The sequence below is a fragment of the Crinia signifera genome, chromosome 6, assembly GCF_055691185.1.
Source record: "Crinia signifera chromosome 6, ASM5569118v1, whole genome shotgun sequence".
Lineage (NCBI taxonomy): Eukaryota > Metazoa > Chordata > Amphibia > Anura > Myobatrachidae > Crinia > Crinia signifera.
Window position 1 is genome coordinate 125,928,889 of NC_139222.1, and position 72,089 is coordinate 126,000,977.

The window sequence follows — 72,089 nt, forward strand, 5'->3', positions numbered from 1 at the left end:
ATACCAGGTCAGTTTTGAAGTCCATAAGCACCAAGCCAGAGATAATGAAATAAGAGAATATGTAACAATTTGAGTTGCCTGTAGTAATAGTGGCATGTAGTTGTCATGTAATAGACTACAAATTAAGTTGATTGTGCTTTACTCATAAACCAATTAAGTTAATCAACTCCTGGGTAATTGAAATTCTCTCCTATTAAGTCTTATCCTAGTATAGAGGCTTTTCCTATTTGCAATAAAACCTATACTGGATGTCATCATAATTAGCTACATTTTATTGTTATCATTTTCTACCTATAAAGCATCCATTTTGTATCCAAATGTTTATAAATATTCTCCATTTTTCTTTAAAGGGCAGCAAGGGGAGAATACAAACTTAATTTAATGAACATTAAGCCCCGTACACACTATACAATACGGGTGACTGCGGGGACATGGTGAGATGCCGGCATGCATACCAATGCCTGAGGGGTAAGCGAGGGCCATGCTGCATTCTGCACTCGTTAACTTTCCTCTCCCTTGTCTGTATATGCACATATAACGGAGGAGGTCATTGAGGACCTGCAGAATAGTGTGTCCTTCGTTGTTGGGCAATATAATGAATGCTATTGCCAAAATGAGTAATATCCCCTAGTGTGTATGGGGCTTAAAAGGCAAGTAGGTTTACGCTTTCCCAGGCATAATCAATTGAATGGGAATGCTTCATTAATACTCTATGCAGAAATTTCATTTTACAAAACAGCGATATGTTCCAATTGGCATTTGCCTTTTAGCATATCCAATTTTTCTTTTATATTCTTATTATATCTTTGGGATGGCCAATGGGAAGAGGGGGGGGTAACTATTGATAATCTTCATCAATGGTGAAATTGTTTGCCTAGCATTAATGACATGAAACAACAAATTGGAAACCATCGGATTACCGTCCAGAAGGTAAAATAGTTGGAATGTTCTCCAGACATCTATGCTTGTGAAAAAGAATATTCAGCAGCCCAATGGGGAGGTGAGGTAGTTAGCAGCAAACGCAAGCAGGTTTTTATTTAAGCCCCCTGTGCAGGCTAAAAGAGAAAAACAAATACTGATGTGCTTCCTGCCATCAATGCCACCTAATGGCTAGGTGCCATCAATGCCACCTAATGGCTAGCTAAAACTTTTCCATGTTATTTTACATATGGCCGAGAACACCAGGCCTACCCCTCATGGTGAGCATGGAGCTGCTAGGGGAAAGCACCAGGACCAGCCTACGTAGCAATACTTCCCCCATACTTGAATGTGCCCCCCTCCATCTAATAACCACCTGTACTGCGCTAATGATTCCTGGCCATTGATGATTCGTCAGTCCACTGCAAAGGTGTGTTCATGTATTTTCTCTTCCCCCCCCCCCCCCTGCAGCACACATCTACCCCACCATGTGCTTTTCCTGTAATGTGTACCTCCACAGATTTCACACACTGCCAGCGCTGACCTATGCCATACCTCCAATCTGTCACGATTACAGCGGTTTTCGGGTCCTGTCCCGCTGTCCCACCCGCGGCAGGCATTGTCCCGCTGCGGGGGGTGGCAGTTGGGAGACCCCCCAATCTAGTAGAATAGACGCTGTGCGCATGCGCACAGCGTCTATTCTCGTATGAAAATGAGGTTGCGGCTAATTAGCATAAGCCGCGCCCTTGTTTGCATACGCCCCGCCCCCTTTTCGGACGCTCCCTCCCTTTTCGGACGTGTCCCTATTTCTTCAGGTCAAAAGTTGGTAGGTATGCCTATGCAGTGCACCAAGCTGGTTGCCTCAGATGGTATCTCTGCGGGCAGGATGTGGATCCCGTGGATGTTTCTGTGCAGGGTTTATCATACTACTACACAAGTATTTGCTTTCCAATATATGCATTGGGTCCTTGTATGGCTCGCCTCCTACAGTGTAACCTTCGTAGTGCGCCCACCATGGCTGCCTCATCTGGTGCACTTGTGGATGGGATAAAAATACATGGACCTGAGTATACATTGAAATCACCCATTTTGGGTCATTTATTTTAGGGTTAATCTATTCCACCCAGGGTAATCCTACACAGAGCACCAAAAATGGCTGCCGCACCTGGTGCCTAATTTGGGTGGAGTACACAACCCATTGAAGTTATTATCCAAAATGCTGCACCACTCCTGCTTACTGTGTGCTCAATGATTTCTTTTGTCTGTGACTTGTCTGTTACTGTACTATCTACATCCTCTGTATTATGTGCATTGTTATAATGTCTGTACTGAGTCCTGTTGGAGAAAGTGAGCTATATAAATTAAACTTACTTACTTACCTTATATTCAATCTATCGCATGTAGTTCATACCCTCCAACTGTACCGTTTTAGCCAGTACAGTACTGTTTTTTAATGGCCTGTACCAGGTAAAAATCCCTGTACCAATTGTACCATTTTGTTTTTTTTTAAGCAATAGCACTGCGCTTCATCCCCTGAGGTGGCCAAGATGACTCTGGGAGATGTAATTTCCTATACCGCCGGCTGCTTCCTGGGTAGCGTGAGGGGTAGCCAGCTGACAGGACTACAACTCCCGAGGTGCACCACCTCGGGTGGAGAAGGGAGGAAGGAGGAGAGTGCCGTGAGCAAATCACATGGTGCACTGTACAACCGAGAGGTGGGAGAGCACCGGTGTCGGGTGGGTGAAACGCCTTAATAGCAATAGAACACATTGGGTAAGTGACACAAAAATGTGCAGCGCGATCTAGTGTCTCCACTCTCCCATATGCCTGCAGCATACTACATCCACAAACACCGGTAGCAAAACCAATGTGCTGTTTCCGGGGGAACCTCCTGGCAGTTACACAATTCCCACGTGCATCAGGATTCAGCTCTGCTTCCTGCGGTTACTCCAATGCTGCTGCCCATGTGGAGCCGGTGCTATCAGCTGTCAGGTAATAACAAGTGGTTGCTGTGCTGTGCTATATTCAGACCCCGGTTGCCCCGTGTGCTGATGTGAGCGGGCCAATGCGGGGACACTGTACCAGAGCAGCAGCAGGATTAGTATCATTTTATGTTACTTCCACTCCAGTACCATTGAAAGTATAGGAAACAAGGCATGACCACGCCCCCTTCCCGTGGCCATGCCCCTTTTTTGTTTTGTACCGAATTCTGCTCTTCAGATGTTGGAGGGTATGGTAGTTGTAACCCCATGACAGATATTATGCAGGGGTGTAATACAGTGATTGATGTTCTAAGCACCACTGGCAAAGTCATTGACTACACCTGGATCATCATTGTTATAGATGTGCTTTTTTCCCGCTAGGGGTAAAGCAAGATGATCCCAATAATGAGGACTGATAGACAATAAAGTAGCAATATTATGAAAAATGTTAATGGCACTTGGTAAAGCAAAAGGTATGCAAGAGTTAAGACAATAAAACACCAGAACAACAAAAAAAGGAGCTCACAGCCTTCATGGTTCAGGTTTACATGTACTCTAGAAGCCTGCTTCTGTTTATTTGTTTTCCAAACCTCTTGGGAAAACATCTCCTTTCTGCCTCTTACGTTTTTAGATCACTTTCTATCTATCTGAATGTACAATACCTTACTCTAGTACTTATTCCTGAATGTTTGAATAGTCAATGGTGCTTTACTGTAGAAATACACTGGTGCATAAAGACCTTTTGGTCTCCGAATCTATTCAGGTGCTTTATAGTGTAATTATAACACTTTTTATTTTATTACAGCCACAAATGTACTATAAATAATTTACCACCCAACCAATCAACCAGAACAATACTATCAAGTAAACTCTAAAACTAATGTTACAAATAAAAACTGTAGTAAATTAAGGTCAATAAAACTTTTATATATGTTTAAGCTGAAATACATTCATTGTTAATGATTCATTAAAAATGTGTAATTTTATTTAATGCAAATATAAAGGTTAAATAATTGCAATTAATGTATCCAATCTCACACTGTGAAATGAGTCTTTGAATTGTTTTTTTTTTTTTTTTTCCAATGTACTATGTGCCATTAATTTAACAGATGTTCACAGGCAAAACACTACACTTGTAAGTAAATGATTTGCCTGGCAAATAAGGCCATCCAATGTTGTTCCAATCGCAAACATGCAATATAATGTCAGTAATACAGTATAGCTTTTAGCACTTTGATGAATCTTCCTAAATGCTAATATTTCAGTGAGGCATCAATGATTAGCTGCGTTTCAAAACCTTATAAGCACATATGTAAATGTGGGTGTGAAGAAGTTGAATAGGATGCATAAAGTATTAAAGTTCTGCTAATCAATTGGTAAACTAAAAGTATTTAAATCAGCAGTTTGCCGTTTCCGACCATAATTTCAATTATGTGGCGTTGGGCAAGATTATTCATATTGGACTTCAACAGAAGAAGGGTGGGAGGAATAAAGTGTTGAGAGCAAGTTGTAGAAGATATTGGAGGATAGATACTGTATATAAGAGTTGTAAAGTCAGACGCAAAATGGAAGCAAGAAAGCAAAAACATTCACAATGAAAAAAAAACCACACAGTCACAAAGGCATGGCAAAGATGTTGGCACAAATATGGGAATAAGAAAGACACTGACACAGACAAGGCCTTTTGAGGGGATGCAGTTACAATCCCGGCGGTCGGGATACCGGCGTTCAGAATCCCGACGCCGGAATCCCGACCACCGAAATGCCGACACTTTCTCCCTCCGTGGGTGTCCACGACACCCCTGGAGGGAGAATACATTAGTGTGCCAAGCGTAGCGAGGCACCGGGCCCACTGCGTGGCGATCCACGTTCCCCCCTTGTCGGCATTTCGGCTGTCGGGATTCCGGCATCGGGATTCTGAACGCCGGGATCCCGACCGCCGGGATTCAATACTGAATCCGTCTCAGACAGAAGAAAGGAAGTTATGCTGGTGTAGGAATGTGCCCCAGTGCTGGGACAGCTCCACTGCTCATGGTGTCAGGGGGAGAGGGAGCTGTGTCCCCTGCGGGATCCAGCTTCAGGCAGCGCTGGGATCAAATGTCCAATCCCAGCGCTGACCGTATGGGCAGGCGCCAATTTGGCTACCAATCCAAAAGGCTGCTTGTGGCGGTTTGAAACTCCCACCATTCAGGAGCCATTCACAGCTCCCAAATCGGCGGCCAATGGGAGACAGCTGCAGCAAGCCAATCAGCGCTTGATGAGCTGTAGTCAGCCCCGCCATCGGTGTCTGACATCAGACACTGCCGGAGGTGGCAGAAGGAGGAAGCAGCCATTGGCGGAGCACAGGAGTTCTCTTGAAGACCCGGAGGCTGCAGCAATGGAGGGAAGGATTCCAGCGGCATTTGGCAGAAGAGGAGAAGTGGCATTTGGCAGGAGAAAGAAGATGGTGGCTATCCCAGGAGAGGCCAGCGGGGGTGGAAAGCACTAGAGCTGACAAAGCTTCCCCCGTGGCCACCTACCTCTACCTTGGACCACCAGGCTCATGGGCACAGTCAGGCCCTCCCAGCCTTTGGATACATAAGTTGGGCCCTCATGGCCCGTGGGCATTAATATCGGGCCCTTAGGCCTGGGTGTATTTTATTCAGGCCCTCCTGGCCTGTGGCCCTTAATTGCTGGGCACTAGGACTGTGACACAATAACCGGACACTAGGTCCGTGGGGGGGGAATAGGATAGCCCAGCGCTAGGCTATCCCCAGTTATCCGGGAATTAGGCCTGAGGCCCCAATAGATCGGGCTTTAAGCCCGTGGGCTATATTTTCAGGCACTAGGCCTGTGGGCATTGAAAGGCATTAGGCCTGAGAGCAGCTAGGATTGTAAGTGCCCCGCTACCACCCCTCTCACACTGGAACAGATTGGGGAAGGACAGAGAGGCTTGTGGAAATTGGTAATGGTGAAAGAGGCTGGCACAGACAGGGGAAGTGTAGACAGGATAAGAGCAAAGAGACGTAGTCAGGGATAGGCATAGAGACTGGTGCTGACAGAAGAACAAAGAGGCTGGTATAGAGTGGAAAGGCAGGTTTGGGAAGGAGAAAAAGCTGGTATAGAAAGGGTAAGACACAGACAGGCAAATGGGCTAGGGACTTTCACAGACTGACAAGTGTCACAACAAAGTAGACATACAGCACTTACTTTGTCTTCAATCCTTGCTCTATTTGTATGGGGAGGATTACGAGAAGAGTCTGTAGACACCACAGCACAGTGGAGCAGGACAATAGTAATGGGGTAATTGCTGTGGCAAAGGCTGACCCCCTGCTCTTCCTATTTGAGCCCCTCAGATGAAGACAAACATTGCATTACATTTCTACAGGAAGATGGCCTGTTGAGCCCTTCAAGATGGCGCCGCAAATGGCTGCCTAGGAACTGTGCACTCAGCCATATGTAACCCCATGTCTCCTGTGTGATAACTGTACTGTCTCTGCTATGACTGTGCTGTCTTTGCTCATACTGTTACCTACCTGGCTGCTGCAATGACCAGTGGCGCCGCTGATGGCTGCCTCGGCGGGTATGTGTTCTCTATGTGATAACTATACTGTCCCTGCTTATATCGTCACCTACCTGGCTGCTGCAACTACCAGTGGCGCCGCTGATGGCTGCCTAGGCGCTGTGCAGCTCAGCGGGTATGTGTTCCCTGTGTCTATATCCCCGAGGGTACTTCTAACATATACCTGTATGTGTTTGCATATCTGTCACTGTTTAACTGTACCTTACTGGCTGTTGCACAGCAATCAGTCAAATTTATATTATGATTCTGATTACTGATAGCAAGGACCATAGGAAACACTTTTTAGCACCTAGTTACATTTATTAAATACATACAAAAAATAATGAATTGCACCAAGCAGTAGCCCACTCGATGGGTAAGGGGTGATGCCCAACATGGTTTTGCCTGCTACTAAAAGTAAGCCATTCTACCACTGTGCATGTATGTAAGGGACTCTAGTGCACCATCTCTCCTCTCTATCCTTCTAATTCTCTTTTCTACTCACTCTCCAATTATCTCTCCATCAGCTTATATTTCTCCTAACTTCCTTTCCTATTATTTTTCTTCTTCCTAAATCCTATACTTTCTCACGCATGTTCTTTCTCTTCCAATTCCCTCCTCTGCCTCCTCTCATATTATCACTGTGCTACTCCCTCTGTAGACAACCCCCCCATCCAGTTCTCACTTGCACTTACGTGCTCTTTCTGTGACAGAATGTATTCACTCACCCTGCCTGTATTCCACTCAATTTACCTTTACTGTCAGTTAACTGTTGTTACCGACAACATGTTATGGTGTTACACCAGGCACTCACCAACAGCAAGAGCCAACTGCACACCAGTTGTAATAGAGTAGTTGCTGCTCCTTTACTAGCACATTAAAAAACATACACCTCCACACTTACTTTTGACACGACATAGGGAGCAGAAGCAGACCATGTGAAATTGCCAGCGCTTATCGTTAAACTTATCACAGCTAAGGTTCACGTACTCATCCCAATGCTATTGGGTAACTGATCACTCATGTAATATATGATTCTGTGGGGTAGATTTATTTTAGCGGCGCCTATCGCGCCGCTATAACAGTTCCTGCTTCGCCTCATTAGCGAGGCGAAGCAGGAGGGGACACCGACAAGATCTATTAAGATCTTGCCGCCGGAATGGGGGAGCGCTAACTCCCCCCTCCGGATGAGTGCAATACCAGTGATCATCCACCAGATGTCACTTTTGAAAACCTCTTTGCGCATGTGTAAAATTTATGCTGCAGCGCGTGCATGAAGCGCAGGAACTACAGTAAATAATTTATTGTCCCTGGCAAGCCTAGTCAGCGCCTCTCTCACACCGCCGGCACGAGCATGATCCTGTCTCTTTGGAGGAGAGGATCATGCTGACGCGGGCAGAGAGGCGCTGCATTTGTTTGACACAAAGGAGCGTCTCTGAAGGACGCTCTTGCGACCCAGTTGCACAGACGTTCCAGTAATGAGACGCTTTTGCGTCTGAGTTGTTATTACGGCAGGGTATTACAGTAAAGTACTTTACTACTATTGTGCTGTGTCCAGCAAGCTGTACTGTTCTATAGATAGTGTACACACTAATAAATAAAATTACATTGCATTGCGTACAGAATCATTACATTAAATTATACTGTACTGTATTGTACGTCTTATTGGTTTTGTTGAAAGGTGCTGGCCTTTGGCTAGTACAGTATTGTATAAGGGTGGGTTTTTCGGGAGGAGTTGCGCCGTGGACTATATATGGTAACCCTGCTGCAATGAGTGTGGAGGTATACTACCAGTACCTCTTGTTAATCTGTGGGGGGGGGGTTTCACCTTACGGTGTACACTCTGCGCTAAGGGTATACCTTTTGGAAATGTTTGTCGAGGTTATATATCTCCTATATTGATACAATCACCACTATTAGTTTCTCTTTGAAAGAATAATAATTTTTATTTAAATGTACATGCGTATTTTAATTAAAACACAAAACACGGAATATAATAGGTAGTTTTAAAAGGCATTAATTGCCTAAATAAAATAATATAAAAAAATTTATGTAAAAAACATGCAAATGTAGATTATCTATGCATACGTGGGCTCTAGTACCGGTATACACATACAGAGGGGTATACAAACAGGGAGACACACTGGGGGTAATTGTCCTCAGCAATTGGTCCAATTCATATATGGGCAATAATATGATAAAACAAGTCTCCGTTTAGAGTGGATTATCCACTATAGCTTGATACCTGATTCTCCGATGGGGTAAAGGTAACTTGGAAGTGTCTGCCGGCAGACTCCTGTTAGTATCCTCTTGACCAGAGGAATACTCAGCAGGTCCAGGTGCAGCGATGTGTCAACTAGTTTCACCAGGTAACTGGCTTCTTCAGGATGATCGCAGTAACTGGTTTCCTTCCCTGTTTCTCCTTTTATCCCCTGGTGGTAGGCGTGGTCAGCATGACTTGGCAGTTTCTAATTTACCAGCTGTCATTATTCTCTTGTATGTTCACTTCGTTTCGTGCTAGGCAGAGGGCGGGGTCAGCGTGACCTAACTGTTCCTTATTGGGCAGCTGTCATCTATCCAGCGCTTGGTCACTCACTGTGCGTCGCGTCACTTCCGCCCTTCTCATACTGCAGCGTCTTCGATCTACTTCCGCCCTTAGTAGCGCGGCTTGCGTCTCTTCTTCTTTTGTTTATGGACGGTTGCCTTGGTTACCGGGCTGCCTTCTCCTCGTAACTTATCTCTCTTGTTATCCTGATTGTCCTAATATCATTCACATATTGCTGTAACTGTCAGAAGCTTCTGTTCAGCGGAATTCATTGTTATGGAGTCCCTTCAGCTTTTCAGTCCCGTTTTTTCAACGGTGATTATTGGATGTTATTGGATACATAAGGAAGGGGTTGGGACTTTAGACACAAAGGGTATAACAACCTATAGTTTTTGTAATAATGCTGATATCTTGAATCATATGTGTATTCTGATGGCGCTGTATGTACCATTCTAGAATTGCACATCCTAATGGTCAGAATCATCCCTTGTTTGATAGATGTTATTGGGCTATGTGCGGTACAGGGTTAATCGGTTAATCGGTACATATGTTCAATGGATCATAGCTTTCTGGTCTGGCTCTTATTCAAGCTAAGCAACTGGGTGTGTATTCTTGATTCTCATCTGTAGTAGTAGTAGTCTGAGCTGATGTACGCAGAGGTTTTTTTTTTTTTTTTTTTTTTTTTTTTTTATTTATTGATATACTACATGATTTTAATTATAATTTTTTTTTTTTTTTTTGTTGCTAGGCTATAGCATCCTACCTATAAACTGGTGAGATGCTGATGGTGGTTATACTATTGGATGGACTTATGTTTTTCCTTCACCTAGTCTCTTGATTTTATTTTATTTAAGAAAGGCTGAGATTTCAAAGTCAATATTGAGGCCCTTGGGAGCGAGGGTCCCCATATGGTATATTAGCCTTGTTTCCTCTTTAACAAGTAGTGTCTCTTGGTTTCCTCCTCTCCAAGGTATGTTCACTTTCTTGAGACCTGTGAATTTTAGGGTACTGGGGTCACTTCCATGTTTTTCTTTATAATGTGCCGACACACTATGGTTGTCCTTTCCATTCCTTATATTACATAGATGTTCCTGTACTCTTGTGTGGAGCTTACGCTTTGTTTGCCCTATATATTGGATCCCACAAGGGCATTCCAACATATACACTATTCCTGTGGTATTACACGTGATTCGGTCTCTTATGATCAATTCCCTTCCATTAGATGAAGATATGACTTTCTTGGTCATTTTTGTATCCTTATTGTAAGTTTTTTTGCAGGCTGTGCAGATTCCACACCTAGAGAACCCTTTGGTGTGGGTGATGGATCTTATGTTAGATGTCGGGGCAAGTGGTTTTAAGTAGCTATGGACCAGATTATTTCTAATGGTCCCTGCTCTCCTATAGATAATACGAGGACGTTCTGGGAGAAATTCTTTTAATTCTTCGTCCGCCTGTAGCACGTGCCAGTGCTTTTTCAAGCTCTTTTCCAGCATTCTACTCTGCGAGGAGTATTCTGAAATAAAGGTAAGTCCTTCCTGTTTCCTTGCGTCTTCTTTACACACTTTGGTTTGTAGTAAGTTCTTTCTCTCCAATTCTCCAACTCTCTCTTTTTCTCTTTGTAGGAGTTTCGGGCTGTACCTCTTCTCTTTAAAGTTCTTGATCAGTTGTTTTGATTGGGCTTCATAGTCTGCAGGTTTGGAACAATTTCTGCGGATTCTTCTAAGCTGACCTCCTGGAATATTTTTCAGCCATTGTATATGGTGGTTGCTCTTGGCATCCAGGTAGCTGTTACAGTCAGTCTGTTTTATATACGTCCTTGTTTCCATCTTGCCTTCTTCTATGAATATACTTAAATCTAGGTAGTTGATATTACTCCTACTGATGGTGCTAGTGAACTCTAAGTTTATCTTGTTCTTATTGATATTCCTGATGAAGTCTTCCAAGCTTCCTTCATCTCCGTCCCATATTATGATGACATCATCGATGTATCTTCCCCAGAATCGCAGGTTCTTATTGTGCTCTCCAGGGCTCCATATAGTTTCTGATTCCCACTGGGCTAGGAACAGGTTTGCATAGGAGGGTGCAAACTTTGTACCCATGGCCGTCCCCTTACATTGCAAGTAGTAGTCTTCTTCATAGCAAAAATAGTTGTGGGTTAGTGTAAAGAGGATAGCTTCTATGATGAAGTTCTTTTGGGATATATTCAGACTTCCTTCTTCTTCAAGTTTCTTTTCCACATTTCTGCAGCCATCCTGGTGGTCTATACATGTATACATGATATCAAGTCTTTGTATACATGTATAGACCACCAGGATGGATGCAGAAATGTGGAAAAGAAACTTGAAGAAGAAGGAAGTCTGAATATATCCCAAAAGAACTTCATCATAGAAGCTATCCTCTTTACACTAACCCACAACTATTTTTGCTATGAAGAAGACTACTACTTGCAATGTAAGGGGACGGCCATGGGTACAAAGTTTGCACCCTCCTATGCAAACCTGTTCCTAGCCCAGTGGGAATCAGAAACTATATGGAGCCCTGGAGAGCACAATAAGAACCTGCGATTCTGGGGAAGATACATCGATGATGTCATCATAATATGGGACGGAGATGAAGGAAGCTTGGAAGACTTCATCAGGAATATCAATAAGAACAAGATAAACTTAGAGTTCACTAGCACCATCAGTAGGAGTAATATCAACTACCTAGATTTAAGTATATTCATAGAAGAAGGCAAGATGGAAACAAGGACGTATATAAAACAGACTGACTGTAACAGCTACCTGGATGCCAAGAGCAACCACCATATACAATGGCTGAAAAATATTCCAGGAGGTCAGCTTAGAAGAATCCGCAGAAATTGTTCCAAACCTGCAGACTATGAAGCCCAATCAAAACAACTGATCAAGAACTTTAAAGAGAAGAGGTACAGCCCGAAACTCCTACAAAGAGAAAAAGAGAGAGTTGGAGAATTGGAGAGAAAGAACTTACTACAAACCAAAGTGTGTAAAGAAGACGCAAGGAAACAGGAAGGACTTACCTTTATTTCAGAATACTCCTCGCAGAGTAGAATGCTGGAAAAGAGCTTGAAAAAGCACTGGCACGTGCTACAGGCGGACGAAGAATTAAAAGAATTTCTCCCAGAACGTCCTCGTATTATCTATAGGAGAGCAGGGACCATTAGAAATAATCTGGTCCATAGCTACTTAAAACCACTTGCCCCGACATCTAACATAAGATCCATCACCCACACCAAAGGGTTCTCTAGGTGTGGAATCTGCACAGCCTGCAAAAAAACTTACAATAAGGATACAAAAATGACCAAGAAAGTCATATCTTCATCTAATGGAAGGGAATTGATCATAAGAGACCGAATCACGTGTAATACCACAGGAATAGTGTATATGTTGGAATGCCCTTGTGGGATCCAATATATAGGGCAAACAAAGCGTAAGCTCCACACAAGAGTACAGGAACATCTATGTAATATAAGGAATGGAAAGGACAACCATAGTGTGTCGGCACATTATAAAGAAAAACATGGAAGTGACCCCAGTACCCTAAAATTCACAGGTCTCAAGAAAGTGAACATACCTTGGAGAGGAGGAAACCAAGAGACACTACTTGTTAAAGAGGAAACAAGGCTAATATACCATATGGGGACCCTCGCTCCCAAGGGCCTCAATATTGACTTTGAAATCTCAGCCTTTCTTAAATAAAATAAAATCAAGAGACTAGGTGAAGGAAAAACATAAGTCCATCCAATAGTATAACCACCATCAGCATCTCACCAGTTTATAGGTAGGATGCTATAGCCTAGCAACAAAAAAAAAAAAAAAAAAAAAATTATAATTAAAATCATGTAGTATATCAATAAATAAAAAAAAAAAAAAAAAAAAAAACCTCTGCGTACATCAGCTCAGACTACTACTACTACAGATGAGAATCAAGAATACACACCCAGTTGCTTAGCTTGAATAAGAGCCAGACCAGAAAGCTATGATCCATTGAACATATGTACCGATTAACCGATTAACCCTGTACCGCACATAGCCCAATAACATCTATCAAACAAGGGATGATTCTGACCATTAGGATGTGCAATTCTAGAATGGTACATACAGCGCCATCAGAATACACATATGATTCAAGATATCAGCATTATTACAAAAACTATAGGTTGTTATACCCTTTGTGTCTAAAGTCCCAACCCCTTCCTTATGTATCCAATAACATCCAATAATCACCGTTGAAAAAACGGGACTGAAAAGCTGAAGGGACTCCATAACAATGAATTCCGCTGAACAGAAGCTTCTGACAGTTACAGCAATATGTGAATGATATTAGGACAATCAGGATAACAAGAGAGATAAGTTACGAGGAGAAGGCAGCCCGGTAACCAAGGCAACCGTCCATAAACAAAAGAAGAAGAGACGCAAGCCGCGCTACTAAGGGCGGAAGTAGATCGAAGACGCTGCAGTATGAGAAGGGCGGAAGTGACGCGACGCACAGTGAGTGACCAAGCGCTGGATAGATGACAGCTGCCCAATAAGGAACAGTTAGGTCACGCTGACCCCGCCCTCTGCCTAGCACGAAACGAAGTGAACATACAAGAGAATAATGACAGCTGGTAAATTAGAAACTGCCAAGTCATGCTGACCACGCCTACCACCAGGGGATAAAAGGAGAAACAGGGAAGGAAACCAGTTACTGCGATCATCCTGAAGAAGCCAGTTACCTGGTGAAACTAGTTGACACATCGCTGCACCTGGACCTGCTGAGTATTCCTCTGGTCAAGAGGATACTAACAGGAGTCTGCCGGCAGACACTTCCAAGTTACCTTTACCCCATCGGAGAATCAGGTATCAAGCTATAGTGGATAATCCACTCTAAACGGAGACTTGTTTTATCATATTATTGCCCATATATGAATTGGACCAATTGCTGAGGACAATTACCCCCAGTGTGTCTCCCTGTTTGTATACCCCTCTGTATGTGTATACCGGTACTAGAGCCCACGTATGCATAGATAATCTACATTTGCATGTTTTTTACATAAATTTTTTTATATTATTTTATTTAGGCAATTAATGCCTTTTAAAACTACCTATTATATTCCGTGTTTTGTGTTTTAATTAAAATACGCATGTACATTTAAATAAAAATTATTATTCTTTCAAAGAGAAACTAATAGTGGTGATTGTATCAATATAGGAGATATATAACCTCGACAAACATTTCCAAAAGGTATACCCTTAGCGCAGAGTGTACACCGTAAGGTGAAACCCCCCCCCCATAGTACAGTATTGTAGTTTTAACACACATAAAAAATTCCGGTTACTAATAAGGCTTTCTTGGCGTCTAAATTTGCATGGGCGCTTGAGCGTCTGCACGGGTACTATACTGGAGCAGCACGGACGCTAATGCGTCTCAGTATATGTTCTAACGGTCACCACACTTTGGTGTTATGACATTCACAGTAAGTTACTGATTCGTATAGGGATCATTTTACTTTTACACACAGTACTGTTACAGTCATGTACAGTATACAGTGGAACTGTAGATTTAGTAAGCTCGTTGAAGTGATACAATGTCTGGTTTTTATCAGTGGTCATTCAGCTGCTACTGTATACTGTAGTACAGTACATTACTGTGCTGTACAGTACCTGTAATTTTTTCAAGGCAAGCATGTACAGTACAGTACATTTATATTACAGTATATTTTAAGAAATATCACTCTACAAAATATTCGAATAAAAGAAAAAAAAAAAAAGAAAAAATTGACACCGTAATCGAACACGGGTCTCCTGCATGAAGACGGGCGCAGCTACCCACTACACTACGCAACACAGTGATGTTTATGGTCGGTAGAGTGCTGATATAATAATCTGTGGCATCCGCAGCCCCAGTGGCGAAACCCGAGTCCCAGCAGCGTCTGAGACGGTCCTTTAAAGAATTAGCGCTGTAATGTGAGGTAATGTACTGTACTGTATTTCAGGTCAAGTGGACCCCCTCCACCCCTGGAAAGGGAGGAGGCGATTGACATACACATTATGCACAGTACCAACAGTTCAAAATATTCAGCATCGGCTACGTGAACGTGAAGGTAAATGCTTGTATAGGATCATGACACTACACAGCCCTTTTGCGCGCTCCGATGTTCACGAGCGACTCATTTGCACGAGCGTCTCATTTTCTATGAGCGGCTCATCGCGCACGAGCGTCTCATACTGTAAGCGCGCTCCGTACAGCGAATGGCGGGTTTCCATTGGCACATTGCAGTATACCACTCCGACTCTAGCTTGATGGAGCATTAGCCACCCAGTGGTGGCGGATTGTATTGCATGGCGTGAACCCACGCCCCTTGGCGGACGCCAGCGCAAGAAGAATATCGGAGCGCCAGAACCTCCGCCATGGCGGCCTGGCGGCAAGGATGGGACCTGCTCCATCTGTATGTCTCCAAAACAGGAAAAAAACAGGCGCACCATAGTGCAATTACCACAGGTTAAAAATAGGTACTTTATTGTAACAACAAAACCACCACAAGGGTCAGGGTCACATTCCACAAGTGGCGGTATACAAACACCACAAAGAATATAGCATGAAAAGCGGTGCAAAGCACCTTTACCACTGTCGGAGCGGTTACACTTGCCTGGGCTCCACAGTCTCAACGACGCTAGGCCATGCCCCTACTTGTTTCGTCACATGGACGAATAAATAAAACAGATAACTCAGCACTCACCACAGTAAACTTGCTCACCTTATTAAATAAGCATATAAATAAATGGTGTTTTAGTTCATGGATTGATCAATTCACTCAAGCTTGCAGCCCAACGTCAAGTGACCCCATTGCAAGTCCTACCTTAACATCCACACTCTTGAGAACCTGGCAACTGCTACCATATCATAGTCAAACGGAACATATGCTCCCTGATGTAAAGCTCACCTGCCAACTAATTCATGGCTTTTAAAAGGTGAAACTGCCACTAACGCAACACCTGAATTGCAATGAAGGAAGCAGCTGTCACAGGTGTAAGATAAATGAGCTTACATCGGGGTGTATGAGAAAGCGGAGATCACAAAAAGGTTAATAAAAAATAAACCCAAATATATATATATAAATATAGAATTCCACCGGACTCACCATACCAAGTTTAATATGATGAGTGCTGAGTTCTAATCCTTCCCAACATGACACATTCCAAAAGGGACAAAATGCGTCCTAGCCAGGCTTCCCTCTTAATTTATGATTGCAACCACATGTATTGAAATTCCTTTATTTTTAATTAAGGCGTTCAACACAGGTGACGCCAATCATATATTTAGAGGTAAGTCCAGATACAGAGAATTTGGAAATTAGGAATGGCAAGTGTGGTGAACTGGTATATACATATACACATGAATGCATACATACATACATACGGAGATCCTATAGTTAACCCCCCCAATCCCCCGCAGACTTACCTATCTCGCTGGTCCCGGCGGCTCCGTTCTTCTGCTGAGGACCACCACAAAATGGCTTCCCCCATATAGCACACAGTTCTCTGAAACTGTCTGCTGTATGGGGGCGGCCATTTTGTGGTGGTCCTCAGCAGAAGAACGGAGCCGCCGGGACCAGCGCGATAGGTAAGGCTGTGGGGGATTGGGGGGGGTTTGAATAGGCGGCGGGGCGGCAGGGCAGGGGGGTAGGGGTGCTTGGCGGGGGGGCGGTAAGGGGGGGCGCCCCCCCCTAACGGCGGGGGGGCACCTAAAACGTAGCTAAGCCACTGGAGCGGGTGATAGGCAGGGAGTAACAGATGGACAGTGCATGACACCAGTGAGAGGGTGACAGGGAGTAGGTGCCAAGGAGAGGCAGTGGGGGACAATAGGGAGAGACAGTGGGCCAGATGTATCAAGCTTCCAAAAGTGATCAAATTGAGAGTGATAAATAACCAGCTCCTAACTGCCATGTTACAGGCTGGGTTTAAAAAAATGAAAGGTAGGAGCTGAATGGCTGGTCGTTGATCACTCTCCACTCAGGGGAGCCGAGAGAGGGGGGGAGCAGGTACTAATTACCCGGGCCCAGGCTTCCTGGAGGGGCCCTGCAGGGGCCCTGGTCCGACCCCTCCCTTCCCCCTCTGTCCCTCCCGGGTAGCAACAGTAGCACACACTTCTACAGCATGTGCTGTTCTGACAGCAGGCTCAGCATGAGTGTCTCACTGACAGCGTGAGAGGTCATGCTGAGCCTGCTGTCAGCACAGCACATGCTGTAGGTGTGTGCTACCTCTGAGATTACAGTTTTTAGAGTTTTCTTTCACCCTCCTCTAAACATTTGGGGGGCGTGGCCTAAGTGTGGGAGGTGCCCACACCACACACACTTAGGCCACACCCCCAAAATTTTACCGGGGCCCGGCATTCCTCTCGGCTGCCCTGTCTCCACTTAATCACTTTTTGAAACTTGATACATCTGGCCCAGTGGGTGAAGCCAGGGAGAAAGTGATAGAGAGTGGGTGTCAGGAAGAGGGCGATGGAGAGAGGTAAAGGTTGACACTAGGGTGTCCCCCACTACTTCTCTCAGTCACCATCTCCCTGTCACCATCACTTTTTGTGTCACTCACTGACTCTCATTGTTACCCACTGTCACCCTCTCCCTGGCATCACCCACAGTCTCGACTGGGAGAGGGTGATGAAGGGAGGCAGTTGTTGGAGTTCTATTCTATTGATTATAGAAAGAGGCTAACATCAGGGAGCAGGTGGTAGGTAAATTCAGTGGTTGATACTAGGGCTCTGGGCGACACCAGGGAGAGGGTAAAAGAAAGTGGATTACAGGGAGAGGTTGACAGGGTGCAGGTGACAGAGAGAGGCAGTGGGTCAAGCCAGGCATCGGGGCCTGAGTTAACGTCACACATCTTCTCCTCTAACACCTGACACCCCCAGAAAACATCCAGTTACCACTCACAAATGCCAGCTTCCTGTCAATCAACTTACGTACGGCCAGTGATCAAAAAAGCAGCAGGATTTTACCGCAGGAAGTGCTCGCACATGTGTACTACATGCCATATGCATGTGCAGTCTAGCGATAATCGTTCAGCCCGCAAATTCGCACCTGTGGTATCACGTCTGAATAATCCCCTTAATTCCTAATGGTAACATGTTTAAATTATGTTTTCCAACCATAAAACAGCACACACAAAAAATAAAAAGTACGGAAAGTCATTATATTAAAAATTTATGGATGTAAAATTGAAACTAAAATAACCTTTCTGTTGATATTTCCTTTATATGATTGGTTACTATAACCAGGATACAGTCTTGATCCTTGTACTTACAAAATCTTAAATTCAACCCAATTAGAGATTTTTATTGGCTGAAATCACAAATAAAGCTATTAAACAAATTATGCTCCATATTGTGGAGGTGTTTGCATACTTTGCGAGACATAACACTGTTACGTCCCTAGTTTTATTATCCTCTTTGCTGCCTTGTCTCACCACATGAACAGGCTGATTTATAATTACTACCAGACGTTACTTTAATAGCAGGAAATGTTCCAGCAGAATCTTATCACTGTACTTAGATGGGGCAATAAAGCACTTACACCAGCTCTGACCTAGCTGGATCTGGTCACAAGTGCAGGAGTCAATGTAATAATTATTATCCATTCATTATTAACATTATTATTTAATTAGCCACAGTAGGGCTTAAGTTAACCTATGGAAATGTGGATATTATCCTTTTATAGCACCACTATGACTTAGTGACAATGAAGTGATGCTTTTGACTGATCATCCAGTATGAAATTTAAAACATTCATACCAGCCTATGTTGATAGCAGGGATGCTTTAAGAGAGGAGGGGGCCCATGTGCAGGTTTCCGATTGGGTCCAGAGGCACAGTAGACTCTGGCAGTGTACCAGAGTCTACACAAGCCCCGGCATTCAGGAATATAGTGCCCGCACCACAATCCCGAGGCCACCCCAAATGCACATGCGCAAATCTCCAGAAAATGGCCGTGGCCTCCACTTTCCCAGCGATTTTTGCTTTTGCACTGCTGGCACCAGACTGACGAAGAGTGAAGAATTGAGCAGAGTAATTAGATCCACCGAGGATGTATCCGCGCTTCAGAACGATCTTAATAAACTAGATGAGTGGGTGAATAATGGAAAACGAGGTTCAATGTGGATAAATGCAAGGTTATGCACCTTGGGAGACATACACAAAGTGCTAGTTATAACCTAAGAAGGGAGGCATTGGGTAATTCAGAACTTGAAAAGGATCTAGGAGTCCAAATAGATAACAAGCTGGGGTGTAGTGCTCACAGTGGCGGATTCAGGGGGGGGGCACCCAGGCACGTGCCCCCCCTGTTATTTATTTTGTAGATGAGGACCAGGGCTTTCCAACGAGCCCAGCCCCGTGTCTCTAGCCCCCCGGGGACCGGAGATATCGCCTGGCAAACCTGTAACGTTTTTTCCCCATAGGATAATATGGGACCCGTCAATTCCGACCCCCACCCGGTTCCGATGGCTGCCAGTTCCCACCCTGGCATCACAGAAGCTTGTGGTTGATATAATTCAATTCCAAATCGCTGGGCCTTCAATATGATACGAGGCTGGTCCAAATCGGTCAATCGGTTCCAGAGATATTACCGATAAACCGATTTTTTTATTTTTGAAATGTAATTTCATGGCTGTTCATGTTCTTTGAGGGCAGATTACTCTGGATCCAAACGTTCCAGTTTCACTGGACCAAAATCATTCAAAGCCCATTTAAAAGTTCTTCAACATAATACTTGTCTCATGTAAATGGGTCAGTTGGTTCCGAAGATATAGCCGGTTAAATTAGATAACTGGTTAAAGGGGGCAGGGGTGGTTTTCTCTCCCCCTCACACCAGAAAATGCAGGGAGTAGGCTGGTGTAAAAGGGGCCAACCTGGGAATGCATTTTCTGGTGTGAAAGGGGTATTATTTCAAATAGCCGGGACCTGCAGTGCTCTGAATACAGCCAGGCTCTGCCACTGTCAGTGGCTATCACTTCTGCTGTCCCCTATTTACCACGAGCATGTATTCCCCCTTGGCAATGAGCATGTAATCCCACATGGCAACAAGCATGGAACCTCTGGCAATGAGCATGGAACCCTTGGCAATGAGCATGTAGAGAAGCAGCACTTATGTAGCATAATTTTTAATAGACATTATGGTGTTTGGCATAACACATAATGGACATAATGGCGTGTAATTTAACATGTAATGGACATTATGGTGTAAATGTTTAATGCGAGCCTTTGGTGGACAATGTCCCTGTTTATGAAGTGTATTGTGAATATTGGCTTAATCTGTGTGGCATTATGTGAATTCTGGCTCAATCCATGTGGCATTATGTGAATTTTGTCTCAATCCGTGTGGCATTATGTGAATTTTGGCTCAATCCGTGTGGCATTATGGGAATTTTGGTTCAATCCGTGTGGCATTATGTGAATTTTTTCCCAATCCGTGTGGCATTATGTGAATTTTGGCTCAATCCGTGTGGCATTATGTGAATTTTGGCACAATCCATGTGGCATTTTATGCATTTGGCTCAATCCGTGTGGCATTATGTGAATTTTGACACAATCCATTTGGCATTATGTGAATTTTGGCTCAATCCGTGGGTGTTATTATGTAAATTTTGGCTCAATCCATGTGGCATTATGTGAATTTTGACACAATCCATGTGGCATTATTTGAATTTTGGCTCAATCCATGTGGCATTATGTCAATTTTGGCTCATTCCATTTGGCATCATGTGTAAGGGGCAAGTATAATGGGGTCTAGTATTTTGTTGCATGATGTGTAGAAGTTGTATATGGTGTTGACACGCCCCCTGTTGAGTGGCCACACACCCTTTTCCGGAGCGCGCCTTTGGCACGCGCACAACTACATCCTTCACTTTTGTCGCCATGGTGGGCCTGCGTACTTTAAATGCTAGGACCTATTTTTAATTCCATTCCCACACTCTCCTGCCGCTCTCTTAGCATGTACACTGGCACCACTAACACCGCCCCTTCCCCACCCAAACCCTCTTTTATCATGGTGCCCCCCCTGTCATTTTATCCTGGATCCGCCCCTGAGTGCTCAATGTCATATAGCAACAAAAAACCATGTATAAAAAGGGGTATGGAAACTAGGGACTCAAAAGTAATTATGCCTCCATACAAAGCATTGGTTAGACCACATCTTGAATATGGTGTACAATTCTGGGCCCCACACTACAGAAAGGAGATAATAGAACTGGAAATAATCCAAAGAAAAGCAACAAAGCTAATAAAGGGATTGGAGAATTTAAGCTACGAAGACAGATTGAACAAACTGGGACTGTTTACACTAGAGAAGAAATGTTTAAGGGGGATGCCGGACGGGGTCCTGACAGTCATTTACCCGACGTCGGGATCCCGACTGTTAAAACACTGACAGACGGGTTCCCGACGGCCACCAGCTATTCTCCCTCGTGGGGGTCCACGACCCCCATAGAGGGAGAATAGAATAGGTGGTGCCCTACGGGCGCTCTTCACACCGGCGTAAGGGGCTGCGCCCCCTTAATTTGTGAATGTTTGTATTGTGTAAAATATGGTTAGAATTGTAGGAAAGATGCCCTGTATTGGGCAACTTTGTTATAGGTGAAATGTGTTAAATAGAGAGCATATGATTTGGAAGGGGGTGTGTATTGTTTTGTTTAATTAAATGCGGTGCAGATGTACATTGATAGTGTGGAGGGTACAGTGACATTTTTGGGTGCAGGGGGTGGTGTGCGTACGTGTTGTTGAGGTGTGTGTGTGTGCGCAATAGTATAGTAGGGTGTTTTTGAGTCAGCGGCTCCCCACTGGCGGAGGTCACGACCAGTGTTCCCTCTAAGCTGTGCGCGCGTGCGCGCGCACACAACTCGGCGAGCGTGCGCACAGACATTACAACAGAGCGCACAAAGCAGCAGTGGTCCCTTTTTGCAGTTGTGGACTCAATTAATGTGTGTTTCACCCATTAACTACATTATGTGCTGTGATTTGAATGTTTAAATGTTTAATATCATTTTGAAGTAAAGTTAAAGCACAAAAATTTAAATTTCCTTCCAAAGTTGCACAGCCAAAATCTTTGGCCGCACACAGCCTTTGTCAAATTAGAGGGAACATTGGTCACGACACAGGAAAACAGGAGGCTGGTTAGTGATAGGGGTGTGTGGGCATAAGGGGGACTAAAGAGGAGGGTGGGGGACACTGTGCAGCTTCTGCCAGTGGGTGAGGGTCCAGCGTGGCAGCACAGAAGTACAGGACGGTGGCCCTGAGTCAGTGTCTCTTCCTACTGGGTGGGAGTTAGGGTGCATGAGAGCAGGAGGCTGGGCTATAAGGCATGATAGGGGTATGTGGGCAACACAGCGTCAGCGACTCCCCAGTGGTGGAAGTTATGGTTCAGGAAAGCAGGAAGCTGGTGGTGATAGGGGTGTGTGGGCATACGGGGGACTAAAGAGGAGGGTCTAAAGTGCAGCTTCTGCCAGTGGGTGAGGGTCCAGCGTGGCAGCACAGGAGTACAGGATGGTGCCCCTGAGTCAGTGTCTCCTCCTACTGGGTGAGAGTTAGGGTGCATGAGAGCAGGAGGCTGGGTGGTAAAGCATGATAGGGGAATGTGGGACACAGGGTGAGCGGAAGTTACGGAAGTTACGGGGCAGGAGAACAGGAGGCAGGGCAGTGATAGAGCTGTGTGGGCATGAGGGGTAGTAAAGGTTTTTGGCTGTTGCTGAGTAGGAATAGCCATTGGTGCAGATGCCATCGATGGTTGGCATTGATAGCGATTTTGCACCCTGCCGTCGATAGTAGTAACATAATACTTGGATAACCATCGATTGTTGTAGCTATCGATGGTCATCCATTATATCTGACTAAGGCCGTGGGTCAATCAGAACTTGGTGGCGGGACTTCCGAGAGTGGGGGGCCGAGCTATGCTCCGTGTCCCGGCACCTTAAAAAAATTTGAAACTTGATCGGTTCTCCTTTGCCATCGATGTAGGGAAACCATCTGGTCCTCCCACATTGATGGCAAAAGTATTCAACATCGGCCATAAACCATCGATCGGATACACACAAATGTGAGTGAATCAGGATCTGCGCAAAAGGAGGCAGCTGGGATGTGCACTCTATGGGGGTGTTCTTCCTCACCCCAAATACATATACACACAGAGCAGGCAGAGTACCCTTCACCAGCGCTTCAAAATATAAACCAAGATACTTCCCCTTTTTATGTTTCGGGTGGGTTTTCTCCTTAGTAGTCAAAGGATGTTATATCCATATGTGGAAGAAGGATATGGTCATAGCATAATACAGTTTTTTAATGACACATATACTTTAAAATACACTTTTAAGAATATCTTTTCACATAAAGATCCATAAAAATACAAACAGGTATTGCACACAAGACATGTCTCCGATGGTAAAATAGATAGCCAGAAAACTATTACCGGAGATGGTGGAACTGAATGGTTAGAGACAGTTCAAAAAGAGATTGTCACTCAGAATAGCAGCCCGGGCAGCCCGTATCTGGAAGCAATCCCCTGGTGGTGTTATCGGCAGTCTATTCTCCCATCAGGATCACGCCAACGCGTTTCAACCAACGGTCTGGTCTTTATCAAGGCTCCTGAATGGTTTGTGTGCTGTCTCCAGTGGGGTTTAAATATCCGCTGTCTAAGTCCTACTTCCGTTCTATACGTGGGACCGGAAGTTTACGATCACCATGGTGATCCCACCCGAAACATAAAAAGGGGAAGTATCTTGGTTTATATTTTGAAGCGCTGGTGAAGGGTACTCTGCCTGCTCTGTGTGTATAAACCATCGATTATTTGAAGGGGTCTGCAAATTGCGGGAGGGGGCGCTGAAGAGGGGGTGTGAATCGCGGGGGGGCGAATCGCGGGAGGGGGGGCGCGGTAGGTGCCGAGGGGGTCCGCAAATCACGAGAGGGGGCGCTACGGGGGGTTCTGTGAATCGCGGGAGGGGGTCCGCAAATCGAGGGGGGGGCTATAATTGCGGGAGCGGGGGTCGCAAATCGCAGGAGGGGGGTGCCCTGAATCGCGGGAGGTGGCAGTGGTCCGCAAGTCGCGTGAGGGGGGGTCACGGGGGTCCCGCGGATCGCGTGAGGGGGGGTCGCGGAGGTCCCGTGGATCGCGGAAGGGGGTCGCGGAGGTCCGGCGAATCGCGGGAGGGGGGGTCGCGGGGGTCCTCCGAATTGCGGGAGGAGTGGGGGTCGCAGGGGTCCCGAGAATCGCGGGAGGGGGGGTCGCGGGGGTCCGGGGGGGGGTGTGTGCTGGCAGAGGGGGGGGGGGTGCAGGAGTAATGGTGGATGGTGGCTGTGGAGTATTGGTGGATGGTGGGCGTGTACTGTAGCCCTGGCTGGGCGGGGGGAGGTGATGTCAAGGGGGTGGAACGTTATATACATGAAAACGTTATACACATAAAACACTGGTCTTTTCCCTAGGGGGGGCGGGGGCGGGTTTGTGTATGCTGCTGGGCGGGAATGTTAGCTACACAGGGGATGTGTGACAGATCTGGCTAAATATATAAGAGATGTACACACTATATGATGTGACATAAGATTACATAATCATAAGATTATAAGATGTGCATAGCATCACCAGATAGCAGTCAATTTACCAACAGACGTTTTACTTATGATCATTATACCGACACCCATTGACTGACAGTCAAAATACGACACGATCAATATGCCAACATTCATTATGCCGACATAGTCAAAATGCGGTTTTCATGCAATTTTAGTCGAAAAATAGACTTGTTTACAATTTACCAGCCCAGTGGACCTGGAGGGGGAATATAATAGGGTGCCGTGCGCAACAAGGAACCATGCCAAGCCATGCAATGGGATGTACTGTGGTACACTTGATGGTGTCCATATCGATATAGACACAAAAAAGTCACAGAAACATGACTATGTCGTCAATTTAACATGTCGGCATATTGAATGTTGGTATATTGACCGTGTCAGTCAGTGGGTGTCGGTATAATGACTGTCGGTAAAACATCCATTGAGAAATCATACTGAACACGCATGACCCAATATCTTGAAATCAAGCCTGCACTCAGAGCGATCATATCATCATACCATGGGCCTTATTGTAGTTCACTCTGACAAAATCCTTCTTAGATGGACAAAACCATGTGCACTGCAGGGGGGCAGATGTAAAATATGCAGAGAGAATTAGATTTGGGTGAGTTATTTTGTTTCTATGCAGGGTAAATACTGGCTGCTTTATTTTTACACTGCAATACAGATCTCACTTTGAAGTAAACCCCCACCCAAATCTAATTCTCTCTGCACAAGTAGCATCTGCCCCCCTGCAGTGCACATCCTAAGAAGGATTTTGTCAGAAAGAGTGAACTACAATAAGGCCCCATGTCTCATAAGATGCATGGAAGTGCGCATCTTACATCACAACCATTACATTGGGTGTACACATTACACCTTATCGTACTGAACTGAACTAAATCGTAATAATCTTGTAAAATATTGCATAATAGCCCTGCATGCAGGCTTGATGGTAAGACATTGGGGGGGGGGGGGGGGGGATTTACTAAGATGTGTATTCTACTTCACATGTGATGTTGTTATGGGCAACCAATCAGAAGAGACTTCTTATTTATTGAGCTCCCGAAGACAGTAGACTGGATGTGATTGGTTTCCCATAGCAACATCACATGTGAAGAAGAATACACATCTTAGTAAATTTCCCCCTGGGTGATGCTCTGCAAATCTTATGATCTTAAGTCACATAGGAGGTTATTCTGATCGGAGCGGCCAATTAGCGTACGCTCTCCGTACGCGGCCGTTGGGGTTAAGTCCACCCACAACTCAGCCGCATACGTACGGCCAGAAACAACGTCGAAGGGGAGTGGCGTACAATTGAGCGTACGCCAACGTACACGGACGGACCAGCCCTTACACTCCGACAACTGGCGTACAACAGAGCGTACGCCACCGTTTACGGACGTCTCTCGTCCGTCTTCCCACCGACTTCTTGCGGCTATCTGAGCGTACGCCAGCTTGCACGGACGGGTCCCTATTGTTTTCAATAGAAAACTCAGCTTATGTCACCGCTCGTGAGAGTGAGCGTACGTCCGTGTACGCTGGCATACCCTTCACATATATGGACCTGCAAATCTTGCCTTTCAACTATAATTATGAAAATTAATTAATTGATTGAATTAATTAATGTGCAAAATAGTGGGCATGGGCTTAAAACATTGCTGAAACATCCTTTGTAGGTGTTAGATGTGGTTTATGTTATTGTATCATAAATACAAAACCTATGTTTGTATTAGAGTGAACACGTTGACACATGTCGACTTGTGTAGATTGAGTGTGCTACTGTGTAAAGTCTATGAAAGCACGTAGTGAATGTGTATAACTGTTTAACAAATACCTACCTTAGCATATATAAGCAGGTCTTAAAAAGATTCTTACCTTAAATTAAACAAACCTTTAAATGTAGAGAAGTATAGAAAGATAAGCTTCCAATGTGTTTGAGTGCTGTGTGTGGCTTGCAGGTAGTGAAATCATGGTTTGGACTTAATAGACTGCAGCATTGCTTATTACATTCAGGCGTATGTGTTTGAGTAGTAATCAGCGTAAATTAGCAAACCCAGGCGCACGCTGGCATGCGGTATCTGTAGGGGTGGTCTGAGGTGGCGGTTGGCGGCCGCCTGTTTTGTGTCCGAAATGAACGGTGCTTTAGGCGATCGTGCGGTAGTAGCACCGTTCATTTTTGGTGCACACCCCCGTGTACACCCATATTTACGCCCATTTTCCCTCATTATTTCGGCCGCTCCCCTCAACACGCCCCTATGCCGCCCCCAATGCCCGTACTCTCGCGTACAGGTTTTTTCGCACGGAGAGACCCGTCCGTAAGCGTTGTGGAGTGTTCGCACCTGCGCATTGGCGAATGTACGCATGCGCAGATCATGAAAAACCCCGGAACGTACGCGTACGGCCCGGCCGCACCAACCAGAATAAGGCCCATAGTGTACATAAGAGAGCAATCGTATCCCATCGTTCTAATGTTTACATAGCCTAAGGGGATATCCTATTAGCTGTGATAACCCATCAGTGTTGGTAAAGTTATCACACTTATCGCCCGAAAAAGGCGCTTGTCGCATTTATGCGGGCTCCTGATTTTCAAGCTATAATTTTTGGAAATGGTGAAAAACGGGGGACCTGCGATGTATTAAGCAGTGAAAAGTGCAGGTGAAAGTAGGGAGATCAGATTGTAACTTGCAAAATAATATAGGGCATCAGTATAAAATTATTAGAGGGTGTATTAAAAGATTTGGGGGACTTTAAATGTATTAAATTGCTGCAATCTGCACTTTCCAAAAAAAACACTAGAAAAAAAGGTAATAAGCAAGCTGTTTGTGTAAATTAAATGCTCTAATAACATTTGGGGTACATGCAAATGGGTATTAAATATATATTTGGGTCAGTTAAAGACACTTTCAAAAACAACTGATAACTCCCACCTACAAGCCTAAAAACACTTGTCCCAGTCATAAAGCAACCCAATAAATCTGCCCCATTCCTTGTAAACCCATTTCCATCCCAAAAAATGCCTTCTCATTATTGGCTAATTATAAATAATAATAAAAACATTCAAAGTGCCTAATTAGTTATTAAGGGGGTTGGCCAAGGGATTCCATACCAGGTCACAACATTGTTACCACAAAATAGGGATTCTCCACAACTTTTCATCTGCTCAAAGTAGGTGTAGAGAATTCACAACAAACCCTATGGAGAATTAGCATGTGTGAATGATAGGATAGCTGCAATAAAGCAACTTGTAAAAAATGGATTTTCGCAATTTTTATAGCATCGAATAGGATATCCCCATATCCCCCTAAGAGATGGAAAGGTACATGAGGGGAGAGGGCCCGGTTTGTGAGAGATTACATTATATAGGGGAGGGACTGACAGAGATGGGGTAGATAGTGAGCATGGAAACGAGGGTTAGGATGAGAGTTTGCTACGTTTGATGAAATTGGTACTGAGAGCACATTTAAAGTTTTGTAGAGAGGTGGAGAGTCTAATAGGGAGAGGTAGAGAATTCCAGAAGTAGGCAGCCAAAATCTTAAAAAGAGGAGTGGAAGGAAGTAATGTATTTGCAGGAGAGAAGGCATGTGTTTGTGCAGAGAAAATGGATCGGAGAGAAGGTCAGATATGTAAATGGACGAGGAATAGGTGAGGACTTTGTAAGTGAATGTAAGAAGCTTGAAGGGTAAAGAAGTATAGAACTTGTAGGAGGTGGGAGGTGGATGTAGTACGTTTGGTGAGGAAGTAGGGCCAGGCAGAAGCATTGAGAATAGATGGTAGCTTAGAGAGGTGATTATCAGGGAGGCAGATAGGATGAGATTATAATCAGGAGATGAGCAGTGAGTGGATGAGGAACCTATTAGCATCTAAGGAGAGAAAGGGTCTGATCCTGGAAATATTTTTAAAATGGAAATGGCAGGACTGTGAGAGGTACTGAATGTGTGGTTTAAAGGGAGGGAGGGATGAAGCATAACTCGCAACACAGTGAAGTTGTGGGCTAGAGGAGAGACAATATCACGCGGACCAATGGAGTGAAGGGCTTGAAGGAGGACAGGGTGCTCCACAATGTCAAAAGCAGCAGAGAGATCAAGAAGAATAGCAGAGAGTAGCGATACTTGGATTTGGCAGCATGTAGGTTCATTGCAGACTTTCGTAAGGGAAGTTTTAGTGGAGTGAAAAAAGGCAGTTAGGTGGTTGTAGACAATACACTGAAAGATTTTGGGTGCAAAAGAGAGGCGAGAGATGGGTCATTGGCTGAAGAGAATGTTAAGTTTCTAATGTACAACTGGTGGCTCCCAGCAGAGAGCAAGCCCTCTCCATTCACCCCATTCCTTCCCGCGATGTGCCTGAAAAAGTTTGCGGGCACATTGCTAAAGTGTAAGCACATCGCTCCACAGCAAAGTGCTCACACATGACCGGCTGCCCTGAGGCTGGGCAGCCTAGCTGTGAAGCCAGGTGCAGGAAGGCCATGTTATGGGTCGCAGTGGCTCCATGTGATGTCACGCAGCCACTGTGGTCCTTTCCCTGAGCAGTCAGGACACACCTGCTCCCACAAAACTTTGCATCCCATTCCCACAATACTGGCCTGACGCTGTCCCATCACTGCCCCCAGCCAGCACTGGAAGTGTGATCACCTATGATTGCAGTTTCAGGTTGGAACATGTGCGCTGCAGCGAGCAGGCATGTGCAGATCTGTGAAAATCGCCAGATAGTGATTTACATCCACCTGTTTCAGGGTCTGAATAAGGATCAGTGTCTGATAAGAGTGAAAGATCGAGAAGGTGAACAAGTTGGGAAAAGGCAGAAGGAGAGAGGAAACAGATGATTTTGGACGGGTTAGGGTTAACTGGGAAGGCGGTGGATCAGATGAGGGCCATTACTTCCTGTCCAAATACACTGTAAGAAGTCAAAGTTGGTGATATGGATGGGGCGGCAAAAGGATGGAGTGGGCTGTTGAGGATCAATTGGGATGTGATGTACTGGCGTATGGAGACTATTTTTGATGTGAAATAGGTGGTAAAGTCAAGGGCAGAGACTAAAGAAGGGAGTTAAAGTAGGAGTGGGCAGAGGACGGTGTTCATGGTGGCAAAGAGACACCAGGGGTTTGAAGACTGAGAGGAGATGAGGTGCTTGAAGTATAGTTAGAGATGTAATGGGCAGCACTGTAGGATGAGAGCATAAATGTGAAATGGAAGAACTCTGCTTTAGAACATGATTTCATCCACTGTTGCTCAGCAGGAAGTTTGTTTTAGATATCAGGTGAATTTGGAATGCCAGGGTTGAGGTGTTAATCTGTGAGGGTAAATAGTGGTTTCTGGTGCAACAGAGTCAAGAGCAGAAGTAAGGGAGGCAATGTATAGGAAAGGGTAGTGAGAAGGGAGGATAAGGAAATGGCATCAATGGCCTGAATGTTGTGCTTAGTAATGGTAGCCTTCGGTGGTAGAAATAAAGGCATGTATTCAATGCCGGTGCGAGCGGCCGGCGAGGGGGTTAAACTGCGAGGATCACAGAAAACCAGTGATCCTCGCAGTTTAACCCCCACGCCGGCCGCTCGCACTATGCAACGTCCCGGGGAATCCTCGCCGTCACAGAACGGCGAGGATTCCCCTAAACTGCGAGTGCCGAGGCTAGTGCAGCAAACTCGCTGTAATTAGCCTCGATTCTCGCAGCTTTTGGAGGCACATACGCCAATTCTCCCTCGCTCAAAAAACGGAGCGAGGGGGAATTTGCGTATGAGGGGGGTCAGTTGAATACTGACAGGGTGAGCGGTGACTGCGAGCAAAAAGTCCTGCTCGCAGTCACCGCTCGCCCACGGCATTGAATATATGCCAAAGAAGCAGAGAGGGAGAAGTAAAAAGAGTGAAGATGATGTTCAGAGAGGTTGAATGGGACATTGGAGAAGTCAATGATTGAAGACAAGATGAAGGGAGTGTCCACTCACATAGGATCCTAAGGCCCACTGGAAAAAAAAACAACAATGATGTAAGGTTGAATTTAGAGTCAGAGATCTCTGCAGGGATATGGGAAGTTGAAATCACCTAAGACAGGGGAAGGCAAGTCATTTTTTTATGGAGTCTGGATAGTTCTAATTATTTTGATCGAGGTTCACAAAAATCGAATATCTGTAATGCAATTTTTTATTTTGGTGCTGAAACTTATACTACATTCCTTAAATTGTAAGTATAAGTTTAAGCACCAAAATAAAAACTTGAGACTTAAAACTTTACTAGACGTTTCGAGCCTGCGCCGCTGGGTAGCTTGAATTCCCCTTGAGGCAGGACAAAGCTGTCCATATGTCTCCTGTGCCTTTATGTTTGTTTGCCGGGTCCTTGGGGCCCCTCCATGCTGCGGTGCACAGAGGGCTGTGATCAGCACTTCCCATGACGTCACGTCAGCCTGCTCACGTGACTAATCTAACCAATCGCCTTAATACTGGAACCATGGTGGGGGAAGTAAGATGGACGCTCTGGCCTCTCTGCATTGTTACAGAGTGACTGTCATGCTACTGCAGCGCATGCTAATACAGCCCCGTGGCCCTAATCTACATTCTAGAGAAGTCTACTATTCTGTCCTTTGCGGTCCGGAGAGTCTGCGGTCCACCAGTTGCCAACTGTTGACATAAGATAATAGAGGGAATGTCTGAAGAGAGCAGAGTGATCCAGAAAGCAAAGTGATCAAAGAATTTGGTGGTAATGCCATTTTCGGCGGCACATTACTTAGAACACGCACACATCACTACCAAAATATCTTTTAAGTATTTGGAGTGTCTTCTATACAAGTTTAACAAAAGTAGAAGAGTCCCTGTAGTTGTATATGAACCTGAATAATTATGCCAAGATGCATGTAGATTCAGATGAAGCATGGCCTGGAACACTAACAACTGGTTATAATACTGGGAATAACTGCATCTTAGCAGGAACTGAAATACAGCATAACATGTAGACAGAACTCTTGGTAGCTGTGGGTTCTGCTGTGAAAGAAGGCACAATGCTAAAGAGGCAACACCATCGCTGCACCTTGGGCGACTTTCTCCAGCTTATGGAGTGCCAGAATGGGCACTCAGCCATTTGGAGAGGTGCCTTGCAAGAACTTAGAACAAACCGAGTGCCAAGCATACTGGCCCGAGCCCCCATCTCTTTGATGTCCTGATGTCTGATTTGCTTGTGCAGTGCGGGTGATGCGGAAGTGGCCTGCTGTGGCACTACATATCGGTGCTATATAAAAAAATGCGATGAAAAATGACCACTTAATGGTTGATGGCCCAATGTGTTTCTGTAAAGATAGAGTGATATCATTACTGTGCTTTGCACAATATTTCATAATACATTTCCATTATGGATTTAGTGATTTAAAAAATATATCTCTGGTATAAGTGACATTTAATGCTTTGCTCGATACGATGTTGGGGACAGTGCATGCACGTGTGATGTAATAACCAACTCTTATCGGCACTGAAGTGCACATATTATTATCCATTTATTAGTAAGGTGGTACAATTAGGAGACCTTTTTTCTTTTAATATGCAAGTTTTGAATCACCTTTCTATAAACATTACACAACCTTCATACAATTAACTCATTTACTTTACCTTAATTACTGTACATCACACACTATGTTTTATGGCAGATTGACTTAATTGGCCCTAATGAAGTGGAAATAATGAGTTTATTCCTTGTACAGCTAGCATGTTTCTGGGCAGCCAATACGGCTACATCACAGAGTATATAAAGTTGTGGCACTCACCAGGAAAGCCAGAAGTACAAGACATCCCTCACGGTAAGTGATATACTGCCTGAATTTTTATGCTTTTGGTTATATGGTAGCTATTGCTCTCTTGCTTAGTTAATCTAAATAATTTACCTATTCATAGGATTAAAAAAAATCTTTAAAAAATTAAAACACTGATGATGCTTACATTTATATGTTATAAAGAGCACAACTGCAAAGATAGAATCACAATACCAACTACAATTTCATAGAAGTTACAAAAAAAAAAAAAAAAAATTAAGATATAATCATTCTAAAGAACTATAAATAAGTGTATTACAGTATGGGAAAAAGGTGAGTTATTTGCTGTTTATAGTGCATAGGCATTCAATAAGGTGCATCTAATAATGTGTGAATGTATTTGTGTATATTTTTACTATGAGATACAAAATTTCAGAAAAATAAAACAAATGTTCTTAACTCTCAGATAGTTTATTGCAATAATTTAAAAGTATTATGCATTAAATCAAAGCATCATTCCTCACATTACATTACAATGGTATAGATAGGCTTTCTAATGCTAGCAACAGAAAAGATGACCCTACAGAAATGATGATCCATCAATTCAGGTTATTATTTCTGTCCTAAACTTATTTGACCTCATCAGTACAAGATATGGTTCAATGGCTTTTGCAGTGTAAGGCCTGGAGACCACTCAAAAAATTGTCCCTTCAGGTTTATACTGTGGTAACAACTTTTCTCCATACCTGTTCTGACTAAAGAACACACAGACAGGGTGTGGAGTCTGGAGAAAAAGGGGTATTTAAATTAAAATAAAGTTACTATTATATTTACTGGATGTTTAAAGGACAGAGATATGCAACCAAGTGTTTGCATATCCTCTATTTATACATACATTTTTATGTTTATCCTTTATATATTAGGATTATTTCATTTTTAGAACACACAATAGAGCAAATTATAACAGAAATCGTGATGAGTATAATAACAATGTAGAAACTGTCGAAATTAAATTTATTTCCATGCTGCCAGTGTGATGCTGATGAAAGAAATTAAGCTAGAGTACAATTCTTAAAATCATTATTATTTATTTAATATAATACAGACGTCATCAGGTCACACAGCCAGAGCCGTCCCTAGCCTAAATTACGCCCTAGGCAAGATTTTGACTGTTGCCCCCTAGCACTGCCACTAGTTCCGTCTCCCCTTTCCCAGCACCATCAACCCTCATCATAGCAGTCATCATTTTGGTGTCCCTACCCGCAATATTTTAAATAGAACCAGCACACCCATTCGGTGCCTTTTTTGCTGAAAATTTGTCTTATTTGCATTGTTATGACCAGCACACACAAGGAGCTTCTGCTGATTAAAATGATATGCAGCATGCCTATATTCTGTGTGCGACTGTGGCTGTACCTGCATAAGGAATGCTATGTTACAGTGATTTCCATTAATACACTATTTCATATGCAGATACAGCCTCACTCACACACAGAATATAGGCATGCTGCATATCATTTTAATCAGCAGAAGCTGCTGATGCCCCTAGGCATTCCAAATGCCCTAGGCAATTGCCTAGTTGGCCTATGCCTAAGGCCGGCCCTGCACACAGCTCCCAGTGTCAGATGGCAATATACACGACCACTCTGCCCTGGGCGAGGTTGTTACATCCAATTATATGTTCTGTAGACAATTCTACCACATACATTGTGTACACCCATGACTACAGTATGTATGGTCTTTTTAAGTGTGATTTCCATTCTTGGCTCAAAACATATAAAACTATTCACACGGATAGATTAATCCCATGATCAGTTTTGAAACGTGTGCATAATTTATTCTAGAAGGAACTGAAGATCATGCAACTTACGTAGCACATCCTTTTGTTTCATACAGAACATCTGGATTTGATTAGTTAGCTAGAGAAAAACAAGTTACTAATGCAATGAGATGATATTGAAATAAAAATATAGATATACAATTAATAGAAATATATATCTTTGACAAAACCCAATAAAAGGAAACCCTCCTAATGAAAGAGTCTTGTAAACTAATTTGTATTTCTTTCTTACAGCTCAGAGAAAATGATGGCTCCAAAATACTTTGCTTTCTTATTCACTTTTTTAGTGTTTAAAACTGTATATGGTGAAGAAACTAATACAAGGTAATGGAGAAATTATGTTTGATTCCTAATATACTCAGCAAAACAATGCTAGATTAGGTGTTTAAACTGAAACAACTAACAGATGGATTAGACTTTATCAGAATGGCGGTAACAGGAAACATATTTTTGAAAAAAATGCTTTATTCTTTAATTAAACATTTTATTCTATGTTCAAGGAGTTTTGCAAATTAATTGTTTTGTATTTTCTAACTATATTTAAGCTTTAGCGCTACTACAGGTTACTTATTGATAAATAGGCCCCCAAATAACTGCAATATGTTCTTCTTTAGCTGAATATATTATATACCATAGGCTAATACTGTGTAGCACATAATCAAAAGAAAAAAAAAATGTAACAAAAGAGGGAATCAAAAAATAGCTAACAACATAAGCAATTAGAGGTATGGGGCTAGTAAACTGTAATTCTAACCCTCTGTTCCACTCTTCCATTCTACCCCATCTGTGTCATGCTTGTCTGTCTACTGCTCCTCTAGAATGTAAGCTCTCACAAGCAGGGTCCTCTTCCTTCAGATGCTCTTCTTTCTCTTACTTAAACCATCTTCCATGGTCTCAAATCCTGCGGTTTTCTTCAACATTTATACTTATTTCAGTGTTTATGTATTCTGTACTTGTCCTCTATTATCTTCAACTGTAAGTCACTCTTTCCTGTTTAGCTTATTTGTTTTTATACACTGTAATTGGGTGCTGCAGATCCCTTGTAGCACCAAATAAATAAAGGATGATGATAATAAAAATAACAATTAGGGAAGTTTGAGTTAAAGTGTGTTCAAACTGTGCGATTTTGCTCATGATTCGATCATTGAATTGAGATTGAATCGAATGGCAAGCAAAATGCATTTGATTTGGACTATATAGTACAGATCTGTACTATATAGTCTTACGTGCACAGTCTATTTTACTGTTGGATTTACACTAAACGGTGGAGTGCATAAGGATCGAATCGGCCTCGAATAAAGCTGAAAATCATTCAATGTCCATTCAATTTTGACTATATAGTCAAAATTGAACTCTAAATCTCACTGTGTGTACACAGCAATACAAATTAAATAGGATAGTGGTAATATATGGTTGAGAATGGATAGGAATTAGTAAACAGCACATAATTGACCATAAATGATGGTAGGTAGCTGCTGCTGGGTGCATAAAAAGAAGGATAAATGCATACAATGTTATCTGAATTTTAACACTATTAGGGAGGTATTCAATCCCAGATTCCAACTGTCGAAATGTCTCGTTCGACTGAAATTCGACAGCCGGTATTCAATGTTCTGGCTGTTGAGTGTCGGAAAGTGGGTGTGTCGGTGAAAACATTCTTGGATTGTCGAAAAACAGCCGTGAATTCGACAATCCACCATAATTTCTGTCAAAACAGATCCGATTTATTTTAATGTCGGATCTGTTTTGTCAGAATCTGCCTCCACTGCTGTCGGAAACAGCAGCATTGTATAGGCAGCCTCCACTATTTTCCCCAGCGGAAAGAGCGGATAAGCTTAAATACCCCCGCACCCCCTTAGGCACAAGTCAGGCCACATCTCCAATATGAGACAAAGTTTCGGACACCTGTCTATTAAAATACCATAAGGAAATTTAGCATGTTTAAGGGTACAGCTCTCATTATAAAAATATATAAAAGGTACCATAAATAAATGATAATATATATTTATATAAAAAGGTAATAGGAATAGGGAGTGGGGCCAGTGACAAACCAATGAGTACAATAGTGGACAAGCCTACTGTGCTATACAGGTGTCCAAATCTAGAACCTTATAGATCTATTGGTCTTGAAAGCAAAACACCTTATGAAGGTTAAGCTGATCCTCTAATTGTTTACAACTCTTGATGAAAATGACATCATGTCTCTTCCAGATCATCACTGAGTAGTGAGGTTGCAGAGCCCATGCAGAGGCGATACTCAGAGGCTATTCTCGCCAGTGATTACAGCAGATCAGTTGATAACATGCTCAAAAAGAATTTTGTGGACTGGTTGCTTGGCCGGAGAGAGAAGAAAAGCGAGTAGGTTGCCCAGTTTTAATTTTATACAATAAATATATCATATACTAGACATAGAAACATAGAATTTGATGGCAGATAAGAACCATTCGGCCCGTCTTGTCTCCCCGTTTTTAACCATATTGTTACCCTTAAACCCTATTTGATTCTTATTTCTTTGTAAGGATCTCCTTATGTCTATCCCATGCATGTTCACATTGTTCTACTGTCTTAGCCTCTACCACCTCTAGGGAACGCTCTGAGTTGGGAGCAAAGCAAAAGAGGAACAAATAGTTCAATGCGAATGGTGCAAATAAAATTAATCTTTCTTGCATGCAGAGTAAATACTAGCTGCTTTTACTTGCAATCATCGCATCAACTTTCAAAATGTCGACATCACAATGTCAGCAGTTATGTCGACATTGTTGAAATAGTTATATGGAACATGTCGGTTGCTGCAGAATGTCAACATATTCACAATGTTGACATGCGAAATGGAGTGGACATGTAAAAGGGAATGGAGGGAGACAGTAGAGTTAGGATTAGGCACTAAGGGGGAGGGTTAGGCTGTGAGAGGGGAGAGTTAGGGTTACAATTAGGGGATAATATTACTCATGGACAGATAACAGCTGCAAAACACCGACACCTGATCGCCGGAGCCAGAACATCCTGCCGGAGCTGGGTAAGCAATTGCTGCACCGAGACACACTGTTATGCCAAGATTCTAATCAAAGTGGCATTTCATCAATGACATGTTAATATGTCGAAATAACAACCATGGGGCAAATGCAATTATATTCAATTACCACCTTCTACTTGTTATTGCAGAGCCTCCTTGTGTACAATTGTTGTTACAGCTTGTACTGACTCGAGAACAGGGTACATAAAGCTGAAATTTGTAAACACTTGTCTCTTCTGGAAACTGCTTCAATATATAATTGTTAATAGAGTGAGTGTGCTTGTCCTTGGGTACAAGGATGATACGTTTGCATAACCATGAGTTGCCATCTCTTGAAATTATGATGCCAATACATTCCTTTTTGTTACTGCTCAGCTTTAACTAGATGGATTATGATGAAACAATGGACCTTATTCTGGTTGATTCGTAACCAGACGCCGCCCTGCAAATGCCTATATGCATGCCCCCCCCTTGCATGCCGCATTCATATGCACAGGCTGCAAATGGATGTTTAACATTAACATCCATTTGCAGGCTGTGGGGGACACCCACATCATTCGATGGTCGCCGACCGTCAAATGATGTGGAAGGCACACACACATCTAAGGTTACTCTGAGGTAACCTTAAATGTGCGTGGGCATTCAGAAGGAAGTGGGTGGGCAGCTGACATCCGCTGATGTCAGCTGCATGCCCCCAGCGCCCATGTCCCCAGGTGATTTCCATGGGAACACCCAGAGTTTTCATGTGAACGCCCATGAAACGATTGAGCGTTCCCATGGGCGCGACTATCCATCACCACGCCACCCAAGCCTACGCAAGACATCGGTCCCCATACAAACGTACCAGAATAACCCTTAATGTGTTCATTTCTATGACTACAAAATGATGCACATTTCCTTAATATCGGTTCAGTAGTTTTTGCGCCAACTTAAAAACAACATTTTTATATTAGTATAATTACAGTGCAGGCCCAATTCAATTAGCAGGGATTAGCCTGCACAGTTTATGTAGAATCAATAAGTGCCCTCTATTTAATTAAATAACTTTACCCTGTGATGCGTGGTATATAAAATATTGAACAGTTTTGAACAGTTTTTGCTTTTACACTGCAAATTTAAATCCACCTGCAGTGCAGCATGTTTGTTTTACTAAGGTGGGCAATTATTGTTACTGGTTTTACTTTATGTTTGCTCTCAACACAGAATTGGACCCCAATCATTAGTCATAATTAATAAACCACAATTGCATTTAAATTAGTCACTATTATGTATATCTCAATAAATATTTTGTTTCATATACTTATAGAGCTCTCCTGTCAAACAGCTGGAGATGTTATAATCTTATCATAAAACTTTAACATTAACTGGAGGGCATTTTTATATAGCAAAGGATATGTTAAATCTCAATAGCGCGGTGTAAAGGTGCATACACGTTGTACAATTGTTTTTGACCAATTTCGTTGAAAGACATTTCCCTTGAACCCAGTGTCCTAGACGAAAAATGTTGACGAAAGATATTGACGACAGATGAAAGATTTAGCTACAGTTTATAGGCTCTTTTTGAAAGATATCCAAATTGTGCTGCATGAACAGTTGACGAACAACCTTGATGAACAACTGGCGGGTATGCGCATCATCATTTGTCATTCGTCGCAAATGCACTGAAAGATATTTTGACCAATTCCATTCAGAATGGCCGAAATGAATGAAATTGGCCAAAAAAGTTGATAAAAAAAAATTGAACAGTGTGTATGCACCTTAAGATATCAAGGGCATAGCAGGCGTAATGCCTATAGCCTGTACAAGAAAATAACATAAAAATATATTCCATATTTGTTCAAATCAAAGAGTTTGCAATAAATCCTGGGAAGCCTATTACTTGCTTTAGGATTCATACAGGTGACCATCAGACAAACCTTCCCCCTCCCCCCAACTCGAACCCTCCTTTCCCGCACCCTAACACCCCCTCACCCAGACTAATGTTTACCCACCCTGTATACTTACAACCAGGATGACCGCCAGGGTGCTAACTGGATACCATTGCTTTGTTCGCTCTGTTCTAATAGGACACCTCTGTATTGACTAACCAATCTTAATTCTTTTGCATAGAAATATTTCTGAGCTCAACAAGAGGCAAATGGATTTTCAAGTTTCAGACCTCAGTATGGACAAAGACACAATGGATGAGCCTGAAGAAAACAAGAACTTTATACCTTGGCTGTTAAAAAATAAACACATGAACAGGTAAGGAAATAAAAAGGCTTAAACCAAACATACTGTAAAGAACATGTGAGGAACAGAAAGAGCAATTGTAGTATTCGCATAGGACAACCCTCACACCCAACACCCACAATAACAGCAGATAGATTTGGAGACCCCCATCTAAGCAGTGAATAGGGGGGGATGCTCATTAACATAAGGCCACACCCCCTGTCTGTATGCACTTGCCTTCAGTCCATGTCATGCTGCGCAGAGGGGAACAGCCGGAGACAGGAGAAGACCAGCAGCTGCTCATATGCTGCCCAGCATTAGACTGCAGAGTCTAATCCCGGAATCCCAGGATTGGAATCTCCAATCCCAGAAATCAAATCCCTGCAATTTTAGGGATAAATCCCAGTATCCTACCGCTCCCAATCCCAGGATTGGCCACCCTACCTGCGTTCAGGTAATTGGCACCCAGTCAGAGCGGCATCCCTCCCTGTGCAAGGCTGCTTGATTAGCTGCATCAAATGATTTTTCCAGTTTGTTTAATAAATGCATATCCCAGAATTTACTAAACCAGTACAATAGAAACAGGCAGATTGGGGCCACAGCTGATGACACACGCCTTCCCTGAATATTCTTGGGCAAGCCTACTTTCTCTGACACTCCCTGGAGATGACTGGATACCACCCCCAAACAGTGATTTCCTGTCAATCAACTTGCGTATGGCCAGCGTTAAATTTTTTTTGCTTGATTTCATCGTCATGCATGCATACTAAGAGCTGAACGCAAGCACAGTCATTCGATTCTCGCCTGATCTGCAAATTTATCAGGAAGTTGGTACATTTTGAAAGCTGAACATAGGGAAGATAATACTTTTTAGCACATACAAAAGACTTGTGAGTTTTGTTCTTACTCCAGTCCCATCAACTACATCTAACTATATAACAGACATTTTTGGGTTGGAATTACTGTAGAGCACAGATTGGTCCTCTTGGTAGATCTTCGCTTCAAGTACAATTTAGCAATAACTTTTGATTTAATTTTAATTTCCCTTCAGTTTTTCTGGGAAGTACACATAGGGAAATATGTATAACAGCTTGGAGAGTTTTAATGTGAATAGAGATACATTAAAGTACCAAACTATTTATTTTCAAAAACAGCCTTTTCAATGACAGTTATGAGCGGACTAGCTGGTACTTTATCTATCCCGTACAGTCCTTACTTCCTGGCATATAGCTACAATTTACACAAGATAGTCCATATGTGCAAATTGGTATTATTATCTCTAGTAGCGAAGTCATTATACACTTTTGACACTCAATGGGAGATGTGGGATTGAACTGAGCCACAGGAGTGACCCCTTGTTTGAGGGAGGAGTGACCCCTTGCCCAGTGTGACCCCTTGTTTGAGGGCCCACTCTCTGACATAATTTACCTTATACTGCATAGGACTATGATGTGTTCTATACAGTGCATTGCTGTTATTAATCTAGTACATTATCATGAAAGGATTATATCCGAAAAGCCCAGACCATGTATGGTCACATGATTAGTCGAGTCTGTGTCGGTTGGTCGCACCCTGTCTGGAGGCTGGCCACACCCATTAGCATGGGCCCCTACTACTGCATTCTCCTAGTGGACCCTTCATGCTCCAGTCCGACACTGGAAATGAAGCTACTCAAAGTAACCAATCAGCTTCAGATAATTTAAAGACTCTGCTACATACTGTATATTATAGCTAAAGTAAAAGCATATTGGTGGAAATGGGCAACTTCTCCACTTTATCTTTCATTTATCTAGCATTTCTGGTCCCCAGAGAGGCCATACCGAGGTACTTTGTATTTGCCCCTTATTCCACTACAGTCCTCCCACTTCATCTTATCCATTACACAGAGGGCCACTATGTGGGCTGTCTGCTCAAGTAGCTTATTTGTAATTTAAATTTCCATTTGATTTGTAAATGGCAAATGATTTTGTACCTCATTACCTTTTAAATGTGACATTATGAGCTTTAATTGATAACATTGTCATGACAATGTTTTCTTTTGTGTATGTGACACTTTATTAAATTAATGTTTAGAGTACACAGGAATTTAACTTTATATTATTATGAAATGACTGTGCAAGCGTATGGATCACAGTACGCATGCACAATGCCAAGTTGGGTGAACAATCCCTTATTTGGTAGTGACAAGCATGCCCAGGCATTTTCACGGAGGACATGTGATGTCGGGTCTGGCCTCGATCAGCCTGTTTCTATCACAGAGCTGTGGCAGGGTCAAGGTTACGCACAAACTGCACACACTGGAAATATCATTAGATGGTTGAGTGAGCTGCATATGGGTTTGCAGCTGTATGGTGATCAGTGATATTTTTGCAAGCCAATCACAGACTTGCACAGGGAGGATTTTTTCTCAGGGATCAGAAATTTCGCACAGCAGCAATCAGGTCTTAATAACACCCATATAGTGAAAGAATGGAACACTCAGGGGGTTTAACACTGGATGCCACCTCCAATAACAGGTCTGCATTATAATATAGGTTCAACCATAATGACACTACATGGAATACATACGGATGACCGGCAGTCAGAATACCGATGCTGGCATCCTGGTAGGGGTCCTATACGAATACTTACCTTTTCTCTGCCCTACCCTAACCCTCCCTACAGCTCAAACTCCCCCCCCCCCCATGCAGCCTAAGCCTAACCTGCCTACCACACCACCTAAACCTAACTGCCCTGCAACATAACCCTAAGGAGGGCTTCTAAGTGCCTAACCCTCCCTCCCAACAGCCTAACACTAACCCCCATCTCCCCCCGGCCTACAGCCTAAATCTAAATCCCCACTAGTTCCTAATCATAACACCCCCCATGATTTTGGGATGCAGGCATCAGTATTCTGTCCACAGGATGTGGCATTGATCTGGAAGAGAAGAGATTCCAGCACTTCATACACACATCACATTGCAGAAATGTAACTATATTCTACATAATTTATAACTGCCTTCTTAGTATTTTCTTTATTTTTGTGCAGCTTCCATGATGTTAACGTGAAGGTAGCAGTATGTCAAGAGACCTTGGATCTACTCATGGCAATGGATTTGTGCACTGCTAGGTGAATTTTATTTAACATATCTACAATTCTATAACGTTTTATAAAAATCCAACGCTAGTAATTTGAGGAAAGAGTGGTAGTAGGGTATTTTTCCTTGGATATTATCTCCATCACTTATACAGGGATCCCCAAATTGCGTCATTTTCCTGATAATGGGATGGGCCCTAACAGACCAGATGCATCTCCTACCTGGATTTCTCCTGGGTGTAGATATACTAAAGCTTGAAAATTAGGGCCAGATTTATTAAGCTCGGTGAAGTGTCTGGTTTTTATCACCGTCCAATCAGCTCGTACCTGTGAAGCTACAGGCTTGGTTTGAAAAATGACAGGTAAGAGCTGATTGGCCGGTGATAAAAACCAGACAGTTTATCACTTCACCGAGCTTAATAAATCTACCCCTTAGAGCAGGCTTTCCCAACCACGGTCCTCAAGGCACACCAACAGTGCAGGTTTTGTAGATAACCAGGCTTGAGCACAGGTGACTTAATTAGTACCTGAGTGATTCTGATTAAACCATCTGTGCTGAAGCCTGGATATCACTAAAACCTGCACTGTTGGTGTGCCTTGAGGACCGTGGTTGGGAATGCCTGCCTTAGAGTGATAGGTACCAGCCAATCAGCTCCTAAATGCCATGTTACAGGCTGTGTTTGAAAAATGACAGAAGATAATTGGTTGGTAGTTTATCACTCTCCACGTTATAACTTTTTTCGGTACTTGTTTCCTAGCACGGCGCCCATCGGGTCCCATCGCATACCTCGCCATGCTTCGGGTTCACATTGATCGTGGCGTGGCGTTAACAATGGGGGGGCATACAATGAAAAATGGGGTCTGGGGGGCATTTAACATTGGTTCCAATGTAAAAAATCGTGTTGGTCGGGTCAATCGCATTGCATGCAATTTGGTTGCATGCGATGCGATTGACCCGATTTTTGCAACCCAATTGCATACAATTAAAATTGGTGGTGCCGTGCTAGGAAACAAGTACCCTTTTTTCAATATAAAAAAACTAAAACAAAACAAAATCCCATATCGTGCTGTTGCTTTCAGTCTACTTAAGTTATCATACATTTACCTATTTATAAAAAGTAAAGTATGTTGCATATACCAAAGCCTCTCTTTTCTTCTGATAAAACAATTTTTTGTCTCCACAGATTCCCATAATTATTGATAATAATAGCCACAGTCATCGGACTTAAGTATTGTCAGCTGAAGAGGCTGTAGAAATGTTTAAAACTCTCTAGTAGTAACCAGAATTCAAAATGTATTCACAATGCAAACAATAAAACATACATGAGAAATAATTGTGTTTTCTGTTGTGTTCCTTGAAGAGTACAGTACAAAGCTATAGAGAATGAGGGCATTCCAAAGCAAGAGACTGCACTAACTAATACCCCTTTCACACTGCAGCCATAACCCAGCAATTAGCCGATTTTTAACCGTTTAAAAACGGTTATAGCTGCAGAGTGAAAGCACCAGTTTTAAATTATCGGTTCAAGAAAACTGGTAATTCAAAACAGTTAAAAAGAAGGATCCTACACAGTTCAGACCCATTATTTTTTCAATGTGAATGGGTCTGAACCAGTATTTTGGATCCCACACAGGTCCCCCCCCCCTCCAATGGTACCTGGACAGCACTCCCCCCTCCCCTGATACTTGCCAGCGCACAGGGATCCGGGTAGCGGGGTCCATGCATTGCTGGGGAGGCAGCGGGGTCCATTCGGCAGATGGGAAGTCAGCGGCGGGGTCCAAGCGGCGGATGGGAACTAGTATCGCTAGTTTTTCCCATCTGCCGAAGGGACCCCGCCGCTGACTTCCCATACGCCGTAGGGACCCCACCGCCCACACTGCCCATTCACCGAACGGACCCCGCAGCCCAGCACTTAATCACCTTCAAGCACCACAAATTCTCTCTTTATTATGCATTAGTGAGTTATAGATATTTTAATTCTAACATTTAGACCTGATTTAGGCAATCTGTTCCATTTTGGCATTCAAAGGGTTAATAGTTATGAATTTATCAAATGTGGCCTAATATAAACCAAGTGGTTGTTTCAAAGATCTTTTGTATTTGGGTTTGAGTCGATCCATCGAGGCTCAATATAACTGAATCCCATTTCTTGTAGAAAGAAATGGGAGCCCCCTTTTCCACATCTGGTTAGGTAGCTTGTCTTTCATAAAATAACAAATCAAGCAGTGTTGCTGTACACTCCACAATTATGGGGCATTGTTTGTGTGATAGTCAAAGTAGGAATAATCTGTTGTTTCTTTGTTCCCAACTCCCACACATTAAAGCATAAAAACAAACAAGCAGCAGGGTGTTTACGTAGTCTTAATGAAAATGTGTTGTTTATATGTGTTATGATAATAAATCGTATTAGACATTCTTTACTAGACATACTTAAAATAGCAGCCGACTTATCTGGGTTAAAATAAGTGTTGTTTCGGAGAGACATACGCCCTATTGATAAACTTAAGGTGTTTGGTATTTAATCATAAGAGGCAACATACTCAACACAGCGAGTAGAGCAGGAAGATCAGGAAAGTCCAATAACCATATCAAATACATTCTTTGCTGTAATGAATCTCGTCTTAAGGCGACAAGGACTGAATAAAGATTTCGTAAATGGTAACCAAGAATATGGTCTGGTTTTAATAGAGAGAGACAATTGGGTCATTCATATTCTCCTTTTACATAGAGGCCGGAGGTGTTTGAAAAATGAGGTGTTTGAAGGTACATAAAAAAGTTGTTCCCTTAAATAGGAGATGCCATATTTAGGGGGGTATGGATCATTGGATAGACAGCAACCAGGTTGACAAGTATTAAGTCGACACCACTAGGTCAACATGCTTGAAAGCCGACATGACTGAAGGTCAACAAGCATTCGGTCAACATGGGGAAGGTCGACAGTCAAAAGGTCGACGTGGGGCTTTTCACTTTTTTGTCCCTAATGTCAACACAGTCGACATGGACAGTGAAACGTAGCACCGCGTCCCCGGGCATGGCTCGCTGATCTAGCTATGCTTTGGGCATGGTCTCCCACCACGCCCTAGTGGATGGTAGGGCATTACATATCATGTCGGCACATGTCGTCTAATGCTTGTCGACCTAATGACCCTGTTGACCTTCAGTCATGTCGCCCTTCCTGCATGTCGACCTTCATGAATGTCTACTTAGTGGTATCAACCTAATGCTTGTAGACCTAGTGGCTATATAGGGGTAGAACGTCTAGAATGAAAACTAATATTTCTATTGAGAGCATTAGAAACTTTAGAATTAAAGTCTCCCTCCAATATTATCTGTTTATGGGAATGAGGGTGCTTTGAAGATTTCTATCATATCCCCCTTTCCCTTCTTTGCTCCAAACTATACATGTTAGGATCTTTTAGTCTTTCCATGTAAGTTTTGTGATGTAGGCCATGCACCATTTTAGTTGCCCTTCTTTGTACACTCTCTAATGTGTTTATATCCTTCTGAAGATATGGTCTCCAGAACTGGACACAGTATTCCAGATGAGGCCGTACCAGTGACCTATAAAGTGGCATTATTACGTCTTTTTTTCTGCTACGGATTCCTCTCCCTATGCAACCAAGCATCTGATTAGCCTTACTCATTGCTTTGTTACATTGCTTTCCTGCCTTTAAGTCACTTGAAATAGGGACTCCTAGATCCCTTTCCTCCCCAGTAGTTTCCATTATAGTACCCTTAATACTGTATTGAGCCCATAGGCGTGCGCAGCACATTTTATTAGGGGGTGCACCATCAAAGGGGTGTGCATAGCTCCATCTATTGGGCGTGTCTTACACCACCAATTAGGCGTGTCTACCATCATCGATTGGCACTGGCTACAATATATCTCAGCCACACCAGAATCTGCCTATTTCAGTTTTAATCTTCTAATTATTCTGTGTAACAGTACAGGCAAATACAGTCATAAACATATATGGATGACGCTGGTATGTAGTGATATGACAATGGTCTAGTATAATTAACAATGCAAACACACATTATTGATTGATAGGTGCTTCTTTTAATGGAATACAGTTCTAAAAAGCAAAAGTCTTTTGCTGGTATTGTTAGCAGCAGAGGTGTTCATAAGGGTGGGCACAGCATTAGGGGGTGCCTGTGCACCCCTTACACTCAATGTGCGCACACCTATGATTGAGCCTTTGGGTTTTGAGTCCAAAGTGCATAATTTTGCATTTTTTAGCATTAAACTGTAGTTGCCATGCTCTTGACCAATTCTCAAGTTTACTTAGATCATCAGTCATTTGATTTACCCCTCCTGGTGTGTCTACTCTGTTGCAGATCTTTGTGTCATCTGCAAAAAGGCATACATTCCCTTCAATACCATTTGCAATGTCACTAACAAAGATATTAAAGAGCACTGGTCCAAGTACAGATCCCTGGGGTACTCCACTGGTAACATGTCCCTCCATAGAATGCACTCCATTTACTACAACTGTCTGTTTCCTATCCTGCAACCAGGTTCTTATCCATTTATTTGTTTTATAATCCAATCCTAAACTTTTAAGTTTATTTAGCAGTCTGCGATGTTGGACAGTGTCAAATGCCTTACTAATGTCTAGATATGCCACATCCATACCCTCCAACATTAGTGTTCATTCTAGCACCCGCTATCTTTGAAAACCCATGCAGTTCCTCTTCCCTGAAGGGGGGGTGTCGCTTTCTGCTGTAGTGCTTCTAGCACAGTGTGGTCTGTATATCAGAACTGATATGCAATCCAGACCTGTGCTAGAAAAACCACAGCAGACAGCGATACCCCAGACATGGAAGAGGAACTGCATGGGTTTTCAAAGATGGCGGGTGCTAGAATGAACACTAAACATGACCCATTGTATTCGGTACACAATGCTCTGCTCCTGGACTTCCCTGGTAATGTAGGATTGCCAGCACCTGTGTGGAACTAGGTAATTGAAGAGAATTTTGTTTCAACACAGGTGATGATAATCATATATAATCATATATTACCAGGGACGTCCAGGAACAGAGCATTGTGTACCGAATGCAATGGGTCATGTTGGAGGGTATGCACATCTATGGCCCCATCTATTATTTTGGTCACGTAGTCAAAAAAGTCAATAAGATTTGTTTGGCATGGTACCGTTGATTGTTTTACCATCTGTGTTTTTTAGTGCATGCACAGAACAACCATTGCTGCTGCCTCTGTGCAAGAACAGGGGGCATGGTTGGGCTGTGACTGACACCTCAGCCTGTCAAGGTGGCAAATAATACCATTCTGGATGGCACAACACTCTCCATGTAAGCTGGAAGTCTAGCAACTCTAATATATAAATCAATAAAATGACAAAAAAACATTGGCCCCGTGGCTGCCATCAATGTTGGAAACCATCAAAGCCAAAAGTGTTTGGGATCGCCCATGGATCATCAATGGTTTTGAATCGTCAATGGTTAATAGCCATTCCTACCATTTAGAAAAACACTCCAAGGGATCCTTCACAGCTTTCTCCTTCAGGGAGAAAATGCTCTGTTCCTGGACTTCCCTGGTAATGTATGAATGCCATCACCTGTGGTGAAACACCTTCCTTATTAATTGCCTAGCTCCCCACAGGTGAGGGTAGTCATACATTACCAGTCCAGGAACAGAGCATGTTCTCCCTGAAGGAGAGGGTCAGGTAGGCAACCATGTCTAAAATGCAGTGGTACTGTATCATGGCTTTTAGCTGGTGGTAAGCTACAAACACTGGGGCCTTTTCTCCTTCACATCCTTAATATGGATATGGAACCTTTCCAAGACATCACATCCCAATTAAAGGCAAGGTTTTAAATATTAGACACATATTATGACATTATTAAAAATGAATATGAAAATATAAAGGAGGCAGTATATTAGCAGACAATATAAATGATCCAATCTTAACCCATAAACCGGAACAAACCCACATTATGGGTAATAACCAAATGCTGATCCTGTACACTTCAGTGACTTAAGTTTCTTTGAATTTAATTTAGCACCGATGGCAATTACTGGGGATTATAACAGTGATTAACTCCTAGTAATGATTGACTACTCGAGGCGGTCTCCTAAAAAATGGCCGCAACAATTTAACTTAAACATCGTGGTAGTAGATACATACAATGGATGTACTTTATTTCCCCTAGCGTTGAGAACCAGCGCAACGTGAATACAGTGAGCGGATGACAGCAGCGTCGCACAACTGGTGATATCACATCGCGGAAGTGTTGCTGTGAAGCTCAATCAATCATGCACCGGAGAGGGGTGGGAGCGGGGGCGATAGCCAAGAAGAAGTTGGCGGAGGTGATGCGGCTGGTCATAGATAACCGAGTTTGGGGGGGAGGGGTGTGATTCCTGTGATTGAGCTTCTTGATTTGCCCAGTGCTCTATACCCATCAATTCGCATACCAGTGATAGGGGTGTTCTTCCTGAACTGTCCTGGTACCCACTCGCTGACATTAGTCATTCACCTCTTCTACCTCAGTGTGGACTTGCCTAACAGGGCTTGCTGGGACATGTAGTTGGCCCAACAGCTGGAGTGTTGCACTAATACCTCCACAGTGTGGAAAATTATTACAACATGCTCTGTTTAGTTTTTTTCTTAACAGTTGTGGTAGAAGATGTGGATATAGTGCACCACTGCCTGTATAGGGGTGTTCCTGAACCTTTTAAAACCTAACTCTGTGCAGACTGTCAGAGACGCTGATGCATTTACTGGGAATCATTTGGGACACAGGATAGCATGGACACTTAGGTGAACAGTCTTAATAGATGTACTTGTTTACATTGTGTAAAAAGTTTGTAGTCACAGATGTTAATGTAACAACTGATTGGGATAATGACATTCAGAGGTTAACATTGTGTGACTTTTACAAGATCGCAAATTTGCAAATGATAGTATATGTGAAGACCAAACACACTGATATTTACAATAGATGTGTCTGTTTCTAATTGATGTAGTTAGCTACTTAGCTAGCTAAATAATCAGGAACATACATGCCATTATAGCAACCACTGTAAAATGCTACTTAAAGCATTTTGCAAGGCGACAGTACAACCGTATTCATCATCCTTTACAATCATTCTTACAGCTGTACCACTGACACTAATGACATAATGGTGTCTGCGCCCAGAATTCAGTGACTAGGGTAGAGGGGGGAAATAAAAATGGTGTTTTTCAGGTTTGCTCAGGACTTGTGGCTCAGTGACTGGCGCTGCACTGATGCACCATGCTTTTATCAAATGTTTGACTAAAGGCAAACATCTGTTGTACAACTTGGAAATTGCAAGTTTACAGCAAATGAAATAGTTTAACGGAACAACCGGTTAGCAAAATGTGTAACAGACCTACAGTAGAAGATGAATGAAGATGCTAGACAATTCTGATCTTTATGACCCCATTCTACACTGCCTGAGAGATCTATCATGTCCTGATCTTAGAATGTAAATTTAACCTGAAGAAATAGATATTTTAACTTTGAATTGTCATCACTCTTTGTATTGTAATTTTCCATATATAAAAGACTACATATTGCTTATTATAACAATGTACACATATTTGCTGTCATTATCCACTTCATGCAGCAAAGCTCTTTAGTGTTTAGTGAAGTTTATGGCTGAATGGCTATGGGTCATTGGGTGGACCACAGAATGGCGACACAAGCATTAGGTCGACCATGGCTATGTTGACAGTCCAAATGTCGACAAGGACACCATCAAAGTGTACCGCATACCCTCACTGTGCTCGGCCATGCTTCGGACACGGTGCCCCACTACGCTCAGCACACTATTCCATGCTGCCTCCATGCCCGAGTGCAGCGGTCCTCAAACTATTTTGCTCTGGGGCCGCAACAGACAATAAAAATAATGACAGGACCCCAGTAAGTTACTGCAGAAGCACATACATGGCAGCATTGTGGAGGCACAAACTGATGGGTCAACAGATTTGTCAGACTCCTTGAATCACTGACTGAGATTAGAAAAGTCATCAGCCTGATATTCAGCAACATGGAGTCGGGGCCCCATTCTGAGAAGGTCAGGACCCAGTTTGAGAACCGCTGCCCTATGCCCTAGTGGATGGTGGGGCATGAAATACCACATGTCGTCAAGTGTTGCCTTAAAAAAATTGTGAAACTCATGTCGACCTTTTGACTGTCTGCCTAGCCATTGCCGACCTAATGCTTGTGTAGGCCTTCCATCCCTGTTGACATTTTTCATGTGCCGCCCTATAGTGATCAACCCAATGCATGTCCACTTTAGGACCATATACCAGCTATGGCGCTAACCAATGTTATCCTACCTTACTACTTACACATCCAGTGTAGTAGAATAGTTCCTTATAAAACAATGTTAATCCAATCCTTTGGTCTATAATTACAAAGGGACAAATTCAATGTGATGAGCTGTTGCTTGCCAAACATTGAGGATTTGTATATTAACTTTAGAAATACCGTTTTTAAGATCATTGATATTTGCATGTGCTTTTTTTTAAATTAACATATCTACTAATTTGCTTTGATTTAAGAAATAAATTGAGACTCATTTTGTTAATTGATTGCACAGACCATTACAATTTGAATGTTATTCTCATTCCAGGCCAAGTACAAGGAGCGAGGGAATGTCTTGGCGGAGGACCAGCTTGTACAGGTGAATAGGACTGCAGTTTATTGATATGCTTCTTATTAATCCCTTCCATTGTAATAAAGGTAGCCTAGCTATGCTTAGATAGAGAGAAGCAGAACTTCAACAGGGTTCAGCAAATATTTTAGTTAGAATCTAAGGGGGTAAATGTACTAAAGTGTGAAGTTTGTAGAAGTGAGAAATGTTGCCCATAGCAACCAATCAGAATCTAGCTAGATAAACGATCAGTAGATCTCTCACTTCTAAAAAATTACACTTTACCATAACCACCTTCATTAACCTGCATTCCTATTAACTCTCTTTATCACTCACAGTCATGCTGTTCCTCTACTTTTATTTTGAGGGAACCTGATCATACAGCAGTATCCATGAGTACAAGTGTGCCCCATCAGAACCATAGCCTGCTTTATTAGATACAAACTGATCTGTCTTCAGTTCCCCTGTGAACAACTTTTGATTTGGTGCTCTAGAATAAGCAACTTGCACAAAACATATCTGTTATCCGACATTGGTGTAGGTCAGTGATGGAGAACATTGGCACTCCAACTGTTGTTAAACTACACATCCCAGCATGCCCTGCAACAGTTTTGCTATTTAGCTGGGTTGCCAAGATTCTCCATCACTGGTGTAGGCGATCATATCAAAATGCTCAGTACACGCTGAGCTGCTGCTTACAGTGAGTAGCGCTCTTAAAAAGGAATAACAAATTCACGCAAGACACAATGGGCCTTATTCTAGTTCACTCTTTCTGACAAAATCCTTCTTAGAATGACAAAACCATGTGTACTGCAGGGGGCAGATGTAAAATGTGCAGAGAGAATTTGATTTGGGTGAGTTTTTTTGTTTCTGTGCATTGTAAATACTGGCTGCTTTATTTTTAAACTGCAATACAGATCTCACTTTGAAGTAAAACCCCACCCAAATCTAATTCTCTCTGCACAAGTTACATCTGCCCCCCTGCAGTGCACATGGTTTTGTCCATCTAAAGCCCCGTACACACGGGGGAGATATATTACTCAGCAATATATTGCTCTGTGTCTCCTGTTCATCAGCGACCAGAGATGGTCGCTGATGAAAAAGAAACTGCCTGGGGGAGCCCGGCAGTGGAAATCAGCTGGTCGCAGGAGCATGTTCCTGCGACCAGCGATCACTACGGGGGAGAAAACGGGAGTGCGCACCCGGCGATATATATCGCTGGTGCACGCTCCCATCGCGGGCAATATGGTCGCTCAGCGACCATATTGCCCACAATATTACACAAAATCGCCCCCCCCCCCCCCCCCCGTGTGTACGCACCTTTAGAAGGATTTTGTTAGAAAGAGTGAACTAGAATAAGGCCCAATGTCAGGCATCATGGCCCAATTTTTTTAAATCCTATTTTATAACACAGATTAAAAATACAAGCCAGTGTTCTATTAGACTATATGAAGAATGGAGCTCTGTTTATGAGACATCTGTTTGGTGCTTGGGAACTAATGGGAGTCACTGGCAGGTCTTGGTGGCACATGCAGAACTAGTTTAATGATAAAATAAAACTTGTATTTCCAAAGTAATTTTTCTTGAAATAATGATTTTACTTTTGCACTAACGTGTACTCGTTTTTGTCTCTTGTAGATGTCCAAGCAGTTAGAAATGTTTAAAACAAACCTAGAAGAATTTGCTAGCAAACACAAGCAAGAAATTCGCAAGAATCCCCAGTTCAGGGTTCAATTTCAAGATATGTGCTCAACAATTGGAGTGGATCCCCTGGCCTGTAAGTTCATTTACTCTCTTCTCCACATCAAAAAGGGGATTTTTTTTTTTTAAATAAATTATAATAAACTTTTATGCGCATGTGCAGCTGCTTGGTGTGGACGGGCTTGGAAAATTGCTTGTTCACAGCCTCGTTCGCACCTAGCAGTGAGGGTGGGGGCGTGAGGCAGCGTCCGTGGGAACAGCCAGCATTTCATGGGCGTTCACATGTAAATAGACTTTAGTAAAGCTTTTGACACTGTCCCACATCGCAGACTGTTAAATAAACTTGAAAGCTTGGGATTGGATTCTAAGATAGTTGAATGGATAAGAGCGTGGTTGCAGGACAGAAAACATCGGATTATACTTACCGATAATTCCTTTTCTTCCTAGAGACCATGGCAGCCATCACATTGGGATATCGCCCTATTCCTTGAGTTAGACAGGTTACTTTTTTCCCAGGCTCCTCCCCCTTGGGTATATACCACTGCTCCTCCCTTCTCCTGGTGTCTTTTCGAGTGTCTCCTTCCTCTCTGGGAAAAAAGAACATAAGGGAGGGCAAATAATGGCTGCCATGGTCTCTAGGAAGAAAAGGAATTATCGGTAAGTATAATCCGATGTTTTCTTCTACGATCCCATGGCAGCCATCACATTGGAAATACCAAAGCTAAATACACGGGAGGGCCCAGTCAAGTTATAATTATTTTAATTATCCATCACACCATGTAATACTTGATCCCCAAACTGAGGAACAGACACATTTACTTCATAATGTCTAGAGAACGTATGAACTGAGGACCAAGTAGCAGCGTCACATAAGTCCTTTATCGACGCCTTCGCCTTCAAAGCCCACGAAGTCGACGTAGCCCTTGTAGAGTGTGCCGTGACAATCGCTGGAACTTCTCTTCCTTCCAATTTGTACACGAATACAATGGTCTCCCTGATCCACCTTGAAATAGTTTGTTTCGTAGGAGTCAATCCCTTTCTTGACCCCTCAGGGATTATAAATAAGCTTCTTGTCTTCCTGATTTCCTCTGTTCTTTTCAAATAAGTAGCAATACTTCTTACTACATCTAAATTGTGTAAGGCCATCTCTTCCTCACTCTTGGGTTCCGGATAAAACGTCGGCAGTGAAATTTCTTGGTTCAAATGAAATTCGGAAATGACTTTGGGGAGAAAATGAGGATTGGTTCTAAGAACAATGTTATCAGGAAGAATCTTCAGATATGGCTCCTCCGCCCATAGCGCTTGGAGTTCACTAACTCTTCTCGCTGAGGTAATGGCGACTAAAAATACGGTCTTCCAATTTAAGTACTTTAAGGAGATTTCTGTTAACGGCTCAAAAGGTGGATTCATCAGAGCTTTTAATACTAGATTCAAGTCCCAAGAGGCTACCAGAGATCTAATTGGAGGTCTCATCCTCTTGATCGCATTCCCGAACCTAATAATCAGTTGTTCTTCCGCCAGTCTTCTCTCCAAAAGGACACTTAAGGCTGAAATCTGAACCTTCAATGTTGAATTGGCCAGACCATCTGCAAACCCTTTGTAGAGGAATTGTAAGACATCAGCAGTTGGGACCTCTTGTACTGCCTCCATCGATCCTCTCCAGTTGAGAAACGCTCGCCAGACTCTATAATAAGCTACAGAAGAAATCTTCTTTCTTGCTTGGAGCAACAGAGAAATTACTTGGTCCGAAAGACCCTTCTGCCTCAGATGGCTCCGCTCAATCTCCACGCCGTCAAAGCTAACCCTGCGGGATCTGGATGTAGCAGCTGCCCCTGCATCAGGAGTTCTGGAACTACTGGCAATGTCCAAGGTTCTTGAACTGCCATTCTCAGCACTGTTGTGAACCATGCCCTCCGGGGCCAAAAGGGAAGAATGATTATCACTTCCGTCCCATCGTCCATTATCTTCTTTAGAACCTTGGGGATTAGTGGAAATGGGGGAAACACGTACCCCAAGCCGCACGTCCACTGGACGGAGAAAGCATCTATCGCTGCTGTGTGGGGAAGAGAGTATCTGGAGAAGAATCTGTTCACCTTCTTGTTTAAGTGTGTCGCCATTAGATCTACTTCCGGCACCCCAAAACGACTGGTCACTTCTTTGAAGACCCTTCCACTCAGCTCCCATTCCCCTGGGTGCACCTTGTTTCGGCTGAGGAAATCTGCCAGTATGTTCTGCTCCCCTGGGACATGAATGGCTGTTAATGACTCCACGTTCTCTTCCGCCCAAGTTAGTATCCTTGAGAGTACTGTCATGAGCGACTTGCTCCTGGTGCCCCCCTGGTGATTTATGTAAGCAACCACCGAGGTATTGTCGGAGAAGATTCTTAAATGCGTCCCCTTGATCGTGTGGGAAAAGTTTCTTATCGCTCTCCATACGGCCTCTGCCTCTCGCCACTTTGACGAGTTTGCACTCTCTTTTGCCTTCCACGTGCCTTGAATTGTCTCTCCCTCGCAATGAGCTCCCCAACCTAGCTGACTCGCGTTGGTTGTGATTAACCGGAATCTTGGTGACTGGAGAGATGTCGTCTTATCTTCTAAAGCTTCTTTGGCCCACCAGTGTAGAGACCTTCTTGCTTCCTGAAGACAGATTTATCTTCTTTGTTATGGACACCCTTTTCTTTAGAAGTGGCAGGATTGCCCACTGTAACTCTCTCATTCTCCATTGAGCCCATGGAATGACCCCTATTGTGGAAGACATCATCCCTAGTAATCTTGTGCATTCCTTCAAGGATGTCACTTGTTTTTGCAATTGAGTCTGACAACCCCCTGACCTTTATGCACCTCTCTTCTGACAGTGATATTTCGAACTTTCTTGAGTCTATTATCACCCCCAGAAACTTGATTCTCTGTGTGGGCGTCAACTGGCTCTTCTGACGATTCACTAGCCACCCGTGCCTCTGTAAACAATCGATCACAATCTGCATATGATGTGTCAGCACCTGTTCGGATGGAGCCGCTATGAGTATGTCGTCTAAATACGGCCAAATAAGAATCCCTCTTCTTCTTAATAATGCCACCAGAGTTACTAACACTTTCGTGAAGACCCTCGGAGAGGCCGCAAGACCGAAGGGCAGACACGTAAATTGGTAATGCTTCCCTCTTATGCAAAACCTGAGGTACTTCCGATGCAGCTGATGTACTGGGACATGATAGTAGGCATCTTTTAGGTCCAGGGACACCATGAAGTCCCCCCTTCTTATTCCTGCCGTAATGGTTCTCATGGTCTCCATACGAAACTTCTTTACTATTAGGAATTGATTCAGTCTTCTCAAGTCTATAATAGTTCTGAACCCCCCCGTATTTTTCTCTACGAGGAACAGATTGGAATACATCCCTTTCCCCCACTGGTTCCTTGGCACGGTCTCCACTGCTTCTATGGACAGCAAATTGGTCAGAATCTTCCCTAACTCTCTTGACTCTAGGGCCGACCTGGGTCTTCTTGACACCTGAAAAAAATCTGTGGTGGGAGTCTGGTTGAATTCCAAGGAATAACCCTCTCGAATTATCCTCTGTACCCACCTGTCCTGAATTGAAATGTCCCATACATGTGGAAACTGGGCCAGACGGGCTCCCACCGGGGGAAATAGCTGGTTGTCATTGTCTTCCACCTCTTCTATAACTCTGCCGAAAGGACTGTCTGGAGCCGGAAAAGGAGCCTCTCTGACTGTACGGCCTACCCGGCCTGTATGCTTTGGCATCTCTAAAGGTTTGCTTATAGGTACTTGGATACGGGAATTTATTCTTTTTATCCTGAGGAAGCTTTAGGGATTTGCCCCCCGTAAGCCTGTGAATCAGAGCATCTAGCTTGGTGCCAAAGAGAAATGATCCTTCAAATGGTAACGAGACCAGACGGTTTTTGGAATGAGAATCAGCCGACCAGGATCGCAACCATAGAGCCCTCCTTGCTGCTTACTCCTGCTGCCATAGATCTGGCCGCAAAGGAGGTCACATCTAACGACGTTTCACAAAGAAATTCAACCGCCTTTTGAATCACTACTAGATTCTTCATGATGTACTGTCTCGAGATCTTCTCCTCTAAGTCCGTATGAAGTGTAGTACACCACATCCTCAACGCCCTTGTGACTGAAGCCATCGCTACCCCTGATTTCAAGGACACCGCTGTGGAAAGGTGTAGTTTCTTCAATGAACCCTCCATTCTCCGATCCATTGGATCTCGGAATGAGGCTCCATCTTCCAATGGTAATGTAGTGCGAGATGTCACCTCTGCCACCGCCGCATCTATCTTTGGTATACCACACCATTTAAGAAATTCGTCATCCTTTATAGGATACATTTTATCAATACGGAATAATTTCCCTTGTTTTTTCTCCAAATTTGACCATTCTTTCACAATAGTCTCCTTCATAACACGATGAACCGGGAAGGAACGACCCTTCTTGGATCTGTCCTCAAATAATAAATCAGCCCCTTCTATGGGTGTGACAGTCTCTTTATAATTCATAGACTTATAAATATGCTTCAGCACATATTCCACTGTTTCAAAATTGAACACTCTAGTATCCTCCTTAATCTCCCCTGGCTCATCCGAAGAATCCTTAAATTCCTCCCCATCATCAGAGGTATCATTTCCTTCATACGCCAATCCTGCCTGGTCTCTTGTTCTCTTAGACCCTTGGTGTTCTAAATACTCCTCTTTGGCCACAAAGGATTTTTTCATCCAGTCCATTAATTTCTCCAGCATTATAGACTGATTATCAGAGGCTTCAGGCTGTGGTTCACAGCTATTACATATAGTTTTGTCAAGTGCAGCATCAATTACTCTATCACAAGCCATGCAGCGTATTTCTGTATGCTTCTTTTTAACAACTTTCTTCCTTGCTTCAGAAGGCACACTATAACAACAACAAAACCCTATTACTAATCTGAAATAAAATTTTCTAAAACTCCCTATCACAAAAACGAATAAGGCTCACCTCACAGGGGCACTGTTTTCTCTACTGGGGGAAGGCAGATCCATCTCACAACACCAATATCTGCAGCAACATAAAAACCCATAAGGTATGTATACACACACTGCGTTACAGATGCTGATAGCAGAAGGTAACCCATCGTCCTACCTTACAGCTGCTTGCACAGAACTCCACTGCTGCTGCTTTGCCTCACAGCAGACACTGACAGGCTCCCTTTTTATTCAAGCAGAGCGCGCTGGGAAGCGTGCAAAACGCCGTCTGGTGTACCGGAAGTGTGCAATAGCGCAAAGGAGCCTGGAGCCTGTAGTCTCAGCGCGTACTGCCGAAACCGGAAGTACGCTACAGGAAGACGCGACGCAAGGGATTCTGGCTCCTGTAGTCCAAATCCCGGCGTCCGCGCTTGTAGCACGCTGGAGTCTTCTCCCCGCCTGTATCTTTACCGGAGTGTGCACACGCTGTTAAGCGCTACTGCTGGTGTTATGAAGGAGAGAGGAGGCTTCCCAAATGCTCGCTGCTGTACTCCTGATGGCATGGACACAGGAACCCTAATAAGGGTCACGCTCCCAAGCTGCAACCACCCTGAGTGACCCCTGTATCTAAAGGTGAGCCCAAAAATAAAAGTAACCTTCCTGCCCTAACTAACAAGGAGACAGGAAAAAAAGACACCAGGAGAAGGGAGGAGCAGTGGTATATACCCAAGGGGGAGGAGCCTGGGAAAAAAGTAACCTGTCTAACTCAAGGAATAGGGCGATATCCCAATGTGATGGCTGCCATGGGATTGTAGAAGAAAACAGAGTTGTAGTAAACAGAGTACAGTCAAAGGAGGGAAAGGATACAAGTGGGGTACCCCCGGGATTTGTACTTGGACCAGTGCTTTTAAATATCTTTATTGGTGATATTGCAAATGGAATTGAGGGTAAAATGTGCCTTTTTGCAGATGACACAAAGGTATGCAACAGGGTAGACACACCAGGAGGGGTAAAACAAATGATTGAGGATCTAGGTAGATTAGAGGAATGGTCAAGAGCATGGCAACTACAGTTTAATGCCAAAAAATGCAAAATCATGCACTTGGGTCTCAGAAATCCAAAGACTAAATATATTATAAATGGCACTATAATGGAAACTACTGAGGAAGAGAGGAATCTAGGTGTCACTATTTCAGGGGACTTAAAAGCAGGTAGGCAATGTAACAAAGCAATGAAGAAGGCAAGTCAGATTCTTGGTTGCATAGGGAGAGGTATCAGCAGTAGAAAGTAAGAAGTAATAATGCCACTGTATAGGTCATTGGTACGACCTCACCTAGAGTATTGTGTTCAGTTCTGGAGGCCATATCTCCAGAAGGATATAAATACATTAGAGACTGTACAAAGAAGGGCAACTAAAATGGTGCATGGCCTACATCACAAAATATACCAGGAAAGACTAAAACATCTTAATATGTATACTTTAGAGCAGAGAAGGGAAAGGGGGGACATGATAGAAACTTTCAAATATATCAAGGGTTTTAACAAGGTACAGGTGGGAGACATTCTTCACAGGAAGAGGAGCAGCAGAACACGAGGACACACACTGACACTAGAGGGAGGAAGATTCAGGGGAAATGTGAGGAAGAATTACTTCACAGAAAGAGTAGTAGATAAGTGGAATAGCCTCCCATCAGAGGTGGTAGAGGCAAATACAGTAGTACAATTTAAACATGCATGGGATAAGCATATTGATATCCTTACAAAAAAATAAGGATATAATATGGTTTGAGGTAACATGTTTAAAAAAGGGGCAGACTAGATGGGCCAAGTGGTTCTTATCTGCTGTCAAATTCTATGTTTCTATGTTTCTAAATGCGCCCATGATGCGGATGCAGGGGGGCGGGCAGCTGACATATGCAAACACTGTAGAAATCATTTGATGGTTTTGCATAAACATCCATTCAAGTGTGCGCGGGGAAGCTTGTGAGAGGGGCGGATAGACGGTGATGTATGCAACGCCATCCTCCCCCCTCCCATCGGCAGGGGAAAGCCGCTCAGTGTGCATGCTGTCCATACACGCTGGGCATAGTCACCCAGTGTGTATGGACCTTAAGAATTGGTTATATCATTATAACACTTTGTAAGCAACACAGCAGAGGCAGCCATTTTGCTCACTCATCCAGTTTGCTTACTTATTAGTTCATTTAGAACTAATGTTTTCATAATAGACATGGTTCTGTCAACAAAACGGCTGCATCTTCTATGTGTCATGAACAGTTATACAAAGAGCATCGTTGTAAGGCATATTCTAGAACTTTATCCAGTACTCCTATTGGAAATTACAACTTGCAATGATTTGAGAGTTGGTTAGGAAATTAAAACTCTGATTCTTTTGGTGAGGTAAAAAAAAAACATAGGGGGTGGTATTCAAATTCGGCCACTATTTCTGCCATTAACTACAGGAGTGAAGGCAGTTTAACAAAACAGATCCAACTATAAGACAAGTCTGATCTGTTTTGTTGGAAACTGTTGTGGGTTTTGCCGTTTTTTTGACAATCTGTGGCTGTTTCCGACACTCAGTACATTGAATACCAATTGTTGAGTTCCTGTAAGAAGAAACAATGAACGGCCCAGATTCCAACTGTCGGGAAGTTCTGACAGTCGGAATCCAGGATTGAATACCACCCACAATAGGTATGAGTACTAACCAGAAAAATGTTCTTTGGAACATAGTCACTCCCATTTTTTGTAACCAACATTTTGTACAAAACAATTCTTAAGTTTTTCTATTTGCTTTCTCAGCTGGTAAAGGATTCTGGTCAGAAATGTTGGGTGTTGGAGACTTTTACTATGAACTTGGAGTACAGATAGTTGAAGTGTGCCTGGCACTAAAACATCACAATGGAGGTGAGTGTAATGGCCTAGATTTGCAATGGTTTATTGTAGGAAAATAAGTATTGGTTTATTGTAGAAATGTAGACTCACCTCTGGAGCCGCCACTGTTCACATTATAGGATGTATTGTTTGACACGGATCAGAACAATATATTGCACAAATCGTGTAGTGTGCACTCCTAATCCGTTGTTCCTGCCAATTGATCATCCCATTGGATGTACTACATATGCAGCATGATGATTTCACAGCCGTCGTGGTGGTATTACATACATTCATACATTATGCGGCTGTTAAGAGGAACGGTTAGTGTGTCAGGTGGATGCAATGTATTGTTGTACCGTCGCACTGTCACATGGTGTGTACTCAGCTGTAGTGATTATCTTTTTATTATTATTTATACTGTAAACATTTGTTTTTCAATAGCATTCTCCACAGAACTTTCCCATATTTAAATCTACACTGCTGTCTGCTGCTGAGAACCTGACATTTAGGGTATACTTAAAAGGTATTTCTGTAGCCAGAAGCTGCCAATTGTTGGTTTATAATTTGTTATCTTGGAGCACTAATCCTCCGTGGGAACCCTCTTGATTAACACTCTCAAAAAAGTTAGTTCTATGAGTAGTGGAAAAAACAAAACAGAGTTAAACGTGCATTGCATATTTGGATAAAACATGTACTAGGAGCTGAGATAATTGGGTATATGACATGTACCAGATGTGTTTAATTGTGACTAGGGATGATAATGGATATTAGGGCATTTTTTTGCCAGGATTGGATCCTCCAATGCCGGCATTTGGGGTTCAAAATGTGCATTGGATCCCTTTCTGCCGGGGCAATGCTGAGCACCACCAGATCGTCTTACAGGCTGCGTTGCTGCGCAGTGTTCTGAAAGAGGTCACGCTTGGCAGCTACGCACAGCCCCGCCGTATCTGCCCACCCTCCCGCTGAAGGACTGATTCATAGCTGTTCCCAGAATAGCATCCGGAAGCTAATCCTGAGAATCATGGGATTAAGTTTTTCAATCTCAAATCCCGGAATATAAAACAAAAATTTGACTGGTTTTGCAGTCGTAAAACAGCTGTGCTAATGTTTCTGAGAATATTTTATGTCCCTTTTTATATGTTTCTATTGGGTGTTGTAGTAGTCATTTAAATTATTTGTGCAAATCCAATGCATCACTACAGCAATCAATAAACATCATATACAGGGATTTAAGATACTTTGAGAAGCCTAATCACGGTTGGTGTAATGGTTAGCGTTTATTTTCTCATAACTTGTTTGATTTCCTCCATTGCCCCATGGATTTTGTACAGTTTATTCTCAAAGCTTTTGTGGATTTTATGTAGAAGATTTGATACAAACATTAACCAAAGTGTGTGTTTACATGTGGTAGGTAATATGGATTGTAAGCTCCACTGGGATAGAAACTGTTTACTGTTTTTGTATTGCTAAATTTTGTCTGTAAATAGGTGTGCACGATATAGATAGATATATGGATGGATGGATGGATCTATCTGTTATTAATAAATACATTTCCCCATATGAGCAAGCCAGGCACAGTTGCAAAATTCATTAAAAAATATAAATATATTTGATTTAAATTAATAATAATAAAAAAAAAAACCTTAATCAGAGCTCTACAATATCTGAATGCACATGGAAGCAGTGGTCTGTCTTAACCCTTTAAGGTGCCAAATTCAAGTGAATTTGTCAAAATAGGTGTACAAACTGCCAAGCAAACCTTTTTTATTCATCATAATGACCTGTAATGTTTACCTTTGTATAGGAAGTATAATATTATATAACACAACATTTTTTATTTTAATTTATATAATAAATGATTTTTAGCAGATATTTTGCACAACTCAGAGTTGTTGGCACTCAAAGGGTTAAGCATGTTAAATAACCATAAGAGCCTTCACAAGCCTGAGTCTATGGGGCTAACCTGTAACCTCTCAATCTTCTTCTAGGTCTAATAACATTGGCTGAGCTCCATCAGCAGGTTTTGAAGGGAAGAGGAAAGCTCGCTCAGGATGTCAGTCAGTAAGTATATGTGAAGTTACAAGGGGACAGATGTATTAAGCCTAGTAAAGTGATAAAGTGGTGATAACGCATCAGCCAATCAGCTGTGTTTGAAAAATGACAAGAGTTGATTGGCTGGTGCGTTACCACCTTCCATTTTATCACCACTTTATCACTTTACTAGGCATAATACATCTGTCCCAGGGGGCTGTAACCCACGGATGCTGTCGTCTCACGGTTGTCCTATTTTGTTTTAGAGATGATATCATCAGGGCAATCAAAAAATTAAAAGTCCTCGGTAGTGGGTTCGGTATCATCCCTGTGGGTGGCTCTTACCTGGTGCAGTCAGTTCCTGCAGAACTGAACATGGATCACACAGTGGTCTTACAGCTGGCAGAGGTTAGTAAATTGAAACAACATGCAGTAGTCGAGGTATTACTAGGCTGCATTTTTAGATTTACTGGCTGAGCTCATAAAACTGTATAGGCAACAGGTGCACAGGAAATATTTGCACCTTAAACTGTGTAATAATGCAGTATTTGTGCACAAGTGTTCACGTATTGCTAAGAGATTGGTACAGGTTACATATCCCGCTTTGGAAAATAATTCAGTTTTGACATTCTGAATTTAAAAAATGTTTTATATTTTTAAATCACTTTCTTCTGTTTTCTTTTTGCCCTGCAGAAAAATGGTTATGTAACAGTTAGTGAAATCAGATCAAGTTTGAACTGGGAGAAAGAAAGAGCGATACATGTGTTGGTGAGTTTAAACTTTTTTGTACAACAATAAACATTTGCATATGGCACCCAAAGAAACGCACAGTATTCTATCTCCTAACATTTTACACCATGAGACGTAAGTTATATATAGATATATAAAAGGTCAACGCTGCTCCTCACTTCTGTGGTGCTGCCAGCAGCCACTAGTGGGCATGCGACGGAGATTTGTACACTGTGCCCCTCCTCCATATACCGATACCGCCATTACCCCCTTCTTCATATACTATACTGGAACCCCGGGTCACTTGCCATCTTGGGAATCGGCAAGTAACCGAAGTAACCATGAAGCAGTTGCAGGAGCCATCAAACGAACCTGCAGTGGGGACACGTGGCCACTTACCGGTGAGGGGAGGTGGTAAATCAGTCCAGCAAGATAGGGTGAGACCCTCTGTGGGGTGAGGATGCGGCAGATATCTGTCTCAGGTGATTTACAGTATGTATACTGCTCACCAGCGGAGGGATGTGGTCATGTGTTACCCCTTCCCACACACCACCCAGGCCATTGTCATACCCCTCCGGCCAGCTGCTGGTGGCTTTTGTTCTCTTCTACCCCCAGACAGGCCGGGAGCTGTGCATGGACTGGTGAGTTTACACATGCCTTTACTGATGCATATAGTGCAGCATCATCATAGATATATAGCTCTGGGTGGCAATGTAACAGGTTGTGAGGCTCAAAAAGTGTGCTTTTTTTTTTGCGTTATATGAATTTATTTATTGAATTTTTTTAACTGCAGCCTTACATGGCAATATTAACCTGGTATTTCAGTGTAACTACTTGTTGTCTTATCCCCCTCCCCTCTTCAGAAAACAATTGTTAAATGTCTCCTATTATGTTTAATCAGTCTGCATGTCCCTAATACAATTACAGTGACAAGCTGCTTGTTTGCCTTTTTCTACCTACATATATTTACTGCAGATTGTTAACCTAGAGTCTTGCTGATTCTGTGTGGGGGATTCTGAGCTTTTACTAGGAGTCTATCATGCTGAATAAATCCAGACTTTTTTTTCTAAAATAGTTCATCCACAAAATACGGCTACAGTGATTGTAATGGAATGCATGGTGTGTGTGCATAACCAGGCATTCTGTCCTGTTTAATCCAGAGACTTGTGAGAAATGGTGCAATGATTACTCTTTGTGTGATTACACAGGAACATCTACTGAAAGAAGGCTTGGCATGGCTGGACTCACAAGCTGCAGGGGAGGCCCAGTATTGGCTGCCAGCTCTCTTTACTGAACTTTATTCTAAACCAATCATGCCAGAGGAGTCCAGAGAGGGACCTCCCTGACACCCGTGGCCAATAAAGGAAGTCTCTACTACCTCAGACTAATCGTCTACAAGAAAGCCTCTGAGGGAAAGACATTTTATTTTGTGTTGAGCTCTCTCTAATTTGGTCTGGAGAACTTATATTTGACATCTATTTCCTGACTTATTCAGTTCTTCTGTATATTTATCACTTTCTGAATTCTCCACTTTAACCTCAGCCAAATATCAGCGTCTCATCAACTGTGTAAAAAGTACAGTGGGACAGTTTTTGCAGAACGTTTAAAGTTTCTTTCTAAAGTATTAAGTCTCCAGGGACACACAGACACACAAAATAATGGGCCATATATGCAATCTAACATGGAGTCATGTGGCATATAAAAGAAGTGTTCCTATCAGCCGACAAAGAGCAGATCTTGTTTATTAATATATTATACTTTCTACCACTAAAGCTTTGGAATATTTAATTATTTTTGTGGATCAGTGAAATTCACTTTCCTATATCATGCTGCCCACTGCTATTTTGAGTAGCATAATTACACATTTCCCCAAAAAATGTATGATCACTAAAAGGAGGAATGGAACATTATTCATCTTCATCCATTTTTTCCTTCTGTGTTTGTATAAAGCAGGTATTGTCTGTAATGTCCTCGGGTAAGACTACCCTGTAGTCACCGCAGAATATGGCAAAACAGTAGGTCATTCTGGAGAACAGCTCCTTCCCAAACTAGTACTGTATTATGGGTGCCTTCTCCTTTCCTCTGTCCTATTATTATTCCTTCATTATAACCTCTTATCCCAGTGATTTAGCTGAAATATGAATTACACCTCATTTATTTTTTATTTTTGTGACAGACCAAAATATATATAGAAATGTAAATTATTATTTTTTTTAATTCAAAATAAGATGTGCAAAACATACATTGTTAGGGATTTACTAACTGGAAGTTTCCACCAGGACCCAAGGGCTGATGTATTAAGCCTGGTGAAGTTATAATGTGGAAAGTGGTAATGCAGCAGCCAATCGGCTCCTGTCATTTTCCAACCCCAGCCTGTAACTTGTAATAAAGTTATTAGAAAAAAAAAAATTCAAAAATAAGTTAGGAGCTGACTGGCTGGTGCGTTATTACTTTCCACTTTAACACTTCACCGGGCTTAATCCATCCGTCCCCCAATGTACTAACACTACATGGGTTATCTAGGCATTAAAATCATGCTTGTTTTTGCTTGCACCCTATAGATTGATTAAATGTTTGTAATAAAGGGGGTTAAAACGACCAGATTTTTTTTTGTATAATTACATATGTGCCAAATCATTCAAATTATTCTAATTCAATCCCCCCCCCCCCCCTTTATTTTTATTTTTCAGAAGTTATTTTCAACCAGTGTTGTTACATAGTGTATCTCAGTGATTGGTTTAATATATTCACATTTTATCATTACTTAAGAAATGTCCACTCAATCATCCTTCTCGTAGCTAATTTTCCTTCCAGGAGTTTGACTAATAAGGTGCTAAGGCCCCATCCACTACAGCGAGGCATAGCATGCTGTACCTCACATGCAATACCCCGCATTTTCACTCTGCAGCAGAGACTGGGAAGGACCACATACCATGTTGTATGCTGTCCTTTTGTAAACAATGTATCGTATGCAATCCTTTTCCGATGGATCCTTGGTGCAGCAGTGATGATCTCCGATCTGATGCGCACTGGACTGTGGATTGGAATCTGAGGTAAAATACATGGAATTTGGGCCCTTTTAATCCGATGCACAGTACTCAGACCTTCTGCGTATAACACCAATCATTACCACTCCAGAGGTCAAACTCAAAATTGTAGGGAAAGCCCCATGTATCCTCTGGTGAAAGTATTGTCGGCACAGAACATTTTGTTCTAGCCCCATAGTATATAAGGATGGTACACAATGTGTGCTGCTGAGGACAATACTGTCTAATAAGAGGCATATGCTAACCTTTTTTTTAGCCCACAATTCTGTCTCTATGCCCATGGTAAACGTATTCTACATGTGAATGCCCTCAGCTACAAGTAGAGATGGCAACACACAATGACATAGCGGCTGTAAGCTCTCACAGACATCCAGAAACAGACAGACTACTTATTACTGGTTTTGTTCCTACCTGTGGGTATTGTGTACAGTATACAAGCAATAAATACATGTATAAAGCTGTTACATGGGGCTCATATCAATCTAATATTAAACAACTTATTACATTGAAATGTTGACATTGAAACAATCAAAGTGAATGGGTCTCAACAGGTAGTGCTCACCCCACTAATAATAAAATGCGTATATATCAGGAATGTTTTCCCAGCTGACTGATCAGCACCACTTTGCCCATGAAGCCAACCGAGCTACAGATGATATAGCACCTAATGCACCTAAAAAAAATATATTTCCTATATAGGGTAAACATTACACATCAGTATGATGAATAAATATGTTTGCTTGGCATATATCACACCTATTTTGACAAATTCACTTGGCAGGGTTAACGTCTGAATGGTGATGGGCTGAACTTTTTTATTATATATCTGTAGTTTTTATTTTTGCTAACTATATATATGGACCCAACTATATACTGTGCAATACCATACAACTAAAATATGAGCTCTGCAGAAGGCCTCTGTAGGAAAAACACGCCTCTTGGCAGCATCTTTAATTTGAGTAATGCTTCAAACAATGCAATGTTGTATCACCAGTCGCGATGATCCGAGTCACTGGCAAACTGCATAAACTGCATAAACCTCAGCTTTCTAGACTGGCCCTCTAAGCTCCTCTTCTAAAAGGATCATGAGGATCTACCACATAAACACCACCAATACCCATGGTTGTCAACACCATTCTATAATGTTAATAGGACTAGAATATCAAATTTGGATTAAGAAAAAAACCTCAAGGGTTTGATTAATTAAATAAATGTTGATTCTTATATTACCATGTCTGATATAGGGTTCTATTTAGTGTACCTAATACTCTCTACAAGGTTCAGGTCTTGACCAAAACCCTGGAGTAAAAATGTTAACATAATTCTCTCGCACCACATACAGGGTATAAGCTCACAACAATGGTGTCCACAGTAGTGATTGAGTATGTAACAGATCATCATTTTTGGGGTGCACTGCAATTTAAGATCTGTGGTGTGAGAGGTATTCGATTTGGTATACAAGGTGCTGAATGTTAGACTACTACCACCCCTCACCATGCAGGGCTGTCCCCAGCCCCGCAGAGCTAATAATTAAAGTGTAAAATTCAGAATAATTGCTTTTGACAGAACAACAAGTCCCAGAAGGCCTCTCCCGCATGCTGGAAATTGGCAAACCACAAGTCCTAGCATGCGGGGCATTAATGGGCCCCTTAGACTTGTAGTTCACCTGTAAAAAGAATGTTACAGTAATTACACAGAGACATAGAATAGTACTTGCTTGGTTATCACCCCTTTTACACATTCACATTCTTAAAGGTTTCATGATATTTTAGTACTTTTTCAAATTAACTTGTGGTTAATTTTAAACAATTGCTGGGGTTGCCTGGATGTGTCCACATAAATTTCCCTAAGAAGATAAAAGAAAATGGTCAAGATAGGGAAGAGTATACCGCTTTTGAACAGAATTAATTGTTCATAGCAGTTGTCTGATTGATCTAAAATCTTGCACACCCTGTTTTTTGTTGATTGGAACAGGATTAGAGGGTTGGGAGTAGCAAAATGTAAAATCTTTCAGAGAATTACCTATTGATAAGGGCCACCCTAGTGTGTATACACAGACTTGTGTGCATAGATGCATTTTTATGGATTCATACACATGGGCGCAAAATTATTACACATCTGAGAATATTTAATCATTCACATGATTGCTTGGCTCACTGGTGCTTCCAGTCTAAATTTGGTAATACACATGCAGCGTATACAATTTCCATACAGACTGAGAGACCAGTTATTGAGAAAACTTTATAATTACTTTCTCATTTGTTAAAAATCTCTTCTTATCAATGTGACTACTGCTGGGGTAAGCAACTAGTGACTCTGGGGGTTATTCTGGTTCACTTCTTCTGGCAAATTCCTTCTTAGATGGACAAAACTATGTGCACTGCAGGGGGGCAGATGTTACTTGTGCAGAGAGAGTTCGATTTGGAAGTGAGATCTATATTGCAGTGTAAAAATAAAGCAGTCAGTATTTACTTGCACAGAAACAAAATAACTCACCCAAATCTAACACTCTGCACATTTTACATCTGCCCCCCTGCAGTGCACATGGTTTTGTCCATCTAAGAAGGAATATACCTAGTATGCTCTCTCACTAAAGTCTGGGATTTATAGTTCCACAACAGCTTTATGTTGGGTCTACAGAAAACTAGTTAAACCCTCTATGCTTCAATACAACTATTACCTGTGCCACATAAATCATTCCAATCGGAAGTCCTACCTGTCAGTCACCGGTACACAAGGCAGTCCCATTGAGAGATGTTGCCTTCCCCACGGGACTGTCAGTCCAGGTTACAATAAGAAGAGATCTGTCTTCCTGTAGGAAGCAATCTCTGCTTTATCACGCAGCCCCATCTGGCTTCTCTGGGATGCGCTTCATGGATTCAGTATGAAATCCCGGCGTTCAAAATCCCGACGCCGGAATCCCGACAAGGGGGGGGCGTGGATCAGCCCCCCTTGCGGGCTCGCTACGCTAATATATTCTCCCTCCAGGGGTGGCGTGGACACCCACGGAGGGAGAAAGTGTCGGGATTTCAGCGGTCGGGATTCGGAACGCCGGGATCCCGACCGCCAGGATTTAAACTGCATCCCGCGCTCCATAGAGGATCAATTGCACAGGTGCCAGGACCCACGGCTGATGGCTGTCTCCTCCCAGGGCACTGGGGTAGCCTTGCCAAACATTAGAATGAGCCACCGCTGCAATACAAAGCTCGTTTAAAAAAAAAGTTAATCCAAAGTATATTTAATTGGGGTAAACAAAACAAAAACAAAAAAACAGATTTAGATACAAAACAAATAGTAAGTCATAGAATATACAACTTGTTCTATACCACCATCGTAGTGGGTGGCCAAATACCATCTCCTACTTAAGAAATAGATGCCAGTGTTGCTGAACTTGATGAATTTGCTGTTTCTACATCTCCATCATAGCTGCTGCTGTATTACAGGGACATTTATGAAAACGATTCCATTAAAAAAAATAATCTACAGCAGCTTCAGAAAAGGTTTCATGAAGGTCTCTGCTTGATTTCTACGGCTCTATTCACATCTCTGGCTTAACTATGTAGCACATTGTCCAAAGTAACATATTCCAGTTGCTTAACACATATTGGGGGAAATTTACTAAAGGAAATTTGTATTTAGAAATACACTTATTTTTGACATTTACTATCCCGAAAATACGGCAAGTCGTATTTTTGTGCTATCAATACGAATATGAATATTTCAGGATAGTAAATGTCAAAAAATAAGTGTATTTCTAAATACAAATACACCTATTTTTTACAAATTTCCTTTAATAAATTTCCCCCATTTACTCATATAAACTGAGTCCTGCTCAATTCATGGAAAAAGTATTTTGCTTGTTTAAAGTGTTTCCTGTGTGCTCAGTTACAAATCCCAAACACATGGATGTGAACGAGCCATAAAGAAGAAAATATTTTTATTATAGCCATTTCCTGTCCCAAGACTATGTTCGTTTCTTACAAGATTTGGTAAAATAATAGAATTATTCACATTTTTTTATGCTGAATTACAACCATCACAAATAAAATGTTACAAAATAACAAAAACAAAAAAAAACATAAGAAGCCTCGATTTATTCCTGCAGCAAATATGTATTAACAGCTAAATGGACAATGCCCATCAGGTAAAAGACGAGTGTGCCTTTAAAGAGTGTAAATGTAAAATAAAAAGATGGTGTCTCTTTTTCTTGTTAATCATAAAATGGCGTCTGTTTTGTTTACTCCTGTGGCTGGCCAAGGCTTGGTTCACTTGTAATGAAGTTCTTTGGCTTGTCTGGGCCATTAAATGACCTTTTCACGAAGAAAATAAGGATTGGTAACAAAGTGCTGCCTTCGTGTTTCATCTAGGCTCCATGTGTCCAAGACCAGGCCTGGTTATGTATAAAATGGCCACAGGCCCTCTCTTGGTACCGGCAGAGAGATTGAGAGTGATCTGCCTCCAAAACAGCAGCCAAAAGCAGGATTGGCTTTGCGTAAAATAACGTCCGATTATCCAGCATCCATGATATCTCAGCTACGGTTACTGTCTGAAGTAAGGACGCTCAATGCTCTACATGTTCAATTGCCATTCCTTATGGGTTTGAACTTCCTTGAATGTCCATTTCTGTCTCAGAAGAGCTGGACTCTGAGTCTATGTCAACAGTCTCCCTCCGATGTTTTTCCCGTACTTTCTGCTGGATGAGCTGTAGACGGCTGAGCAGAGACTGGTAGTCGAAGTGTCCACGCTTTTCACCAAACGGGTCCTGAAAGCAAAAAAAACAAACTGTGGCTCAAAGCAGAGCTCTGGAAAAGCATTTCATCACCTCCACACAGCAAGTCCTAAATCCCACATTGTCCAGGAGATACCTATGAAGCCCAGAGACAGGGTCCCTGTTTATATTGGATTTGACATCGGCCAGTCAAGGAGGCATGCACTCTGCTACTTGAGTTTATTAGAAGGTGCACGACAAACTGAAAAGACCATCCACTTGCAGGAAGCAGTCATAACAGGATAGGACGTGAAACCAGCAGGTAGCTTTTACTGTTTGTGACCCTAGAGACAACGTACAACATCCACACACATATCAACATGTAGACAAACAATTGGTGACCAAAAAATAAATAAAAAATTATACACACACTTAATAAGTACCTGGTGCCTTGCAGCCTTAGTAGTATAGATGGGGATGTGGGCGGCACTCAGAGATTTCAAAGCAGGTAAATTTGTGCAAAAACTTCTTTATTCAATCCGACATGTTTTGGGCAGAGCCCGTCTGCAGGGATCCAAGAACGGGCGCTGCCCTAAACATGTCGGATTGAATAAAGACACTGGTCAGTTTTTCCATAAAGGTCTTGAGTCCTTGAATGGCTTATTTCCCACAGTGTAACCTTTGTAGTGTGCCCACCATGGCTGCTTCACCTGGTATGCTCATGGACTTATGGATGGGATGAAAAATACCTGGACCTGTCTATAGTGTCCAGACACTACTCAGAGTATTAGGGCACTGGAACTGCCACATTCTGTGCAATCTACTCTAGGCACAACCTACAGGGTAATCCTACGTAGTGCACCAAGACAGCTGCCTTTTTCATGGGTGGAATATTATTCCAAATTGCTGCACCAACTTTGCATTAGGCTTATTGTGCCATAGGTATTTTTC

At 42.7% G+C, this 72,089-nt stretch overlaps 3 protein-coding genes across 5 annotated transcripts in view; 2 read left to right on the forward strand and 1 right to left on the reverse strand.

Annotated features, from left to right (window-relative positions):
* The first annotated feature begins 2,847 nt into the window (after window positions 1-2,847).
* Window positions 2,848-43,756, forward strand: GIP (gastric inhibitory polypeptide). 2 transcript variants are annotated; one of them, XM_083145443.1, is made up of 7 exons: window positions 2,848-2,910; window positions 32,254-32,349; window positions 34,376-34,465; window positions 36,353-36,499; window positions 39,264-39,398; window positions 42,394-42,474; window positions 43,626-43,756. In XM_083145443.1, the coding sequence occupies exons 3-7, from the start codon at window positions 34,386-34,388 to the stop codon at window positions 43,633-43,635; spliced, it is 453 nt and encodes a 150-aa protein (XP_083001569.1). In that variant the 5' UTR covers window positions 2,848-2,910; window positions 32,254-32,349; window positions 34,376-34,385; the 3' UTR covers window positions 43,636-43,756. The 2 variants fall into 2 exon arrangements, with proteins under 2 accessions (XP_083001569.1, XP_083001570.1); XM_083145444.1 differs by lacking the exon at window positions 2,848-2,910 and adding an exon at window positions 17,405-17,502.
* A 4,859-nt stretch (window positions 43,757-48,615) lies between these two features.
* Window positions 48,616-65,981, forward strand: SNF8 (SNF8 subunit of ESCRT-II). Of its 2 annotated transcripts, none has more exons than XM_083147047.1 (8): window positions 48,616-48,773; window positions 51,066-51,116; window positions 52,725-52,863; window positions 60,549-60,653; window positions 62,612-62,684; window positions 62,921-63,062; window positions 63,348-63,422; window positions 64,592-65,981. In XM_083147047.1, exons 1-8 carry the CDS (start codon window positions 48,720-48,722, stop codon window positions 64,727-64,729), a joined length of 777 nt encoding a protein of 258 aa, XP_083003173.1. In that variant the 5' UTR covers window positions 48,616-48,719; the 3' UTR covers window positions 64,730-65,981. The 2 variants fall into 2 exon arrangements, with proteins under 2 accessions (XP_083003173.1, XP_083003174.1); XM_083147048.1 differs by lacking the exon at window positions 48,616-48,773 and adding an exon at window positions 49,065-49,224.
* Window positions 65,982-70,350: 4,369 nt separating this feature from the next.
* Window positions 70,351-72,089, reverse strand: part of UBE2Z (ubiquitin conjugating enzyme E2 Z) — a 6,664-nt gene continuing 4,925 nt past the window's right edge. Inside the window, exon 7 of the mRNA XM_083147049.1 lies at window positions 70,351-71,192. Coding sequence (XP_083003175.1) covers window positions 71,022-71,192 — 171 coding nt within the window. The 3' untranslated portion in view covers window positions 70,351-71,021. The remainder of the gene's footprint in view (window positions 71,193-72,089) is intronic.

Bases quoted from the DNA above. Each gene is read 5' to 3' on its own strand.
- GIP (XM_083145443.1), top strand. From the start codon at position 34,386: ATGATGGCTCCAAAATACTTTGCTTTCTTATTCACTTTTTTAGTGTTT. The intron at 34,466-36,352 runs GTAATGGAGAAA...TGTCTCTTCCAG, and splicing joins GGTGAAGAAACTAATACAAG to ATCATCACTGAGTAGTGAGG. The intron at 39,399-42,393 runs GTAAGGAAATAA...ATTTTTGTGCAG, and splicing joins AAAAATAAACACATGAACAG to CTTCCATGATGTTAACGTGA.
- SNF8 (XM_083147047.1), top strand. From the start codon at position 48,720: ATGCACCGGAGAGGGGTGGGAGCGGGGGCGATAGCCAAGAAGAAGTTG. The intron at 60,654-62,611 runs GTGAGTGTAATG...ATCTTCTTCTAG, and splicing joins ACTAAAACATCACAATGGAG to GTCTAATAACATTGGCTGAG. The intron at 63,423-64,591 runs GTGAGTTTAAAC...GTGATTACACAG, and splicing joins AAAGAGCGATACATGTGTTG to GAACATCTACTGAAAGAAGG.